The sequence below is a fragment of the Pinus tabuliformis genome, chromosome Q (assembly GCF_031772625.1).
Source record: "Pinus tabuliformis cultivar Carrire ecotype Pingquan chromosome Q, CPIR1, whole genome shotgun sequence".
NCBI lineage: Eukaryota > Viridiplantae > Streptophyta > Pinopsida > Pinales > Pinaceae > Pinus > Pinus tabuliformis.
In genome coordinates, this window is record NC_142296.1 from 18,389,882 (window position 1) to 18,461,970 (window position 72,089).

At 39.3% G+C, this 72,089-nt stretch overlaps 1 protein-coding gene across 19 annotated transcripts; it reads left to right on the forward strand.

Moving 5' to 3' along the window:
- Window positions 1-23,260: 23,260 nt before the first annotated feature.
- MEE50 (ARM repeat superfamily protein) lies at window positions 23,261-49,565 on the forward strand. Of its 19 annotated transcripts, XM_089383776.1 has the most exons (7): window positions 23,261-24,746; window positions 24,944-26,103; window positions 26,725-27,552; window positions 30,489-30,591; window positions 34,644-34,750; window positions 48,569-48,671; window positions 48,912-49,565. In XM_089383776.1, the coding sequence occupies exons 1-2, from the start codon at window positions 24,047-24,049 to the stop codon at window positions 26,017-26,019; spliced, it is 1,776 nt and encodes a 591-aa protein (XP_089239902.1). In that variant the 5' UTR covers window positions 23,261-24,046; the 3' UTR covers window positions 26,020-26,103; window positions 26,725-27,552; window positions 30,489-30,591; window positions 34,644-34,750; window positions 48,569-48,671; window positions 48,912-49,565. The 19 variants fall into 19 exon arrangements, with proteins under 19 accessions (XP_089239902.1, XP_089239908.1, XP_089239896.1 ...); XM_089383782.1 differs by lacking the exon at window positions 34,644-34,750 and having other exon boundaries at window positions 26,714-26,827; window positions 27,067-27,552; window positions 48,569-49,565; XM_089383770.1 differs by having other exon boundaries at window positions 48,569-49,565.
- The last annotated feature ends 22,524 nt before the right edge of the window (window positions 49,566-72,089 follow it).

Sequence of the window (72,089 nt, forward strand, 5' to 3'; positions counted from 1 at the left end):
AATATAGCCGTTACCTATTAATATTTTTAATAAATTAATGAAATAATATCATTATTTAAATATTTTTTTCAAAACTAGCCGTTTAATATAACCGTTACTTAATAATATTTGTTTTTAATATATTAATAAATTAATATTATAATTTAAACATTATTGTTCAAATATAGCCGTTACTTGAAATTATGTCTCTACATTGCTTTCTATTTAAGCCTTTGCCATGGTTTGCCTCTTCATCTGGTCCTGATGATGAACCACACTTGGTTCGAAACGCGTCGGCCAAAAAAATTCTCTCATGTGATTTCTACCGAAAGACTTTGTTTAAGTCTTTAATAATCTTCTTGATTTTGTGATTGATAGAGTTATTCAAATGAGTATTATATTTATTTGAGTTAATTCTATTAAATCTATTGAAACGAAAGGGTAGGGAGGGCGACGACATGACTAAGGAAGAAGCTGAGACGGTGTGACAAACTACGTCAACAGAAAGCTTGTATTTAGCGGAGGCGGAGCTCAGTTAAGGACCCTATTGACCCAAAGGACTCAAAAGGGATCTACCTCGTTCCCTACTCCTGTGGTATCCCCTACATAGGAGAAACTAGAAAATCTATTAAGCAAAGGATCAGTGAGCACGCGACTGACATCAGACACAACTGCTCCCGCACATCAGCCCTTGCAAAACATGCTGAGAAATGTCTGCATTGAAGAATCTAAGGTCATTGCTAAAATTGGTCATTTCCACCACAGGAAGCTCAGGGAAGCGATTGAGATTGAGAGACATGCCAAAATCCTTAATAGGGATTATGGTTGGAAATTAAGTAGAAGTTGGATTCTAGCTCTCGCCTCTTAGCTCTTCCGCCCTCTCCTCCCCCTTTTCTTTCTTAGCTTTGGGTGTTCTCTCTCCTCATGTTGTTGGTTTTTCCTTCTTTGCTTTCCTCCCTTCAATGAGGGAGCTTTCCTCTTACTTATAACCCTCTTTGTGGTTTTGATAAAATTTAGTTCTTAAAGTTTAGGTTATGAAATAGATCTAGATCTAAAATAGGTTTTAATCATTTTAAATAGTTAGTTTAGGTCATAATATTTTTAAAAATTGATTACTACCTAATATTACTATATGAATTAATAATACCAGTAACCAATTTATATCGTAACCACTAGTCTCCAACTATTAATATTATAAATTATTCTTGAATATTATTATCTCAAATGAATATTAATATTATAAATTATCCTTGTATATTATTATTTGAATTGATATATTAATTAATTGTAATATTATCACCACTAATTTATTACACAACATCTAATTCCTTACAGGCCCTCGATCGGGGTGATGAAGTGGAATGGTACAGGCATTATGACTGACAGAAGGAGAGGACGGCCAGGACCACCAACCAATGCCCACATGCTTGTACAACAGGGCATGGTGGCGTCCTGCGTGACCGCTGGACAACCTAAGAGAGAAGTGGCAAAAGGCAGGCGATTATGAGGGGAGAGGGTGTCGAGAACGGTGACGACAGAAGGATGGGACGGAAGGTAGGTGTGAAGGGGTATGTTAGGGTGGTAAGAGTAGGGAGAATGAATATAATGCAGAGAAAGGAAGACAGGAGCAGAGCAACATAGAAGTTTGGGAATCCTTTGGCTGAGCGTATTGAATCCGGGTATGTTTTTCCCTGTTTCTTTCCTGTAATTTCCACTGAGAATTATAGTATGTCGAGCGAGGGTGGCGAGCTCTGGTACTTTGGGAAGGGGTTGCGAAGGGGTAGACCTGAGGATAGGGATGAGGGGCAGAGGGATAGCTTAGAACTGCTACCTATTAGGACCCAGGGCATATGCGCGACCAGGGAGTGCAAAATTCTGATAAAGGGTTGGCCCTGGGTAACAAAGGATGAAAATTCTCGGGAGGAATGGAGGTTAGACTGCCTGGCCTCTTTCCTCAGACTGCGGTGGGGGAGAGCCAAGAAATCCCAGAGCAACAGAGAGGGGCTGAATTGGGTGGGTGGGAATTCTAAGAAAGAAAGAGATGCTGAAGGAATGGATGTGCGAAGATTTTCTAGATCTAATGTTTCTTGTTGATAACTGTAAACAAGGTTCTGATAATGACGTGATGGCTCGCCTGAGTAGAGGCAGGGGTCGCGGGGGTCGAGGGCGTTCGAGCCAAGCAACAAAAGAACCTAGCACCTCGGAGACCGCAGAGCCTAAAAAGGGTAGGAGACCCATCGATGTGGCAGTCAATGAGGTGCCCAGAGCCTACAAAGAAGGAACAGATGCCGGCATCTGTAAGTTGATCCAGGACATGGAAGGAAACATAATGGAGAAAGACTCAGAACCGAAAATGGAAGATTGGAGGGACCTCGTCCCCGACCCAAGGAACACTAGGGGCAGGTTGGCTCTATTTAAACAAACACTGCAAGTGTACTGGGTCATGAAGCGTCTACTAGCTAGAGCTTTGAACAGGTGGCGAGGGAGATGGCGGAAATTACCCGAGGCACGCCCGACCTCAAAAAAGATCTGAAGAATATGCAAATTCTGTTGTTCATGCAGGACAACAAGCTGGATAGGATCCAACACAGAATTATGGAGCTGTCTCCGATGTCGGGTGACTCTGCTGCAGCACCGATCGTCGTGGATTCCAAGCAGGATGATAACAAGGACTAATACTTTACACTCCAGGTTATGTTGGAATTTTTAGCGGATAGCTTTTATTTTTCTTGTCTTAATATGTTTGTCAAAACCTTAAACTTTGTATCTAGTTGTGAAGTGTATCTAGCTTGGGTGCAAAGACTTGTTAAATTTTGCTACTAGATGGCTTATAACAGGTTCAGGTGGCCAACAGACTTGGTTTCCCATTTGGGCAAGTTGAAGCCACCCATATTTTGTATATGGAACAACTTGCTATTATAAATAGAAAAGAGGATCTACTGTAGCTTACAAAAAAAACATCTAATTCCTTACATAACAACCAGTTTCTACCTAGTTTTATTTCTTTAGACATTAATTATTTATTATAACCAATAGTTTTTTACTATTAATACTGTAAATTAGTCTTGAATATACTTATTACTTAACATCTAATTCATCACACTAATTTTTACCTAATGTTATTATTATATAAATTAATTATTTGCTATAACAGCTAGTTTTCTACATAATATTACTATTCAACGGCTAGTTTTCTTCATAAGTCCCATTGACTAGGTCAACCCTTGCCTTTAATATTATTCTATTAGATTATATTATTATTTAATTAATAAATTGCGACTATTTCGATAATAAATAGTTATTTATTACATAGCAGCTGAATTTTTAACTAATTGACTTTATTTCACCAACGACTAATTCTAAACGGCTAACACTGGACAATGATGCATCCATGCTATTTATTCTCTCAAATCAACTGATTTCTCACCTTGTTCTGAGGATGAACCACATTAGTTGGTTCGAAACGTTGACCCAATCTTTGCGATGTGATTAATCCAAAAGACTTTTCTCTATAACAATAATAATATAAGGGCACAACAATAACAATAGTGAGCTTCTGTGGGGCACACTAATAACAATATGGGGACAATATGGGCACAATAATAACAATAAGGGCTACAATAACAATAGTAATGGAGGAATCACTAGTATTATAGGGACCTAACATGCCCCTCTCCTTCAAAAAAGTGTTGTCCTCAACGCTTGAGTAGTTCTGGATGCTTCTGTATAAAATTCTCATCATTCCATGTGGAATCTTCAGCGGGTAAGTTCTTCCACTTGATGAGATACTCTGAAATTGATCGATTTCGTAGTTGTCGAGTTCTTGTTTATGTCACTGCTTCAGGTTCCAATGTGATTTTTCCTTCCTCGTCAAGTTCTGGCAATATTGTTTGAATTGGGAGCTTGTCACCTATAACCTTCTTTAAACATGAAACATGGAAATCTGGGTGCACTCGGGAAGCTGCAGGAAGCTCCAATTTGTATTTCATAGTACCAATCTTTTTGCAACACCTTGTATGGACCATAGTACTTTGGTGATAATTTATTATCCTTCTTAGCTTGCTTGAGGGACATTTGTTTATAAGGTTGTAGCCATAGGAATACCTAGTCAGCTACATCAAAACTTCTTTCGCTGCGATGTTGATCTGCCTATTGTTTCATTCTATTCTGTGCCAAAGTGAGGTTATCCTTTGAGAGTTGGATAACTTGTTGTTGATGCTCGATGTGATCTTCAACTTCTTGAACCTTAGAATTTTCTCTTAAATATGATGTGATGGATGGTGGATGATATCCATAAAATGCCATAAATGGCGTCATTTTTGCTGCAGTATGGAAGGAAGTGTAATACCACCATTCAGCCAGAGGCAACCATTTGACCCATTGTGTCTGTTTATCAAAGACAAAGCAATGAAGATATCCTTCCAAACATTTGTTTACTATCTCAGTTTGCCCATCAGATTGAGGATGATAAGATGAGCTATGAACTAACTGAGTACCGAGACAAGAAAATAATTCTGTCAAAAAATTCCAGTGAAAATGGGATCTCTATCACTCACAATAATCTTTGGGTTTCCATGTAGCTTTTGAATTGTTTCCATAAATGCAGTAGAAACTGTACTGGATTTAAATGGATGAGATAATGCAAAAAAGTGTGCATACTTGGTAAGTCTGTCAACTACCACCACGATGACACTCTTTCCTTTTGACTTGGGTAAACCTGTGATAAAATCCATTGAAACCTCCTCCCAACGTTGGCTTGGAATGAATAAAGGTTGTAATAGACCTGGGGTCTTAATTGTTTCAACTTTATTTTTTTGGCAAACCAAACATTCCACCACAAACTTTTGAATATCCGATTTAAGGCCATCCCAAAAAAATTCCTTCTTAAACCTGTGGTAAGTTTTTAGAAATCCTCAGTGCCCTCCTAAGGGAGAAGTGTGCAATTCCATAAGAATCTTTTGTTTGAGTTGGGAATTCTTACATAGGTATAAGCGATCTTTGTACCATAACGAATCATTTTCCAGCTAAATGTGTCAAATGTACTGGGATCTTGTTGTAACTTTTGAATGAGTGCCCACACTTCTTCATTATTCTCCCATTCATCCCTTGCTTCATTTATCCAATCTGGTTGGATAATAGAAATGGTGCAAAGCAATGCTTCCACATCCTCATCCTTTCTCGAGAGTGCATCTACCACAACATTTTCTTCCCTTTTTTGTAGATGATTTCAAAGTCATAACCCAACGTCTTTGTGACCCATTTTTGCTACTCTTCTGAAGATAATCTTTGTTCTAAAAACTATTTAAGACTATCATGATCTGTTTTTACCTTGAAGTGTCTCCCCATTAGGTAGGTTGCAATTTCTTAAGTGCATGTAGTATTGCCAATTTCCTTCTCATAAATAGCTTTGTGTAAATAAATTCCTTTGATTGGACGACTTTCGAAAGTAATGAGTCTTTCTTCTTGCATTAAAACAACACCAATTCCATTTCTTGAGGTATCACATTCCACAATAAAGGTTTTTGTGAAGTTTGGCGTAGCTATGACCGGTGCTTGGCACATTGCCTCTTTAAGATGTTCAAGGGCCTTTGTTGCTTCTAGAGTCCATGAAAATGCATCTTTCTTCAATAATGTTGTTAGAAGTGCTTCTATTCTCCCATAATTCTTAACAAACTTGCGATAATACCCTGTCAACCCGAGAAATCCTCGTAGATGCGTTATGGATGTGGGGATTTTTCATTCCTTAATGACTTTAATTTTGCTAGGGTCTACCTTAACACCTTCATGAGATACAATATGACCTAGATATTCCACCTCTTGTACTCCAAATAAACATTTGGAGTTTTTTACATATAATTATTTCTCCTCCAATAGTTTGAGCACCCTGTCAACATGTTGAACATGATCATTCCAAGACTTACTGTAGATTAGTACATCATCAAAAAATACTAACACAAATTTTCGAAGGAAGGGTTTGAAAATGGAATTCATCAAACCTTAAAATGTAGAAGGTGCATTGGTAAGGCCAAAAGGCATGGCCAAAAATTCATAATGACCCTCATGAGTTCTAAATGTTGTTTTCAGAATGTCTTTAGTCTTCATTCTGATTTGATGATATCATGAATGTGTTGACATAGATTATCATTGATGTCAATATGGCAATGTTCGTGGAGCAATGGAGGAAGCAAACAGAGCCATCGGAGGAAGAAAAAAGAGCTATCGGAGCAATGGAGGAAGTAAACAGAGCTATCAGAGCCATCGGAGGAAGCAGACAGAGCTATCGGGAGCTATCAGAGCAAGAATGCCAAAGAATATACTATCGAGAGCAATATATGCATGCATTAACACTATCGGAGGCCAAAACTCATATATATATATGCATTTACACTATCGGAGTTGGTATATATATATATATATATATCGGCAACAATGTAATCGGCAGGTTCTACTATGCCATCACCCCCAAAACCCCCAATTGCGATACATATGTGCGGACCTGTTGCAACATTACGCAATGGCTTAAAGATATATCGCATCCGCCCATCGCAATGATACACAAAGGGTTGTCACTCCCCCAAGCGCCGATTGCGATGTATGTCGTGAACCCGATGGTCCAGTTGTAACATGGGTCAATGCTATATCGCATCCCCAGCAGGATCGGCCATTGGCCAAAGGCGATGTCATGGGCTCGATGTATAAAGGACCCCCGGAAGCCTCGATTGCCGATTGCGATTACACAGCCGGACCCGATGGGTTTTATAGACCCAACTGTATAAGATTTGAGTTCCGGGCATAAGGGATTTTTAGTGTATTGGCGGGTTTTGGTGTAAAGACCGAAATACAAAGGAGAATCGCCAAAGCGATAAAGACCGGACCCGAAGAAGTTATAGATGTGGGTAAAATGTTTTTGAAGTCCGCCCTTTAGCGCTTTAAGCCTGTTTTTCTCATATATTCCAGTGTATTTGAATATATGCATTACGCGGGATTTGAAGGAAAAAATGCATTAAGAAACGCCCCTGATAATTCAGGAGGCCTGAACTAACGCCAATTGCAATTGCAATTGGGACGTGGCATGTCCGTTAAACATACAGTCTTTGTGTATGCCTATTATCATTAAAAAAAGGGGGCCTCTGTCACAGTTTTTAACATACAGCGACCGAAAAGCCAGGAAGTCGAATTGAAAGCCAGCGCAAAGGAAACCGAAAAGCCAAATCAATGAAGAAGAGAGAAGCCAAAGGACAAGCCATCGTAGAGGAAGCTGAAGCAAACATTGAAGAAGCCGAAGAGCCAGTGGAAAGCGAAAACAAAAAGTTAGGGGTTTTAGGAATACATAAAACAGGAAAAACAAGGGGAGATGGGTCTATGTGAATAATCAGAGTGAGAGGAAGCCAAAGTTCAGGCAGAGGCAGCAGAGGCAAGAGAGTCAGGAGAAGCAGGAGAACGGGAGTGAAGCAGAAGCTTAGCAGGTTTGGGAGCAGAGAGCAACAACAAAACAATTTATACTAGGTTAGGGTTGGATCCTCAAAACTAAAAGGATTGGAATCCTTGGGAGTTGGTGCTCCTAAGTGCAGAACTATTGCCTTAGCAAAACACAGTTGGTACTCTAGAGGTTGGAGCCTCACAAAAGTCCAAGTTGGTGCTTGGCAACTGATTGCAACTATTTATATATTGTATCTATTTCATTGCACTGTTTGTGTTAATAAAAGCATTTATTCCAACTATCTATTTATGTGTTCCATATATACTTGTTTTGGTGATAAAAAGAAAAATTAAAAAGAAATATTGATTCACCCCCCTTTTAGTATTTCCAACAATTGGTATTAGAGCGGGTTTCTTCATATTAGCCTAACAACTTGAAGAAAGATTCATAGTCATGATGAGAAATCACGAAGCGTCAAGAAAACTTCCTCTATTCAATGGCACCAACTTTGGTTTCTGGAAAAAGAGAATGACCTACTACTTAATGTCCCTTGGACCTGAAGTTTGGCATTTCGTTCTAAATGAGTACCAAATTCATGCCACTCTTCCAACAGATCAAGATGAGAGGAAAGCCTACATTGCAAATGCAAAAGCCTTGAACTCTATCACTAGTGGAATCACTGATTCCAAGTTTACAAAAGTCATGAATTGTAACTCTGCCAAAGAAATGTGGGATAAACTAGTTGGCTTATACGATGGAGACTCAAAAGTCAAGAAGGCAAAGCTTCAAACTCACAGAAGGCAATTTGAAAGTTTGAAGATGGAAGATGAAGAAGATATTGCATCATACTTCCTCTGAGTAGCTAAAGCGGTCAATTCTCTTAAAGGATTGGATGAAAAGATTGAAGAAAGTATCGTTGTTCAAAAGGTCTTAAGATCTCTTCCAGACAGATTTGACTCCAAAATGAGCACCATAGAAGAAGCAAAGGATCTAGATGCTCTCAAGATGGATGAACTCCATGTAATCCTCACTGCCTATGAGATGAGAAAAGGTGGCCCAAGCTCCAAAGATGCAGCATTCAAGGCCTCAAAATCGAAGAAGGGGAAAGAAAGGAATGACTGTAGTGATGACTCCGATGTGGAATCCGAATTGGCTCAATTTGTATGAAAGCTGAAGAAAGGATCTACGCTAAAAGGTAAGTACCCTCTTATCTGTTTCAAATGTGGAAAAATAGGTCATTATGCTGCGAAATGTCCTCATAAACATGATAGTGATGATGAAGGAAATTCCAAAAGAAATGTATACAAAAAGAAAAGGATCAATAAGAAGAACTTCTTCTCTAAGCAAGATGAGTCTGATGAGGATGAATTTGTAGTCATAAAAAAGAAATCAGATGAGGAAAGTGCCCATGATGAAAGCCATGAAACATTATTCATGGCATTCACAAATGATGATGACTTAGGGCTAGAAGGAAATGTTGATGAACTCTTAATAAGTGCCATTGAAGAAAATGAGAAATTACGGAATAAAATCATTTCTCTCAAGGTAGAAAACGAGGAAACAAGAAGAAGAGAAGATCTCTTGGAAACAAAGCTAAAAGAAAAAGAAGAGACTTGCGAAGAACATGAAGCCAAAATAGTATCTCTGAGGAAGGAATTGGAGCAAGTTAAAAAGGGTTGGAAAAGCTCTCAAATACTTGAGACTATCCTGAAAAGTCAAAAACCTCAACATGACACGTCTGGAATAGGTTTTAAAGAAGAATCATCAAGCACTAAGAATAGTGCAAAAAGCTATGCCGATGCACTTTCCAGCAACCCAAAAGAAGAAAAAGTATGTCATCAAAGGCGCATCCCAGATCCAAAGAATGAAGAGAGAATAACTCAAAAGAAGAATGTGGATTCGAATCATGGATACTACAACAAATACAAACCAGTATTCCATCAAAGGCCCATCTCAAATCCGAAAAATGAAGCGGGAGTAATTCCAAGGAAGGAAATTGAATCAAACCGTGGCTACTACAACAGGTACAAAACTATCTTTCTTGGACATTGTTTTCATTGTAAAAACTTTGGTCATCAAGCCAGACATTGCATGGCTCGAAAGAGTGAAACACCAAAGCTAAAGGATCAAATAATCAAACCATATGGCCCCAAAAGGCAGGGACAGATCAAAACCTTCAATTCGTTTGATCCCTTGACCAAATTTGATTTGATTTGCTCATTATGCTACAATAATGGACACTATGAACAAAACTGCCCACTCAAAAGGAGAAAAGCAAGTAGTGAGAATCCCAACATGGATAAATGTGGCCTGGCTCTATATGCTCAAAATAATGAAAATCATTGGTTTGTGGATAGTGGGTGCTCCAGACACATGACAAGGGACAAAAGGAAGTTTGTCTCTTTGAGCAAAAGGGAAGGAAATGTGTCCTTTGGAAGTGGATCTGGCAGAATTGCGGGAAAAGGAACTGTTACCCTCATCAATGGAAAAGGAAAAGCTCAAGATGCTCTGCTAGTAGACGGGCTCAAACACAACCTCCTGAGTGTCAGCCAAATCTGTGATCAAGGACATAATGTTGTCTTTAGCACCAAAGACTATGAAATAAGGAACTCTTCCTCAGGGGAACTTGTGGCGAAAGGGGTTAGAACACCAGACAACATTTACATTCTGAACAAGATTCAAGAAAGTAAATGCTACCTGAGTCAGACAGATGAAAGTTGGTTCTGGCACAAGCGACTTGGACATACAAGCTTCGAACCAAATCAAGGAGTATGTGGTCCCTGTCAACATGGAAAGCAAACCAGAACCAGCCACAAGATCAAGGAGCTCTCTACATCAAACCCCTTGGAGATCATCCATGCTGATTTATATGGACCAACTAGAAATCAGGCACTCCAAGGAAAAAGGTACTTTGTTTTATTTGTTGATGACTATACTAGAATGATGTGGATATATTTTATAAAATATAAATATGAAACATTTGAGTGTTTTAAGAATCTAAAATCACTTGTAGAAAACGAAAAGGACTTAAAAATTAAGTGCCTCAGAACAGATAGAGGGGGAGAATTCACATCAAAAGAATTTAATGAGTTTTGTAATATACATGGAATTAAAAGAGAATTCTCTGTTGCCATAACAACCCAGCAAAATGGAGTAGTTGAAAGAAGAAACCGAACAATTCAAGAAATGGCAAGAACAATGTTATTAGCAGTAGACTTGCAGCCAAAATTATGGAGAGAAGCAGTCGAGACAGCTTTCTATACCTTGAATCAAACTCAATTAAGACCAAATTGTGAAAAAACTCCTTATGAATTATGGAAAGGAAGACTTGCTTCAGTAAAGTACTTCAAGATCTTTGGAAGCAAGTGCTTCATAAAAATTAATGATGGCTCACCAGGAAAGTTTGATTCTTGGGTTGATGAAGGGATATTCCTTGGATACTCTACAGGGAGCAAAGCCTACAAGCGCTACAATTTTCGACTAAAGAAAATAGTGGAAAGCATTGATGTAAAGATTGATGAAGACCTTCCAGAAAAAGAAATTGAAGAACATGTAGATGATTTTCTCATTGAAGAAGAAGAACCCGAAGAAGAAGAAATAGATCAGGAAGAAGAAGAAGAGGAAAAAGAACCACCTCATACCCCTTCAAAGATGAAGTTTCTCCAGAAATATCATCTAGAAGAGCAGATTATTGGCAATAAAGATGAAGGGATGCAAACCCAAAGAAGGATGATAATTACACCAAAGAGAAACGTTATTGCTCTTCTATCCATGATAGAACCAAAAACATTTGCACAAGCAAGGATCCTCATTGGGTAAAATCCATGGAAGAAGAAATGTCCCAAATTGAGAAGAATGAGACACGGGAGCTGGTGCCTCGTCCAAAGGACAAAAACATAATAGGAACCAAGTGGGTATTCAAAAATAAAATGAATGAAGATGGACAAGTTATTAGAAACAAGGCAAGGCTTGTTTGCAAAGGCTATGACAAATTGAAGGAATTGACTTTGGAGAAACATTTGCACCAGTAGCTCGTGTGGAAGCTATCAGGATGTTCTTGGCATTTGCTTGGTCATAAGGATTCAAAATCTATCAAATGGACATAAAATCAGCGTTTCTGAATGGAGAACTCAAGGAATAAGTCTACATGGAGCAACCAGAAGGGTTTGATCTAACGGAAGGCAAAGACTTAGTCTGTAAGTTGAAAAAGGCATTATATGGGTTGAAACAAGCTACTGGAGCTTGGTATGCAAGATTGGATCATTATCTACAACAACAAGGCTTCAAGAAGGGAGTGGCAGGAAGTAATCTCTACATAAAGACGGATGAAGGTAAGTTACTAGTCACACTTGTTTATGTTGATGATCTGATTTTTGCTAGCAATAATGATGAAATGAGCCATGAATTTTCTCAAAACATGTCGAGAGAATTCGAGATGTCAATGATATGAGAGCTATCTCACTTCCTTGGACTACAAGTATCTCAAACCAGAGCAGGATTGTTTATAACTCAAGCCAAATATCTTAAAGACATGCTTAAAAGATATGGAATGGAAGACTGTGCACCCATGAGCACACCTATGACCACAAATTGCAAATTGAGCAAAAATGATGACTCCCCTCCAGTAGATGCAACTCATTACAGGTCAATAATTGGATCCCTTCTGTACTTAACTGCTACAAGACCTAACATAATGCAGGCAGTAGGAATGGTGGGAAGATTTCAATCTGCTCCTAAACAATCCCATTTGTTAGCTGTAAAAAGAATTCTCAGATATTTGAAAGGAACTCTTGATTTTGGTCTTTTGTACCCTAAGAGCTCAACACTCGCTGTAACTTCATACACCGATGCTGATTGGGTAAGAAGTGTAGATGATCGAAAAAGTACAAGTGGAAATGCATTCTTTTTGGGAGACTGTTTAGTAGCTTGGCTCAGCAAAAAATAGACATCCATATCATTATCCACAGCCAAAGCCGAGTATATAGCTGCAACAGACTGTTGTACTTAAATACTATGGATGAAGGAAGCTTTAAAAGATGTCAACATAGGTATAGATCAATCGATTGCCTTCTATTGTGATAACACAAGTGCTATCAGTCTCAGCAAAAATCCAGTGATGCGCTCAAAAACCAAACATATACCAATCAAGTATCATTTCCTTCGTGAACAAGTGGCTAAGCAAAACATCATCTTAGAATATATCAATACTAAGGAGGCGATAGCTGATATTTTCACCAAACCTCTTCCTCGAGAAGCATTTGAACATCTTCGTCAAAAGATGGGGGTTATCTCTTTAGCATCACTCAAGTTCCTTCATAAAGACGTTGCAGAACAGGGATAGCAATTCTACAGGGGGAGAAGTTCGACAGGGGGAGTCTGTATGCATTTCTTTGCCATTGATGTCAAAGGGAGGGAGCAGAAGAATATTGCCATCAATAACAAAGGGGGAGATTTTTGACATAGATTGTCATTGATGTTAATATGGCAGGAAGCAAACAGAGCCATCGGAGGAAGCAAACAGACCCATCGGAGGGAGCAAACAGAGCCACCGGAGGAAGCAAACAGAGCTATCGGAGCCATCAAAGGAAGCAGACAGAACTATCAGGAGCTATTGGAGCAAGAATGCCAAAGAATACACTCGAGAGCAATATATGCATGCATTAACATATAGGCCAAAATATATATATATATATATATATATATAGATATATATATATATCGGCGACAGTGTAATCGGCAGGTTCTACTATGCCATCACCCCCAAAACCCCCAATTGCGATACATATGTGCGGACCCGCTGCAACATTATATAATGGCTTAATGATATATTGCATCCGCCCCTCGCAATGATACACAAAGGGTTGTCACTCCCCCAAGCGCCGATTGCGATGGATGTCGCGGACCCGATGGTCCAATTGTAACATGGGTCAATGCTATATCGCATCCCAAGGAGGATCGGCCGTCGGCCATCAACGATGTCATGGGCTCGATGTATAAAGGATCCCCGGAAGCCTTGATTTCCGATTGCGATTACACAGCCGGACCCGATGGGTTTTATAGACCCACAGTATAAGGTTTGAGTTCCGCGCATAAGGGATTTTTAGTGTATTGGCGGGTTTTGGTGTAAAGACCGAAATACAAAGGAAAAGCGTCGAAGTGATAAAGACTGGACCCGAAGCAGTTATAGATGCAGGTAAAATGTTTTTGAAGTTCACCCTTTAGCGCTTTAAGCTTGTTTTTCTCATATATTCCTGTGTATTTGAATATATGCATTATGCGGGGTTTGAAGGCAAAAATGCATTAAGAAATGCCCCCCGATAGTTCAGGATGCTTGAACTAATGCCGATTGCGATTGCGATTGGGATGTGGTATGTCCGTTAAACATACAATCTTTGTGTATGCCTATTATCATTAAAAAAAGGGGGCTCTGTCACAGTTTTTAACATACAGCGACCGAAAAGCCAGGAAGCTGAATTGAAAGCCAGCGCAGAGGAAACCAAAAAGCCAAATCAATGAAGAAGAGGGAAGCTAAAGGACAAGCCAGCGCAGAGGAAGTTGAAGCAAACATTGAAGAAGCCGAAGAGCCAGTGGAAAGCGAAAACAAACAGTTAGGGGCTTCGGGAATACATAAAACAGGAAAAACAAGGGGAGATGGGTCTGTGTAAATAATCAAAGTGAGAGGAAGCTGAAGTTCAAGCAGAGGCAGTAGAGGCAGGAGAGTCAGGAGAAGTAGGAGAACGGGAGTGAAGCAGAAGCTCAGCAGGTTTGGGAGCAGAGAACAACAACAAAGCAATTTATACCAGGTTAGGGTTGAAGCCTCAGAACTAAAAGGATTGGAATCCTTGGGAGTTGGTGCTCCTAAGTGCAGAACTATTGCCTTAGCAAAACAAAGTTGGTGCTCTGGAGGTTGGAGCCTCACAATAGTCCAAGTTGGTGCTTGGCAACTGATTGCAACTATTTATATATTGTATCTATTTCATTACACTGTTTGTGTTAATAAAAGCATTTATTCCAGCTATCTATTTCTATGTTCCATATATACTTGTTTGGGTGATAAAAAGAAAAATTAAAAAGAAATATTGATTCACCCCCCCCTCTCAGTATTTCCAACAGAATGAAGATCCAACTTGGTGAAATAAACTGATCCATGCAATTCATCTAATAATTCATCAATGACAAGAATGGGAAATTTATCTTTAACAGTGAGCTTGTTGACCTCCCTATAATCCGGACACATGCGCCATGATCCATCCTTCTTGTGCACCAATACTACTAGAGTAGAGAAAGAACTTTGACTAGGTTGAATTATACCAGCCTCTAGCATTTATGCAACCATACATTCAATTTCACTCTTTTGAGCATAGGGATATCTGTAAGGCTTGATGTTTGGAGGAACACTTTCTGGAATCAAATGAATAACATGTTCATGATCACGAATAGGTGGGAGGCCTTTGGGAGTCTCAAATACCTTGGAATGATTGTCCAAGACTTTTTGGAGATCTGGAGAAATAGATGATTTCGATGTGGAAACCTCTAGTGAACAGAATTGTGCAATTATGCCTCATTGTTCTTTCTTTAGAAGCTTTGTCATTATGTTAGAGTTGATTATCTTTCTTGGTTTTCCTGCGATACCCCTTAATTCAACTTCCTTTCCTTCCGAACAAAATTTTATGAAAATTTCTTGAAAATTAAAAGCTACTGTACCCAAGGATTGTAGCCATTGGACTCCTAGTACAACATCAACACCAACCATTGGAATGGAAATAATTGGGCTATTCAATACATATTCTCCCATGGATAGCTTGATATTATGGCACTTTCCAGAGCAATTTATGGTTCCTCCACATGCAACCATCACTTGACACTCTCGTGCTGGATATATGACGCAATTCAATTCCTTGGCTATCTTACAATGAATAAAATTATGGGTGTTGCCCGAATCAATCAACACTATTACCTTTTTCTTCTTGATATGTCCTTCTATCTTGATAGTTTGAGGAGTGGTAATTCCAGCCAATGCATTACAAGGTATGGTCGGATTCATTTATTCTTTCTCTAAGGTTTGTTCCTGGTGTATATCCTCTTCTTTTGACATTTCCTGTTCATTTTCTTCCTCTTCTTCACAGTATATGTAAAATAATTTATTCTCAGCACACTTATGACCTTTAGTGTATTTGCTATCACAACTGTAACAAAGCCCTTTTGCTCTTTTTTCTTCCAATTTTTGTGGTGTCAACCTTGTAGGTTGTGGAAGGCTAGGGGCAACAACACTTCCATCTTTATAGTTGTGAGTGGTAGGCTTCCTTGTTGCCATAATTTTGCTTTCCATTTTTCTTGCCAACCTGAATGCCTTCTCCAATGAATTAGGTTCCCAAAGGCGAACCTCGTGTTGGAAGTTATCCTTTAAAGTTCCTATGAACACATCAATCATATGCTCCTCTGGAATATCTTTTACCCTTATATTCAATTTTTGGAAGTCCTCAATGTGCTCCATCATTGAACCCTTTTGTTTGAGATTTATCAATTGGCTAAAAAAAGTGTTGCTTTTTGTATCTTCATAATGTGCTATCACTTCTTCTGTAAAAATTGCCCAAGTGATAATTTGTTTATGAGAGCAAAGCCATTGATACCATACAAACTGATTTGGTTCCAAATATAAAGTTGCAACGCATACCTTTTGTGTGTTTTGCACATTATGAAGATCAAAATATTGCTCCATCTGTAGTATCCATGTTACAGGATCCTTGCCATCAAACTTCCTCATATCGATCTTTGGAACATGGTGGGACTTCAATCCAATGTTTGAGTCTATGAAATCATGATTAACATTTCTTTTGTTCTCATCATGAGTGTCCTTTACTACCCTTTCACCATTAGTAAACATTTCTTGTAGCAACTTTGTTAAATCTGTCTTCAAATCTTCCATTTTTCCTTCCATTTTAGCTTCCATGTCATTCATCTTAGCTTCCACGCCTTTCTTTGAACCATCCATCTTAGCTTCTGTTACTTTTGTGAGAGTGAATTTTATTGCACTTGGACTCATAATTTTTAGATATCATGTTGCATTTCCTCTTCTTCATGAGTCATGCTAGAGCTTTCAGGTTGCTTACTAGGTGTTTCCATTTTCTTTATTTGGGGCATCAATTAATGATAATTATGCTTCACTACGCCCTTTGAATTCCTTCAAACTAATTTTTCAAACCAAAATTATGCAAAAAAAAAAACAAAAAACAAAAAAAAAACTACACACTTTTTTCACTTTGTAGGGGGTCGATATTGAAATTTCAGATCTCCAAGGTCTAAAATTGTGAATTGTGGTAGCCCTCTGAGTCCTCTTTCCAATGTCACTAGTCTGATCGAAATTGGATTCTCCAAGAAAGATTATGCCCAATCTCCCAAGATGACCTGATTATACACTTTTTCAGTAGAGTTAACCTGTACGAAGTGCCACGTGTCACTGTTTCAACCTTTGGACCTGAAACGATGCACAACAAACTATAGTTCGTCCTCTGTTTGTAACTTCTTACGAAATTTCAATCTGATACTCAGAGAGAAAGTTATGACGATTTTTCCGAGATCATCTGTTTGGGATGTAATTCGGGAGCCTGCAAAAACCCTAAATTCCTTAGATCACATCTTTGAAAATATAGCGAGACAAGATCTGAAATTCAGACCTGAGTATCATTGAGATTTCCGCTCAAATGGTTTTTTTGTTTTTTTAGCTTCTAAAACATCGCAGAAAAAAATAAGAAGTTATAGTGAAAATGCCACGATGACTTGTTTGGAGCAGCGAAACCCTATAATCCAAAGCTCTGATACCGAATGTTATGAACCAACTCATGAAAAGATAGAAAAGATAGATCAACGAATTCAAAATCAACCTCTTCGAGGGGGAAACCTCCTTTACATTACACAAATGAACAATTCTTGGATGATACAAATGACTAAACCTCATTTCTATATAGAGGAGTCTAAGGGTCACAATATAATCAAAGCTGACATAAGAATAATAATAGAAGGGCACAACAATAACAATAGTGGGCTTCTATGGGGCACACTAATAACAATATGGGGACAATAAGGGCACAACAATAACAATAAGGGCTACAATGACAATAATAATGGGGGAATCACTAGTATTATAGGGACCTAACAACCTTGTTTGCTACTATTGATTCTTTTATGGTTGAGCCGAGAGGCTCATTCTACAACCTAGTGTGAAGGTGATGTGTAAATATATCCCTCTTAATATTCTCTATATAGAAAAACAAGGTCAACTATAATAAACAAAAAAACGAATATGCTATGCATGTTTAATTACATGTCCATATGCCATAATATAATTTAATGTAAAGTAATTAGAAGTAAAATAAATATTATTGAAATAAATTATTTGAAGATCTATGCTAACTAACTTATGTGAATATCAATTTCATATATTCTATATATAGAAAAAATGTTAAAATAAAATATTTTAATGTTGTATATAATAAAATATTCAATGTTTGTTAGGATTAATATATTTTAATATGAATTAATATTGACATATACTTAAAATTATACTAGTTGTTTTTCAGTGTTACTTTTTGAAAAGTTTTCTTTTTCCCATCCAATTTGTTTAGAATTCTCAGTGGATTCATTGAAATCTCAATTTTGATGGGTGAACTCTGCACAAGCGTTTTTCATGGTGTTGAATTCATATATGCAGTCAAAAACCAGTTTAAACAACACAAATCAAGATTTCACCACAATTTTTTCTGCCATTCCAGCCATAAATCCATTTAAAATTCCAAAAAGCCTCATTTAAAAACAACTCCAGCAGGTGTTGGATCCTTGCCCTGATCTCTTATATATATATATATTAATATCTAAAATCTATATTAAATAATATAGATATTAATTTAAATTAATATCTATATTAAATAATATAGATATTAATTTAAATTAATATCTATATTATAATAGTAAATTAAATAATGTCCACATTATAATTTTATTAAATTAAATAATATCTATATTATGATTTTATCAGATAAATAATATCTATATTATGATTTTATCAGATAAATAATATCTATATTATAATAATAATAATTAATATTAATAAAGGGCTAAATTCATTATTTTGTTTTTATAGTTATTATTCGTTTTTATACATTTTATTTATTTAGTTTATTTTAAATAAATAATAACAATGTTAATAATAAAAATTAAAATCATTTTTAATTAAAATTAAAAATGGAAATAAAATAATAAAAGATAGAAAATAAATAACTTAGTCAAACTAGTTGTTTTTTTCTAACGGCTAGTTAGTTGCTCTCTTCATCTATTTATTTCAAATGCGATCTAATTCATCATCTTGTCCTGAAAATGAACCACACTAAAGCGTCGATGAAATTGCTCCTATGTGATTGTTTCCGAAAATAATTTGTTATGATTACTATGGATCACAGAAGTCTAAACTCAAAAACTCCAAAAATATATAGCATTCAAGAATACAATTTAAAAAATGAAAAATTACACATTGTTTTTGTGCATTCTAAAATAAGTTTGCACATGAAGAAATTTAATCCTTTTTAGATCATGTTAGATCGGTGCCTAAGATGGATCTGTTGCCATGTTGTCTTCATGTTTTGCCATTCTATTTTATCTCTAAAGCCTCTTGTAACGTTGTTACATGTTCCTTTAAAATTCTATTATCTTCTATTAAACATCTATTTGCTCCATTAAACATGGATTTTTTGGGTTTCAAATTTCCTTCCATTAAATATCGAATCAATTACAAATGTGATCTTTAAAATTTTGTGACCTTTTTCTTATTCATTGGCTTCCAAAATTTCTAACATTATCATGGAGTTTTTGGGAAAGGAAAAAAAATAAATTATTCTAACATCAAATAAAAATCAAAATAACCAAGTAATGTAATAGTGTAAATGGTCTTATTTTTACTTGCTCTTATTTATTAGGCCGATAAGCCTTCCTATTCATCAACAATTGTCAACACTTTTACCCTGCTCTGTTCGATCAAGTGAGACACTTTCAACCATTGATTTGAAGTGTCCTCTAGCATTGCACTTTGACTGCTTTTTCCAAATATCAATTGAGTTGCCTTCTTTTCACCTCAGAGTTCTGCTGTGCATTGAACTTGGGCCTGTTACGCAAAAACTCTGATCCCCGCCCATATAGTGCTGCGATAACATTCGGAGCTATTTATTTTGTTCTTGGCCTTCCTATGCATCAACAATTGTCAACACTTTTACCCTGCTCCGTTGAGACACTTTCAACCATTGATTTGAAATGTCCTCTAGCATTGCACTTTGACTGCTTTTTCCAAATATCAATTGAGTTGCCTTCTTTTCACCTCAGAATTCTGTTGTGCATTGAACCTGGGCCTGTTATGCCAAAACTCTGATCCCATATAGTGCTGCGATAACATTCAGAGCTATTTATTTTGTTCTTATAGGTGATCCAGGCTGCGAGATTCCAGTTCATGAGCTCCGCAAAACTTGCGGGCAAGCAGCTGAAAGTGACATACATTCATGCCCAAAAGGCCAATATGACTGTGTTGGATGGCAATTTGGCCTTTGATCCGTCGAACAAAGTCTCGGCTAAGTATAACTTTTTATCGGCGAGCGGTCAGCTCAAGTATTCGTATGTCCATGCCGGAGGAGGTAGAACATTTGAGCCTGGCTATGATTTTGCGAGCAACTCATGGAACTTCTCAATGCAGAAGGCCTACGGAGAAGATACTCTTAAGACTTTGTACGAGCCATCGAAAAATACCCTTGGCGTGGAATGGACCAGACACTCGAAAATTGCAGGGTCTCTTAAGGTATTTTTATTTTTTGAGCTGCTTTTTTGTTTTTACATTATGTGTAATCGAGGAAGTAATCGTACTCCACCCTCACACACTTAACCACAGAATGGGGATGCTGGTACCACGCTACACCTTATGGAGCTCTCTCGCCTTTTCCCGGAATTTCCAGATAGAAGGTGTACGAGCTGCCGCATCAGTGACTGATATCCCCATAGAACCCTACGAGATTTGATCCCGAGAACTCTGTGGACTTAGCACAAGAGCATCTACTACTAATCGGGCTAACCTTTTGAACACACGCTCTCTCGATTCCCTTCAGCCTTAGTCCACTCCCGTGTGCCCTTTGCTGGCTCGCATTGTAGCAGGGTAGCCATATTTCAATTTGGTGGCCTGGCTGCCCTGGATGTAACAGTGCGATTTGATCCCGAGAATTCTGTGGACTTAGCACAAGAGCATCTACCACTAATCGAGGTAACCTTTTGGACACACACTCTCTCGATTCCCTGCAGGCTTAGTCCACTCCTGTGTGCCCTTTGTTGGCTCACGTTGTAGCGGGGTAGCCATATTTTAATTTGGTGGCCTGGCTGCCCTCGATGTAACAGTGCGATTTGATCCTGAGAACTCCGTGGACTTAGCACAAGAGCATCTACTACTAATCGAGCTAACCTTTTGGACACACACTCTCTCGATTCCCTGCAGGCTTAGTCCACTCTCGTGTGCCCTTTGCTGGATCACGTTGTAGCGGGGTAGCCATATTTTAATTTGGTGGCCTGGCTGACCTTGATGTAACAGTGCTCATAAGGGCGACCTCTTCACTAAAACGAATAATAGAGAAGAGCCCGCATTGTTTCCTCATAATACACACCACACCCACCATGTAAAACCCACATGCAGAGCATGCAGTCTGAATTAGACTGGAGATGAAGAGAATATGCTAATGTTCATACTTATGACAAATAAATGCATCGAGTCTTGCTATGCCAACTGTGACAGGATCTGTCAGCTGATTACTGAGAATCTTATTATGAGAGAGAACTTTCTGACAGAATTTTAAACAACGCATCCGCATTTTTGAAAACAGACTAGAACATTGCATATACGAGAGGATGAGGGACACACAATACTGGGGCCCTACCCTGCTTAGAAAAGTGTATGGGGCCACTGTGACTTTAACTTCCAACCAATACACTGCGTCTTATACAGAGCTAAATGTATTAAGAAACGTGAGAACATAGGTGCGTGTGTGTCTATCTATCTATCTATGTATATGTATGTATATATTAGAAAAAAAACTTTTCTATATACCAAATGCGTCTAAGAGTTCCAGGTACACCTTTACTTACTGACGGTCCATATACCAAACAACACATGACGAGACGAACAAATCATTTTCTAAGCAAAACATTATCAAAATATTAGGTTTATGCCAGTGGTGATATAAAGCGCACATATTATTAACATCGTAAGGGGCTTATCAGGTACTTCACATGTATGGTTCCTGAGACTTCACTGGTTTGGAGGTTGAACCCGTTAACAACATTCATAACTTCTTCTTTCCCCGCATCCGGGGTTAGTGGCACCTGATATTCTCATAGTTGATTTGCATGCACTCTCTTGCTAAATTGGTTCCTGAGAGAAGAATTGGACCTCTCTTATGCAAAATCACTCCAAAATGCTATCCACCTTGGACATTTTGAAGGCGCATGGTAGGGCACAACTGACCGCTTGTCAAACTCAAATCATGCTTTACACAACAAGTGCTTACAGAGTGACCGCCTGTCAAACTCGAATCATGGTGCCGTGAGCATTATAAGCATATAATCCGTCTGAAATTTCCAACGAATGAACAGAACAATCATACAGGTATGGATAGATACAGGCTACCTACGATTGTTGTATGAGTACTGCCAAGAAATACAGCGACAAGAACTTACATTACAAGATATGCAAACAAGGATCCTGCCCCAACAATCATTGCCTCTTTATTGTTTGCGTCCAACCATTGAATTGTTAAAGAAGATAAAAAAAATACTCAAGATAACAATTCACATCCATAAAAGGGACGCACACAGGAAAATGCGGCGTCAATTGCAGGAACAACTCGCATAGTTTGGCACCACAATAAAAATTAATTGGTGTTGCCGATGCCATGCCCCATCATGCATATATGATTAGCTGCTCATTGTCAATTACATCTATATGTAATAGAATGCTCTTATTGTACATATGTTTAGAAGCCAAAGAATACTTTCATTGTATATATGTTTAGTTATTACCTACCAAACATGTCTCTATGTGTAGACCATATGTAAAATTTCAAGAAATACATTGCAAAGCATGTAACTGTCTTTTGTAGAATTGCTTATGAAAAACACAAAAAACCAAGTGAAATATTTAGAAGTATTCAAGCATAATAAGTCTAGTATGTTCCACCAGACATGATGCATATTTGTGGAGTGTCATAGATGTCCCTGTACCTACATTTAATAAAGACTCAATTTACATAGATTTGGCCTTTTGAGTGTGGTTTCTATTGTTCATGGAATGCCAATTATTATGCTACTCACGTTAAGCTATCTTTGTTTTTGTTTTCAAAAATGTTATATAGGAATATGTATACCTTACATGGGCTTCTGTAATGACATTTATAGAGGGGTTATTTGATTGTTTTTAAATTAAAATACATTTACATGAAATTCTCAAATTCTCTTCTTTTTTGTTTCAAGCATGTCAACATTTTTAAATACATGTGAATGAATTTGGACCCCAATAAACACATGTTGAATCAGAAATTCTTGTCGTTTTCTTTATGTTCTTCTGAGTTTACATGCTACTCTATTCTTTTTTTTGCTTCCAGTGTAAAAGACTTACATTCCCAGTCTGTTCTGTCTCCTATATCTTTTACTCTATTTCAGATTTAATACGCTGTACAATATCAATAGTAGCCCAGAAGGTGGCCCGACCTTTTATAAAAATTCAACAATTCCAACTTCATAAGTCTATCGGCCTCTCTTTGTACCTTTTGGGACAATTGCTAGTTTTATTTCAGTGTAGATGTATCGTTAATGCAAAGGAAAAAAATGCTGCATTTATGGCTGCCTCTCTTTGTACCTTTTGGGACAATTGCTAGTTTTATTTCAGTGTAGATCTATCCTTAATGCGAAGTAAAAAAATGCTGCATTTATCGCTGTGCCCCACAGTTATTGTTAATGGGAAGGAAAGATCTATGTGATGCAGGCATCTTTCAGCCTTAAGCACCAGAGGTGACCGCCAATCGAGATCTATCGAATATGCTCTTTTGATTTTCAGAAAACGAAGGGGTAGCTGCTTTGTTCCGGCTTCTGAAGTAGATTGAAATGGTCTAAATTCGAATTGTTGCCCTTCGGACCATGTGAACTTAGGTGTTTATGTGGCTGGTAATTTCAGAAGGAAGACAGTTTTCAGAAGGAATACAGCTTTCAGGATTAGGGCAGATTTTCTGATATACTTGTTTATTCAGCGTGGATAGCAGTGTGAGCAGCGTGGTGAGCAGTGAGAGAGCAGCGTGGTCAGCAGTGAACAGTGAAGAGAAGAGCGTGAGAGCAGGAGTTTTTATGCTTTTATGCAACAGGAGTATCGAGCAGCGAGCACAGGGAGCAGGAGCAGCCTGCTTAAGCAGGGGGCAGCGATAAATTGCCTGATATATTGCTTCTAAGCTGGCCGTGGCCGTGAGGGTTATTTCGAAGCTACTTCAAAATTCAATATTTGTATGGGGTTCATTCGATTCCTGACCAGACTAGGCTAAATTTAAAGCTGCTGCCCTTCTTGCCACAATTCTGAATACTGGTTACATGCCTGCAGTTGTTCACTTGCGTGTCATGCCCCACGAAATGGGGAGCGGAATGGATGCCCATGAAAGGATTGTGATGGAGCTTGCTTACTCTATTGGCGCTGCACAACCCACGGATTTTAACAGTGTGTTGGAATTTCTCGTTTCCTATTCCCGCTCAGACGACGGCAGGAAAAAATTAGGTGAGCTCGGGGCACTCTCGTCTCTGCTCAATTATTTCTCGTCCCCGTCCCTGGGTGACCACAATATTCTCGAAGAAGAAAACAAGTACAAGCTCATATGTACGGTTCTGAAGATCTTAAGGAACCTCTGCGCTGGAGAAATCAGTAATCAAAACTCGTTTATTCATGACAGAGGACTGGAAATCACAGTCAGTTTAGTCAATGCAATACTTCCCTTGAATCTGGGGTTTACCCAAATCGAGGCGAACTTTTCTGCCTACATTATAGATGTTTGCCGGATGATTTTACAGCTTTTGGGTAATGTTTCCCTGGCTGGAGACGAGCATCAATCGGCTATATGGCAAACATTCTTCCCTAGTATTTTTTCCGGGTTCGCCCACATTCAGAACCCCAAAATACATGAGCCCTTATGTATGATTATCTACACATGCTGCAAGGACAATCGGGGGCGTTTGAAGGAATTGTGTGGCAATTCTGGGTCACCAATATTCGCAGGCCTTTTGCGGACATCACAAACAGGTAACTTCCTAATTAAATTCAAGGTTTCTCTCCAGTTTACTGTTTTGTTGTTAGGACAGCGAGGGATTATTTATCTCTGAATTTTTGGGTATTTTCCTAATTAAATTCAAGGTTTCTCTCCAGTTTATTGTTTTGTTGTGAGGACAGCGAGGCATGATTTATCTTACTGAATTTTTTGGGTATGCGTCTTTTACTAGTTGGCATCGAAGGAGATTGGTTGGAACTCCTCGTCATAAAGATTTGCTTTGTTGAACCGTACTTTGCGCATCTGTTTTCGAGTTTAAGATCACGGGAACTTCTTTCAGTATACGAAGTCAGAGATGATGGAGACACTTTCACTCCAGAACAGGCCTATCTATTGCGTGTGGTTGCCACTTGTCTGATTCAGCAAATGGAAGACATTTCGTCATTCATGAACTTGAGGGAATGCAAACCTGTTTTGCGGGAGTTCGTAACATTTCTTGTTGAGCTTTTAAGGAAAGCTGAGAGAAGCATTGGTACCAGATCTGCAACACCTCCAACTCTTCCAACTGGATTCCCTGCTATCGATATCTTGGGATATTCATTAAATATTCTTAGGGATCTCTGTGCTTGGGAAGATTCTCCGTCCATTGACATGCTTGAGTCCTTTGATACTACAATCCAAACTCAAGAGACTAGAAGCTTATCTGTTGTGGATTCATTGATTTCATCTGACCTTGTTCAATTACTGATACATTTGCTCCGTGAGCTTGGTCCCCCAGAAGCTGTGAAGAAAGCCACAGTGCAGAATAACCTTGGAAGTCCAAATCCTAATCAAGAAGATACCGGTCAATCAGAAGTAAAAGCAGGTAACATCTCTAAGGATAATGTAGATGCTGTACCAGGTATTCACGGTGATCCATCTTTGTCCGATAATGGATTTGGAGGAGAAACATCATATGTTCATCAGACAGGGAAGATGTACCCTTACAAGGGCTATCGACGAGACATTGTATCAGTTCTTGCTAATGCCACCTTTAGAAGGAAGCATGTGCAAGATCAGGTTCGAGAAGGCGGGGGTTTATTTCTGCTTTTGCAACAATGTGTAGTGGACGAGAATAGTCCTTTCTTAAGAGAATGGGGCTTATGGGCAATGAGAAATTTGTTAGAAGGGAATAGAGAGAACCAGCGGGAAGTAGCTGAGTTGGAGCTCCAGAATTCTGTAAATACACCTGCAATTGCACAAATGGGGTTGCGAGTGGAAATTGATCAGAATACAAGAAGGCCAAAGCTAGTTAATATAGCTTCGTAGTTGGACCATTGTTTCTGTTTTACTACTAGCCAGATGCATGGAAGCTTGGAGGAGCTGACAACGTAGTTGGAGGAATTTCAACGGGTGCGTTTTTCATACATAATGCCAAATATAATAAATTGCTATTTTTTTCAGATATGCCCCTTGATAATTCTCATAATATTACAGAAAGTTTTTTGTGTAATTAGCTAGACTCCTATCTCTTCAATTTTATTTTCATCTTTTTTTCAATTTCCAGTTTATATCTACACTGGATGTACCAAAACCAGATTTTTCTTTCCATCTCAAAGAAATGTCATCAAGTTTACATCACATATTTATAAATGCATTACAGTTGGAAAACAATTTTGGTCATTTGGAAATGGTCAGATAGACATAGAAATTGAAACTGTAAACTGAATAGCAAGAAGAGGAACCTTCTCCAAGCCTAAGGAACTGAATGGGATTCTCGATGCTCTATGTCGATTAGAGGATCTGGTTCTCCCTGTTTCCCATGTGGGATTGATTGACCCAATCGACTTTTGAATCAGCTGTAAACCACTAACGGTGCATTTTCAAAATGTAATGAATATACTGAAAAAACAAACCCTACCTTTCAGGCTTCACCACTCTGAACTAGATATGTTTTATATCATGAAATGCATTCAACTGGAAATATTACTTGCCCAGAATTTTGAAATAACAAATGACACAGATTTTCCTCAGGTTTAGTGCGGCACTTGAGCACTTAATAAGGCAAAGGGCTTCGAGGAGCGAGCAGAACTCTGCAAATTTTGCATAGTCCTCCCTATGCAACAGGAAATGATATGTATGTCATTACTACAACCATGTAAAGTATTGGAGATTACAAATTATCAGATAGGTTTTAAATTAAAGATGATCAACATCTTTGTCCACTCATCATTTTCTGCTGGATGGGTTGGAATGCAGATGCAATTACATTTTTCTTCAGTTATGGAAAATTTATAGTATTTCATAGATTGGCAGCAATAGGCCCTTCCTTGGGATCACCCACTGTCAATCATTGCTTATTCGTCTTCCTTCCAGATCAATCAGTTCCCTCCTCTTCCTCCACATGCAACAAGCCCTGCCTGCATCCATGGCAGCCATTTCTAAGGCAGGTCAGACACGGGAGTAGGCACTGGAAATCAGACAGTTTTTGAAGTGTCCCAGGCATACGTTCAGCAAGCATCATTGTAATCTCTTCCTGCGTCTTGAATGCAATGCAATTGCATTCAGCAAGCATCATTGTAATCTCTTCCTGCGTCTTGAATGCAATGCAATTGCATTTGTGCTTGGCACAACTATATTGCATATGTCTGCAGCAATTTCTTCAGAGCTTAAAGGAAGTAATTGCAGTTGAATGGAGGGCACACCATAGACATGGGAAGTGTACTTCATGAATTGCTTCATAGAAAGCTTGGGCTTGGCCTTTGTCAGCATTACTACGTCAGCAGCTCGTAGATGATGTACAAATTTTCTAGCATTTGGATCCCATATGTAGCGACAAGTGATGAGTCCAAACCCTTGAAGGTAATGCAGTTTGGGAGCTGTTAGGCTGGCTAGAATGTCCTCTGTACCAATTGAAATTCAAAATTACTAATCCAATAAACGTTGGGTGAGGAATCAGTTTCTCCTCTCTCATTTTATTACCAGTACTCTTGTTCTTGTTTTTCATTATGGGCAACTTAAAAAGACTAGATAACTAAATTTCTAGCTCACCTATCAAATTCAATGAGAGTGTTGATTCCTGCAAGTTACTCCAATGAGCTGACAATTGCTACTGCTACTGCTCTCTTTCTATGTGATTATGTTGTCAAAATTCAACTACAACTAGAACAAAACCTTCTGCATAAATAGATTCTCTGTTAGACTATTAGATATCTCGTTTGCAGCAAATATGTCAAGATATTTAAAATTGTGGGTTTCTACCATCTCAGCCACATGCACAGCTCACTGTTTTAATTCTTATGGTGGTATCGGGCTTATCAGTCAACCATCGATTCCATGGGCAACAAATCACAATTATGCTAATTCAATGGTCACACACCATTTGACAATCTAAAGGTTTTTGGTCTACTATTTTCATCCCTCCCTGGAAGAACTTATTCATTTGATTTCTCTCTTTCTCATCGCTCGTTGGAAGGAATGACAGAAGCAGAAAGCTAACACTCCCCGTTATAGCTAGAGTTAGAGCAAGAGTAATTATGTTTAACACCCCCTTTTAATTACGGCCATTAACTAACAATTTGACAGTACCTCTATGAGCTTACAATAATGGCATGATCATTTGTTGGTCTAACTCTCAGCTAAGTTTACAACATCTAAATGTTGTCTATAAAACTCAAAGACATCTTTTGCCAATGGTTTTGTAAATATGTCTGCCAATTGGTTTTTTAATTTACAAGATTCAAAGTAGATTTGTCCATTGTTTACAAGCTCTCTAATGAAATGATACCTCGTATCAATATGCTTCTTTTCTGATGAAGGACATGGTTTTTTGACAGATCTACCATTAAGCTACTGTTATAATAAACTAGAGTTGCTCCCTCTGTTCTTCTTGTAGTTTACCCAATACTCTACGTAACCAAACTATTTGACAGACTATTGTTGTTGTTGCTACATTGTTTTAGCTGATGGGATTATCACGATAAGATGTTTTTTGGATGTCCCTGAAATCACACCTGAACCAAGATGGAAAACATATCTTGAAGTATTCTTCCTATCATCCATGCTACCTACAAAATCATTGTCAGTATATCCAACCAAATATCATTACTAGTGCTGGAGTATAATATACCATATCTTGTTGCTCTTGTAATATATCTCGGAATTATTTTGCCAACTTGTCAATGAGAGTCTTTTGGAGGCTCCACGAACTTGGAAATCAAACTAACAACATACATATTGTCTATTATAATGGTAGTGAGATACATGAGGCTACCAACCAATCCCTTGTATAGTGTTGGATCTATGTTCGATCCCATATCTACTTTATTGAGTTTTGTTCCTATTGCAAATGGAGTTGAGTTGATTTGCAATTCATCATCTTGAACTTCTTCAGCACATCCATGGTGTACCTTGCTGGAAATGCAAAAATTATCTGAAACTCCTACTATCTATATCTCGGGTTGTTGTAAGACAAGCTGAGTAAATTCTTCTCGGTTAAGAAGATTTTGAAACACTTTTAATCTATGTCCATTTTACAAAAAATAAGTTGTTGCCCCATTAATAGTTTTAATTATGACTAAACCATTATAAAACATGATCATTTTCCTAATGTCATAACCATCATTTAATGGATTTTTTTTAGACTACTTTAATCTTGAATAGAAAAGAAGAGCCTAGTTGGATTGAATTGATTTTTTTTAATGAACTTATCATGCCACTTACTCCTTTGGTGCTGGATGAGAGTGGGGTTTAGAATGGTTTCCTAGTGAATCTCACCCAACTCATTCAATCAAAATATTCTTTATTGGTGGGCTTCTAACAGTTTCACAACCAATCGATTTGCAGCCCTATAGGTATTGACCTGGAACTCTATCAAAAGAAGAACTTGTTTTTCATACACCATCTCATATGGTGTAAATCAAATTGTGTCCCTCCATGTGGTTTCGTAGGCCCAAAGTGTTTTCCATGTGGTTTTGTAGGCCAAATCGTTTTTCAATAAGCAGATATTCACAATCCTTATGATGCCACTATATTGTTTTGGTCATGATTTTTTAAAGACCTTGTTGATTGACTCCATTCTTCCACGGGCTTGTGGATGGTTCGAGGAAAAATTTTGGTAATTGATATTGCATATTCCAGTGAAGGTTTCCACCAATTTTGATGTGAACCACATTCCTTGATCTGTCACAATTTCTCTTGGCACAACAAAATGGGTAAACATATTATCAATTGGAAATTCAACAATTACATTTTCAATAGTGGAAAAGAGATTCAACATCTACCCATTTTGTTAAATACTCAGTAAAAAATAAAAAATAACTCCATTTATTTGATGTTGGAGCAATGGGTCCAACCCACTTTTGGAATGGCTCAATGACTACATATGGTTGTATGGTCATGTCAGCGTATTCATTGAAAATTTAAAGGGTGAATATTTTTATAGTGCATTATTATCAATCCCCCTAAATTTATTTTATGAAAAAAACAGGCATGCAGGTTAGCCTAACCTTATTTAAAGGGAGAGGGGGGAAATAATTTATCCCCAAAATTAGGAGCTGCAACCTTCCATTTTGCAAGAATTTGTATTTAATATAACTATTTCGCCCTCCCCATTTGCTGTAAAATAAAATTTCTTCTTTCATTTGCCCCTATTTCATGGTATTGGGGTTAATTTCGATAAAATGGCCCCCATGTTTTTTAACAGATGGTCATAACACAATGATTCCTGTCTATTTAAAGATTCAAGAGTTCTCTTTCCTTCTCTATTAATGATTCAATAGTCTTCTTACCATTTTCAGATTTTGCATCTACTTAGTCATAGTCATATCTAAGGCAAGAGGCTTGTTTGCAAAGGTGTGGATTTTGAATTTCAAAGTCAACGCTAAGCATGAAGTGGTACAGGTAACACTTGTCAATATGATTTGTATATGGTTGACATTCAAATTCTTAGTGCATGCTCTCCATTTTAATTTTTTTATTCACTTTCCAGAACTCTAATGTATTTTTTCTTTACATGTAGAATTTCGTTTTGAAGCTATGGAATTATAGCTTCACTATTATATATATTTCTACTTTCCATTATTATAATTCATGTCTCTAATTGTTAGAGTAAATATAGTTTCATTTTTAATTTGTGAGGTTGTAATTTAGCTAGGGTTGTCTCTATGTTCTGAAGCATCCTCCGAGGCTTTTCTTGAAGTCTAGACCCTTCTGCAGCGCCTTTGTCTTTTGTATTGTCCATTGGGATTCATCTATAGAATAAATTACTGGAACGAATCCATCTAAATACATTTTCATTTCAAATACTCCATGAGATGCATAAAGAAAAACATTGCTTGTAACCATCTTTTACTCTAGATTTTGTTTAAGAATATTCAAAAGTAGGGTGGAAGCATAGTTTTAAAGACCGTTTTTAAAAACCGGTTACTGGTCTAACCGGCCGGTTAGCAAGCCCGACGGTCTAAACCGGCCAAAAAACCCGGTTTGAATGCCTATTTCTCCATTTTTTTGCCCTAACCGGTGAAAACCGGTTGGTTTTAGGCACACCCACCATAAAGTTAAAAAAAGCATATTTTTGACTGTGTTTCAAGGGTTTTGTGGGGAAACTAAGGGTGTTTCAACCCTAACAATGTTGGCAATTAATGGTAATGTTAAATTCTTAAAGTAAAATGATACTTAAATTTTTAACATTACCATGAAATGACTCAGGATGTTTGAGAGTGGTTTCGACCTCATTGGATTTCATATGGAGAAACTAGAATTTTAGATTTCACTTAAAATTCAGCAGACTTAATGGTTTTTAGGATTTCATGGTTTGGGGGCAGTGTTCCACGGGGACTCGCCCCCTCCCCTAGGGGTTTAGTTTCCTTGCACCCTCGCGCTTCGGGGACTTGGGGACGAGTAGGGGACGTTTCCCCACGCTCCCAAAATGGAGGAAACTCGGGGGGACGTGCCAGGGAAACGTTTCCCTTCCCTGAGGGGGCGTTTCCAAAAGGGGGACGTGAGGGGGCGTGGGGGGACGTGGGGGGGTGTGGGGGGACGAGGGGGGACGTGGCACACCTTTAATGCATTAAAAACCATTTTAATTAACTAAATGTTGAACTTAATCTTTAATTAAGAGTTAATTAACATTTAGGGTTTTGGAAAATTGTTGTTTCATGTTATAAAAACGGCACCTTGAACCATGAACAACACACTCACAGCCTTTGCAAGTTCATTGAGCGCTCCACTCATAGCGTTGGATTTCACTATTCGGATTTTAATAAACAGTGCCTATATCATTATTGATTGTATTAGGAATTGTATACAAAAGGTAAATTACCTAAAAAAATTCAGTGAATTAATACAATTTGTTGAAAGTGCAAGCTAGGAAATCCAAGACCTTGAATCGGTTCAATATGGGCTCTCCCCGTTCATGGTGATAGTAGGTTTAGGAAAAGAGCCTATTGTCACATGTTCTGAAAAGTGGATCTGACTATTTTGTTTCCAGGAACCAATTAACCACAAGTATGGGTGAAAAATCCGACTTGTAAAAACTTAAAAGACTACCTCCTTGACTACCATGCATTTTGTTGATGAGATCTGACTGAAATATAATATTGTTGATATAATAAGACCTGATTAAAATACAGAATGTTAATATTCCACCAGCGACCCAACTACTGTCCTATATGATTTCTCAAAATTCTGCCTTGACATCTAATTTTGATCCCATGAGAACTTAAAGGGTTCAAAATAAACATTCGCTCAAAGAAAGAAACCAGCAAGATCTGTAAAATAGAAACTAACTAAGCAGTCTAACAACATGAAAAGAAGAAAGTAACTTCCACTTATGTGTCTATCATTTTTTGCATGAGATTGCCGATGGAAAAATCTATGGCACAAGGTTATGGTTGTCACAATGGTTACCTGGGAACTGAATAAACAATAGACAGTCAACCTATTACTATATTAGGCCTATGGTCCTTACCTGTGGAAAAAGCATCCAAGTTCCGTTTAGTCCAAGTTCCAAAAATGATTTCTTTTAGACTTTTTCTCTAGGTTAGCAGTATCTAAAACAGAATTGTGAAGGTATATCAGACCTATGGGCTAGTCCTATGGAAGCATTGCCAAATAGGCTATTCATATATTAATATTATCAGTTGAAAATCTACGACCTGCCTAACTAATATGTCAAGAACTTAGAAGTCCAGTTTCTCAAAATCATTATACATAATCCACTATAGTTCTGAGTTCTCTCTATGTTTAAGTTTTCTTCTAAGAAAGACAGTTCTCTCTTTGTTTAAGTTTTCTTCTAAGAAGGATTGTGTAAATTTTCAAATTCATTGCTTTCTTGCTCCAGGAATTCATATCAATGATCATGCTTTGCAGCTTTTCAATTCAACCCAAATTGTCATAGTGGACTCAATTAATAAATTATATTTTATATTTATAAATTTTTAAGACATTGACGCTCCCCCACGTTTCCTAAAAAATGGTAGGGAGCTTTTGCATAGGCCGCTCCCGCGCCCCCTCGCTCCCTCGCCCCCTCGTCCCTGAACCTTGGTGGAACATTGTTTGGGGGTAAACAATAAATGCAATCGGAGCTCCAAATGATGAACAAAACTCCTGATCTAGAGCCCATTGTGTTGGACGATATTGATCCAACATCAGAATGGGTGGAGGAGACTGAAGAACCTGTGTTTGAGGCTGATTTTGATATCGACATGGCTTTAGCGGGGGATGACGCAGATTATGTGGTGGCATCAGAACTAGGATCAGTAGCGGCATCAAGGAAAGGCAAAGAACCAATGGAAGGCACTAGTCATGCAGGTTGACAAACTCGTGCTTCCATTAGGTCCACTTTTATTGTCATTGGTGGCATTGATACTGAGGTTGCAGATCAGGCTGAGGCATCCTCAAACTCTGAACCAGATGATGTCTATGTAGCTCCTAATGATGATCCTGTGTCTAGTAGTGGTGATGAACTTGATGATTGATCATGTGTACACTGTAGACTTGTAGTAGGCCAATGGCCTCATAGCTTGCAGCATTGTTTTTGGACTTTATAGGCCATTTAGAGCCTCATTTCTTATGTATTTTGCTATTTTGTCGATGATATGTATTGCACTCGGTGCCATTTTGATATATTCACCTTTACATGGTATATAAATGAGCAAAATTTGCATATTTTGTCTCTGTTGGCTTGGAATCATGGTTTTACATCTTAAAAATAGTTTTGTTTCATTAAAAATTAATTATTTAATGTATTTTTTTAAAACCGGTTCGTTTAGACCAAACGAGTCCCGGTTAGACCGGTTCCGGTCGGTAAACCGGTTCATTAGGTGGACCGGTCTGGTCATCGGTTCCGGTTTTAAAAACTATGGGTAGAAGTAATGTAAAAACAATTAATTAATTAATTTAGTTACCTGTTGGCCAGGGAAAAAATCTCCTACACTTTATCTAAAATGAAGAGGCCCAAACATTATTTTTTTGAGAAGAATTACTTTTTTTACTTGATTGCTTGGTCTTAAGTCATTTTCTACATCGATTTGAGCGTATGATAACTTCACCTCTCCCATAGAGTTTTCATTACATAAGGCTTGGTTGACTTGGAATGGTCTCAACAATTTGACTAGATCAACTTCCTTTTACAATTTTCCAATGAATGTAATTTTCACGCACGTTGTTCATGATTTTGAATTTTTTTACCATTGTGGCATCTTGTTTTGATGAGTTTCTTCTTTGACTTATTTTGGTCTTGGTCTCACGTTAACTTCGTGTGCAATTTTCTTAACCTGAAATCATGTAAAACAACTTGTAAATGTTGTACATAAATAACATTATTCAGTACAAATAAAATAAAATTTCCTTATGTATTATATTTCACTTTAGCATTTATATTTATTTTACATTGTAGATATTAGAAAACAACATAAACTAACATTATTAACATGTTATATATGTATGGGTAGGCTGGAGCAGGAGGGGTTATCTTTCACCCAGATGGAGAAAGGGAGATTCAATATGCTTGGGGGATCAGGACGTCATCAAACAACTAAGATAAAACACTAGCTCTATGGTGAGGCCTTGACTTAGCCATCTCGAAGGCAATCTATCACCTCATAGTGTTAGGAGATTCCACGATCCTAATCCAACTTGTTTGTAATATTAAATCATTCCAGGATCATAATCAACACTCAATTTCATTGAGGATTAACCAAATCTCATGCAACTCTTTGAGAAATTTACCCACCAGCATTGCTTTGGAAAGAGTTTTCAGTGAGACGATAAAATGAAATTCATACCCCTTTTAGGCTATGGTTCTTTTCCGATCATCTCACATTTATGATTTAACTAATCAAGTAATTTGTTTTATTTTAAGATAGCAGCTTGAGAAGTTACTTTATTTCAAGCTGAACAGGAAAATTTATATAGGGATGTATATATTCAAACATGGTGTGATCTTTCTGAACTTCATAATAGGGGACTGGCTGCATAGGGTATGCCTAGAGGAACACAACCGCTCAACAGACTATTATGCACACTCGAAATTTCAGTTAATACTGGATGCAAGAACAGCCAGAATGATATGTGTTTTTCTATCCATCCTTTGAAAAGCATTGCACACATTAAATGCATAGGGTATGCCTAGAGGAACACAACCGCTCAACAGACTATTATGCACACTTGAAATTTCAGTTAATACTGGATGCAAGAACAGCCAGAATGATATGTGTTTTTCTATCCACCCTTTGAAAATCATTGCACACATTAAATTCGTAGAAAGTTATGCAATTTTTTACAACCAAATTCCTGAAATGGAGCGGAGGAATTCACAAGGGTTATCGACGAGACATTGTATCAGTTCTTGCTAATGCCACCTTTAGAAGGAAGCATGTGCAAGATCAGGTTTGAGAAGGCGGGGGTTTGTTTTTTGTTAATTTTAGGTATGTTCTATGCTTAGAGCAATTTACTTAATTTTTCATATTAGCCCAACGACAATATTCAGATTAGCAATCACATCAGCGTGATAGTAAAGTGCAGATAGAACATAAACATAAATAGCAGAAGACAAGCTAAGACAAGAGGACACAAGATGTGACACCAGCGAGGGACAAACCCCAATGCGGGGAAACCTTTGATCAATTCTTCTTATATTCTTCAATAGTCCAGCAGAGAGAGAGAGAGATAGCACAAATACACAAATCAGGTATTGTATGACAACAGCAGTAAGTCCATCATTCTGATAATGATGACTGTTCTAGGATGTAGCACCGACAGACTTCAAACACTCACGAAGAGTACAGTAGCATATCCCTTTTGGTTGATCAACAATGCTGCTGCAATATACTTCTGATTGCCTGCTCCTGCAATTCTAGATAGGGCACAAGAAGAAGTCCTGAAATCTTCCACGCTGTCAGACAACTCAGCCCTTCAAGGGTAGCAGTCCACCTAGGAGAGTCTCTCCTAATCCACGCTGCCTGCTGAAGTCAATATATACTGCAATGCTCCTTCAGAACAACCTTAGCTGCTTGCTATGGCTTGTAGCCTAGCAAAGCAGCTAGCTGTAGCTTATAGATTCTTCCAACAGGCCTAGTTAAATCTTGAATTCATGCCTATTCATGACCTTGATACAACGTTGTCACCTACAACGATTTTGGCTGTGTTTAGGGCTCCTTAACAGCGTCTTGAGGCCTCTCTGTTGACTGTGTTATTAGGGCCTTCTTCTAGCTATGGAACAGAACCTCGCTGTGGATAGGTCACTTCTGGACAGCGTTCAAACTTCCTTGACTGCGGCTAGGTGACCTTGCACTTGTTGCGGATAAGTGCTGCACTTTACAGCGGATAAGGGCCAGATATGACAGCGTTAAAGGCTCCTTGTTTGGACTGCGGATGAGGGCTCTACAATAGCTGCGGATCAGGCCTGTGGTTAGGGCACTTAGGGTTGCATATCTTCAGCTGAGAATAGGCCTCCTTCACTGCGGTTAGGGCTAGATAGAAGCCTCTTGAGACTGCGGTTTTAGTCCTTCCTTAAATGCGGATTATGAGCCTCTATTCAACTGCGGCCAGAACTCTTCTTCAGCCTCCTTATGACAGCGTATAGATCTCACCTGAACTGCGGCTAGGGCATGCTTCATTGACTGCGTTTTAGACTTCTCTTTGACAGCATCTAGGGCTTCCTTTGACAGCATATAGAAGCCCTCTCCTTGCTGCTAGAAGAGCCTCCTCTTGACTGCATATAAAACCCTCCTTGACTGCGTAGAGGTGTCTCCTCCTAGGACTGCGTAGAGCCTTCTTTGACTGCGTCTAGAGCTAGGGCTAGATCTTCTCTAGGGCAGCGTATTCTCCTATAGATCTCTCCTACCACCAAAACCCAAACAAGTGGAGAGAGATCACAAGAGATGTGTGTCAAAATGACTTGAAGACCTCTTCTATTTATAATAAAGCGTTGAGGACAAGTGGGGGTAATTTGGTTGTTCGCCGACCTTGACAAATTGTCAAGTAAAACAAATAAATTCATATCTCCATGAATACATGTCGAAATCGAATGATCTTTAGATCAATCGTAAAATGACCCACATGGAGTTTGGCCCTTAGTTGCCAATTTTAACATTCCCTCTCAACTAGGGAGAACTCCATTTGCTAATCCATCTGCTAGACCGTACTGTTTCTGCCATCAATGCAGTGCCCTGCACTGCTCTGCTCTGTTGAACTATGAAGAAGAAGAAGTGATCGAGAATGTATCATACCATTCTCTACTGACCCGAAGTCAGTCCCATATAAATAGAGTGCCTCATACCACTCTTACTGATCCAAAATCAGGTTCAAATAAAGAGTGTCTCATACCACTCTTACTGACCCGAAGTCAGTTCCAATTGATCCCAGATCAATATCATCCTAGCATAGGGAGTATGATAGTACACGATGCATCCATCGGTATCCTCATTTCCCTGCTCATTGGCCAGATGAGAGGTACTTCCCATGAGTCCCAGACTGCATGGGTAGGATGTCTCAGCAGGAGAAGGATGAACCACTCATTTTGCCTACATGTCACCAGGGGTATCCCAGGGGAAGGTTGAACCACTCACCCTATACACAACAAATCACTAGGGGAAGGCTGAACCACTCACCCTATGATTTTGTCTCGGTAGGAGAAGGATGAACCACTCATCTTGCCTACATAGCAAACCACTGGGGAAAGGCTGGACCACTCACCCTATGGTTGCTCATCGCTCCAAGAAGTACCTCCAAGCCGCCTGGAACTCACAAAGCTCAATGTCCATATCATACAGGACCCTCAGGAGAGGGTCTCTCCACGATTCCTAGTCCTTCTCGGAAAGTCAAGAATTTAACCTTTCCCAGGGGCTTCGTCTGAATATCGACGACCTGCACATCAGTCCCAATGTGTTGGAGCCTTCTTGCTCTTCATTGTACCATATCCCAGATAAAGTGGTACCTGATGTCTATATCCTTGGAGTGATCATAGAACACGAGATTCCTCAACAATCGAATCCCACTCTAGTTGTCACAGAAGATCACGGTGGTATCCAGCACGTGTCCAAAGAGCTCACTGAAGAGCTTCTTCAACTAGACAATGTCATACGAGGTCATACTCGCAGCTATGTATTCGGCCTCAGCGGTGCATAAAGCAACCGACTTCTGCTTCCTGCTCATCCAGGATATTGAAGTAGAATCCAAAGAAAATCGGCACCCAGAAGTGCTCTTACGATTCTCCACACTGCTTGCCCAATTAGCATCAGAGTAACTATGCAGCCTCACATTTCTGGCGGTGTATCTCACTCCATGAGAGATTGTGCCCTGAAGATATTTCAAAAGATTCTTGGCACGAATCCAGTGAGGCTCAACCATATATGAGCTCAACATGCTAACTGCAAAACATATATCTGGACGAGAGTTCACCAAGAACATCAATGCTATAATGAGTTGACGAAACTCAGAGGCATTTCCCAAATCAGGTCCGACAACACTACTGCATAACTTCTTAAAGTTAAGCTCCATCGGGGTAGTCACGGGATTGCAGTCCACCATTCCAAATTTATAATCCAACTCCCTCTTACTTTTGCAAATGAGAGTGTCTGTACTTGCCAGAAAGAGGTTGTCTTCACAGGTTACTAGTGTGAGAGGTCTATCATTCACAACCTTCAAGCAAAGGTTTGGATCGGCTTCACTCCTAGTGAATCTCAGCTTCATCAGATAGCTATCAATCCTCTCATACCAAGCCTGGGGTGCTTGCTTCAAGCCATAGAGAGCTTTCTTCAACCTGCATACATGAGATTCCCAAACATGAATCTCAAACCCCTCGGGTTGATCCACATATGTGGTCTTGCTATTACATGAGGGGAAAGGTCCCCTTGTAAGTTTTCCTTCAGTACATCTTGGACATGTACCTTCATGCTCTTCTTTGAATTCAGGCACCCCTGTCACCATCTGTTTCACATCGGGTAGGGCCTTACAATGAAGATGGGAAAACCTCCAGTGCCATTGAAGAGATGAGTCACCCGTCATGGTTCCCAATGGACTTCCTGCAACTTGATACAAATTTCCAATCCTGAACCCAAGAGTAAAAGCATCTTGAAAATTCCTTTTCCAAACACGTACCTTTCCATCGATGAATGCCACCTTGTAACCTTTGTCTTCCATTGCCGAAATGGACACCAGGTTCTTCTTGAGATCAACTACATAAAGAACTTATTGCAAGAGAAACGTGTTACTCTCATTCAATTGAAGGGTAACATTCCCTACACCCTTTACGGGATAGATGGCATCATCTCCTAGAATAATCTCCAAGTTTGTTTCCTTCTCTATCAGATTAGAGAGCGCTTCTTTGTATCCGGTGAAGTGCCTTGAGGCACCACTATCAATAACCCAAATTTTCCAAAGTGTCTAGAGTAGAGGTAGTGGAGAGGGCCGATATAAGATAATACTCCTTTTGCTTATCAGAAACAACATTTGATTCTTCATACCTGGAGTTTCTTACTTTCCTGGAGGGTCGACCATTTCCTTGATGTCCTGCATTCCTTTTTCCTTTGCCATTGAACCTATCATTCCTTCGATCATTGTTGTTGAAGTTGCCCTTGGAATGATTGTAATCATCATCACGTGATGTGTCCCTTCTATTTGGACACTCCCTCGCATAGTGGCCAAGCTTATTGCAAGCAAAGAATCTGCCTTTCCTTTCACCCTTAGATCCGGACTTTCCATTGAAATGACCTTTAGATCCTGCATTATTTCTCCTTTTGGCATGAGTGGAGAAAGCAGTAGGGTTGCCTCTATTAGAAGGCATTTCTTGTTCCACCATCCTGGTTTCTTCTTGAATGCATCTTGACATCAATTCTTCAAACCCTGGAATTTGATCATTATTGAGAATAATGGTTCTAAATATATACCACTCGGGAGGGAGTCCTCCAAGGTTAGTGATGGTAAGTTGCCTATCAGATATGATTTCTCCATCGATAGAAGATCATTCTTGATCTCAGTGATCCTTAAGAAGTAGGATTGAATATCCTCATCCTTGCACTTCTTAATATCCTTCAACTTATTTTTGGGGAACAAAATTTGATTTGCATCACTAGCCTTAAACATGCTTACCAATCTGTCATAGATCTCCTTGGAGGTGTTCAAATCGGAGATGTAAGCCACTGGGCGCTTGTCAATGGAATCTCTGATAATCTTCTTCGCTTTGAATTTGCTCTTAGTGTACTTGTTCTTTGTAGCAGCTGGTGCATTTGATGGAGGCTCAGGGATTTTACCCTTCACATAATCCAACACTTCTTGCTCTTCCAATGTCAGATCCAAAGACATCTTCCATCCATGATAGTCAGACTTTTCACGGAGCTTATCGTCAGCGGGGAAGTGGGATGAGGAACCCATTGAGCCTTTGACCTTGTCCAACTGTGTTCGGTGATTTCTCTTTCACTCTTGCTTGGGATTTGTCTTCACCTCAACGCTGATACCATGTTAATTTTAGGTATGTTCTATGCTTAGAGAAATTTACTTCAATTTTTCATATTAGCCCAACGACAATATTCAGATTAGCAATCACATCAGCATGATAGTAAAGTGCAGATAAAACATAAACATAAACAACAGAAGACAAGCCAAGACACGAGGACACAAGATGTGGCACCAGCCAGGGACAAACCCCAATGTGGGGAAACCTTTTATCAATTCTTCTTATATTCTTCAATAGTTCAGCAAAGAGAGAGATAGTACAAATACACAAATCAGATATTGTATGACAACAACAGTAAGTCCATCATTATGATAATGATGACTGTTCTAGGATGTAACACCGACAGACTTCAAACACTCACGAAGAGTACAATAACATATCCCTTTTGGTTGATCAACAATGTTGTTGCAATATACTTTTGATTGCCTACTCCTGCAATTCTAGATAGGGCACAAGAAGAAGTCCTGAAATCTTCCACGCTGTCAGACAACTCAGCCCTTCAAGGGTAGCAGTCCACCTAGGAGAGTCTCTCCTAATCCACGTGCCTTCTGAAGTCAATATACACTGCAATGCTCCTTCAGAAGAACCTTAGCTGCTTGTTATGGCTTGTAGCCTAGCACAACATCTAGTTTTAGCTTATAGATTCTTCCAACAGGCCTAGTTAAATCTTGAATTCATGCCTATTCATGACCTTGATACAACGTTGTCAACTACAACGATTTTGGCTGTGTTTAGGGCTCCTTAACAACGTCTTGAGGCCTCTCTGTTGACTGTGTTATTAGGGCCTTCTTCTAGCTATGGAACAGAACCTCACTTGATGTGAATAGGTCACTTTTGGACAACGTTCAAACTTCCTTGACGGCGGCTAGGTGACCTTGCACTTGTTGTGGATAAGTGCTGCACTTTACAGTGGATAAGGGCCAGCTATGACAGCATTAAAGACTCCTTGTTTGGATTGCAGATGAGGGCTCTACAATAGTTGTGGATCAGGCTTGCGGTTAGGGCACTTAGAGTTGCGTATCTTCAACTGAGAATAGGCCTCCTTCACTGTGGTTAGGGCTAGATAGAAGCCTCTTGAGACTACGGTTTTAGTCCCTCCTTAAATGCGGATTATGAGCCTCTGTTCAACTGTGGCCAGAACTCTCCTTTAGCCTTCTTATGACAATGTATATTTCTCACCTGAACTGCGGCTAGGGCATGCTTCATTGACTGCGTTTTAGACTTCTCTTTAACAACATCTAGGGCTTCCTTTGATAGCATATAGAAACCCTCTCCTTGCTGCTAGAAGAGCCTCCTCTTGACTGCATATAAAACCGCTAGGGCTAGATCTTCTCTAGGGCAGCGTATTCTCCTAGAGATCACAAGAGATGTGTGTTAAAATGACTTGAAGACCTCTTCTATTTATAATAAAACATTGAGGTCAAGTGAGGGTAATTTGGTTGCTCGCCGACCTTGACAAATTGTCAAGTAACACAAATAAATTCATATCTCCATGAATACATGTCGGAATTGGATGATCTTTAGATCAATCGTACACTTCTCGATGAGAGGAATCCATGAAAATATCAGTTGCCATAAATAAAATGACCCACATGGAGTTTGGCCCTAGTTGTCAATTTTAACATTTCTGCTTTTGCAACAATGCTTAGTGGATGAGAATAGTCATTTCTTAAGAGAATGGGGCTTATGGGCAATGAGAAATTTGTTAGAAGGGAATAGAGAGAACCAACAGGGAGTAGCTGAGTTGGAGCTCCAGAATTTTGTAAATACACCTGCAATTGCACAAATGGGGTTGCAAGTGGAAATTGATTAGAATACAAGAAGGCCAAAGCTAGTTAATATAGCTTCGTAGTTAGACCATTGTTTCTATTTTACTACTAGCCAGATGCATGGAAGCTTGGAGGAGTTGACAACGTAGTTGGAGGAAGTTCAATGGGTGCGTTTCTCGTACATAATGCCAAATATAATAAATTGTTATGTTTTTCAGATATGCCCCTTGATAATTCTTATAATATTACAGAAAGTTTTTTGTGTAATTAGCTAGACCCCTATCTCTTTAATTTTATTTTCATATTTTTTCAATTTCCAGTTTATATCTACACTAGATGTACCAAAACCAGATTTTTCTTTCCATCTAAAAGAAATGTCATCAAGTTTATGTCACATATTTATAAAAGCATTACAATTGGAAAACAATTTTGGTCATTTGGAAATGGTCAGATAGGCATAGAAATTTGTTAATTTTAGGTATGTTCTATGCTTAGAGCAATTTATTTCAATTTTCATAGTTAGCTCCATACCTTTTCCAGATTAGTAATCACATTAGCATTAAAGTAAACTACAGATAGAACAGAAACATAAATCACAGAAGACAAGCCAAGACAAGAGGACACAAGATGTGGCACTAGCTAGGGACAAACCCCAATGTGGGGAAACCCTTTATCAATTCTTCTTATATGTTCTTCAATAGTTCAGTAGAGAGAGAGAGAGAGATAGTACGTTTACAATAGAAGTCAACACTTTGACTTATCTAGATAAGAGCATATATCATCTCTAAGAAGATGATACATGAGATCAGTTGAAGACATGCTACTTCAACTAATTCTCCAAGGTGACTCCTTCACTTATCGTTGTGTTGCATTTTGTCATCATGCTGCACCTCACCGCGCTGCACCATGCTGCACCCATCATCACTATGCTGCATCTCATCATGCTTCATTAATCACGATTGTACCCATCACTGTACTACATTATGTGCCATTGCTGCACCATGTTGCCATCCTGACCTATGTGTTGGCTGCACCTTGCTTGCTTGTTGTCCCTAGCATGCTTGTTGTCCTTCCCTTGCATACTAGCTATAACATTGCATGCTTGGTGTATTTGCTGCTAAGTACCATACAACTGTCCCAATGTTAGTTAGCTGTCCCTTGCATGTTGCTCTCCTTTGGAGACAGATGCTTCGGCTGTTTTGGCAGTTCTGACAGTTCCGGCTGTTCCCGGCAGTTTCGGTTGTTCCCGGCAGTTCTGACAGTCCCGACAATTCCGAATTTTTCGGCAGTTCCGGCTTTTCCGGCTGTTCCAACTTTTTCTGCATTTCCAGCTTTTTCGGCAGTTCCGGCTTTCTGCCCTCTGGATCAGGGCAACGTTATTCCTTAGGATCTCTCCTCCTATTAAAACCCAAAGACAAGTAGAGAGAGGAAGCGATCCCAAGTGTGTTGAAATGACTTGAAGGCCACCTCTATTTATACTAAAATGTTGAGCACATGTGGGGTTTATTTGGTTGTTGGCCGACCTTGACGAATTGTCTTATAACGCAAATAAATTCATAACTCCATGAATACTTATCGGAACCGGTTGATCTTTAGATCAATCCTACACTTCTTGATGAGAGGGATCCAAGAAAAATATCAGCTGCTATAAATAAGATGACCCACATGGAGTTTGGCCCTAGTTGCCAATTCTAACACTCCCTCTCAACTAGGGAGAACTCCATCCGTTGATCCATATGTCCGACTGTACTATCTCTGCCATCAGTGCCCTACACTGCTCTGCTCTGCTATCATCTGCTGAGCTCTGCTTTGCTAAACCATGAAGAAGAAGAATTGATCGAGAATGTCTCATACCATTATCTACTGACTCGAAGTCAGTTTCATCTGAAGTGAGTGTGTCACACCACTCTTACTGACCCGAAATCAGTTTTATTGATCCCCGATCAATATCACAAGAGAGTGTCTCAAACCATTCATACTGATCCCAGATTAGTTTCATTGATCCCAGATCAATGTCACAAGAGAGTGTCTCAAACCACTCATACTGATCCCATATCAATGTCACAAGAGAGTGTTTCAAACCACTCATACTAAATCCAGATCAATGGAGGTCATCCTAGCATAGGGAGTACAGTAGATACAACGATGCGTCCATCGATAGTACTACTATGGTCCCTATCCTCATTTCCCTGCTCATTGATCAGATGAGAGGTACTTCCCATGAGTCCCAGACTGCATGGGTAGGATGCCTCGACAGGAGAACTAATCATCCTGTCCACAGGCGAACTAATCATCCTGGCCCACATGAGAACTAATCACCCTGTTCCACAATCGCCACGGAGAACAAATCATCCTGGCCCACAAGAGAACTAATCATCTTGTTCCACTATTGCCACGGGAGAACTAATCATCCCGGCCCATAGGAGAACTAATCATCCTGTTCATAGTGCACCACCAGGGGAGGGTGAGTCGCCCTGTGGTCATATGTTGCTCCAGTGAGTACCCCAAGCCCCCAGAGCTCCCAGAGCTCAATGCATGCAACATGCAGGACCCTTATAAAAAGGTCTCTCAACGACTCCAAGTCGTTCGGGAAAGTCACAGATTTGACCTTTCCTCGGGGCTTTGACAAAATGTCTGCGACCTGTACATCAGTCTCAATGCGATGGAGCCTCCTTGCTCATCGACTTACCATATCGTAGATAAGGCAGTATCTGATGTCTATCTGCTGGAGCAATCATCGAATACAGGATTCCTCAATAATTGAATCCCCCCTCTGGTTGTCACAGAGAATCACAGTGGTATTCATCATGTGTACAAACAACTCACTTAAGAGCTTCTGCAACCATGCAGCCTCACACGAGATCATACTCGTAGCTATGTATTCGGTCTCGGCGGTGCTTATAGCAACCGACTTCTGCTTCCTGCTCATCCATGATATCAAAGCAAAATCCAAAGAGAACCAGCGTTGAGAAGTTCTCTAGTGATCCTCCACACTGCTTGCCCAGTTAGCATTCGAATAATCATGCAATTTCATATTTTCGGCAGTGTATCTCAATCCATGAGAGATTGTGCCCCGAAGATATCTCAGAAGATTCTTGGCACCAATCCAGTGAGGCTCAACCAAATATGAGCTCACCATGCTAATTGCAAAACATATGTCCAGACGAAAGTTCACCAAGAACATCAATGCGAATGAGTTTATGAAACTCAGAGGCATTTCCCAAATTTGGTTCGACATCACTACCATATAACTTCTGAAAGTTAAGATCCTCGAGGTAGTCACAGGCTTGCAGTTTATCATTCCACATCCGGAATCCAACTCCCTCTTACTTCTGCAAATGAGAGGGTCTGCACTTGTCAGAAATAGGTCGTCCTCATAAGGTGCCGGTATGAGAGGTCTATCATCCACAACCTTCGGGTAATGGTTTGGATCGATTTCACTCCTAGTGAATCTCAGCTTCATCAGACAGCTATCAATCATCTCATACTACGCCCAGGGTGTTTTGCTTCAAGCCATAGAGGGCTTTCTTCCACCTGTATACATGAGATTTCCGATCATGAATCTCAAACTCCTCGGGTTGTTCCAAACCTGTGGACCTGCTGCATGAGGGGAATGGTCCCCTTATAGGATTTTCCTTCGGTACATCTCAGACATGTACCTTCATGCTCTACTTGAATACAGACATCCCTATCACCATTTGACTCACATCAGGTAGGGCCCCATAGGTAGACCTCCGGTGTTATAGATGCGATATGTCAATTGACATGATCCCCAATGGACCATCCTGCAACTTGATACAAATTGCCAACCCTGAACCCATGAGAAAAAGCATCTTTGAAAAATTTATTTTTTAGCACGTACCTTTCCATCAATGAATGCCACCCTGAAACCTTTGACTTCCATTTCCGAGATGGACACTAGGTTCTTCTTGCGATCAGGTACATAAAAGAAATTCTGTAAATGAATCGAGTTACCCTTATTCAACTGAGACTTAACATTCCCTACACCCTTTCCGAGATAGGTGGCATTGGCTCCAAGTATAATCCCACGATTGTTTCCATATCTACCAAATTAGAGAGTGCACCCATCCATTCGATGAAGTGCCTTGAAGCACTACGATCTATAAGCCAGATTCCCAAAGAATCTGAAGGAGAGGGCCAATACAAGATAATGCTTCTTTATCTTATCAGAAACAACATTTGATTCTTCATACCTAGGGTTCCTTGCTTTCTATGAAGAGCCGGCCATTTCCTGGATGACCTGCATTACCTGTCATTCCTTTGATCATTGAAGATGTCCCTGGAATGATTGTTATCATCATCAAGTGATGTGTCTTGCCATTCGGACACTCCTTTGCATAATGGCCGAACTAGTTATTTGCCTTTCCTTCCACCCTGAGATCCAGTCTTCCAATGAAGTGATCTTTAGGTAGGCCATATTCCGCTGCGCCATTTTGATAATATTCTCTGCTTCGACTTCACCCTTGGTGAATTTAAAGAGGGATGAGGAATCCATTGATCCTTTTGTCCTTTCCCAACTGTCTTCGGTGATTGCTCTCTCACTCTTGCTTGGGCATTGTCTTCACCTCAGCTCTGATACCATGTTAATTTTAGGTATGTTCTATGCTTAGAGAAATTTATTTCAATTTTCACAGTTAGCTCCATATCTTTTCCAGATTAGCAATCACATCAGCGTTAAAGTAAACTGCAGATAGAACATAAACATAAATCGGAGAAGACAAGCCAAGACAAGAGGACACAAGATGTGGTGCTAGCCAGGGACAAACCCCAATGTGGGGAAACCCTTGATCAATTCTTCTTATATGTTCTTCAATAGTTCAGTAGAGAGAGAGAGAGAGAGATAGTACGTTTACAACATAAGTCAACATTTTGACTTATTTAGATAAGAGCATAGATCATCTCTAAGAAGATGATACATGAGATCAGTTGAAGACATGCTGCTTCAACTAATTTTCCAAGGTGACTCGTGTTGCATTTTGTATTCATGCTGCACCTCACTGCGCTGCACCCATCATCACTATGCTGCATCTCATCACGCTTCATTAATCATAACTGTACCCATCACTGTACTGCATTATGTGCCATCACTGCACCATGTTGCCATCCTGACCTATGTGTTGGTTGCACCTTGCTCGCTTGTTGTCCCTAGCATGCTTGTTGTCCTTCCCTTGCATGCTAGCTGTAACATTGCATGCTTGGTGTATTTGCTGCTAAGTACCATACAACTGTGCCAATGTTAGTTAGCTGTCCCTTGCATGTTGCTCTCCTTCGGAGACAGATGCTCTGGCTGTTCCCGGCAGTTCCGGCAGTTCCGGCTGTTCCCGGCAGTTCCGGTTGTTCCCGACAGTTCCGACAGTCTTGATAGTTCCGGCTTTTCCGGCAGTTCTAGCTTTTCCGGCTTTTCCGGCATTTCCGGCAGTTCTAGCTTTTCCGGCATTTCCGGCTTTTCCGGCAGTTTTGGCTTTCTGCCCTTTGGATCAGGGCAACGTTATTCCTTAGGATCTCTCCTCCTACTAAAACCCAAAGACAAGTAGAGAGGAAGAGATCCCAAGTGTGTTGAAATGACTTGAAGGCCCCCTCTATTTATACTAAAACGTTGAGCACATGTGGGGTTTATTTGGTTGTTGGCCGACCTTGACGAATTGTCTTATAACGCAAATAAATTCATAATTCCATGAATACTTATCGGAATCAGATGATCTTTAGATCAATCCTACACTTCTCGATGAGAGGGATCCAAGAAAAATATCAGCTGCCATAAATAAAATGTCCCACATGGAGTTTGGCCCTAGTTGCCAATTTTAACAAAATTGAAACTGTAAACTGAATAGCAAGAAGAGGAGCCTTCTCCAAGCCTAAGGAACTGAACGGGATTCTTGTTGCTCTATGTTGATTAGAGGATCCGGTTCTCCCCATTTCCCATGTGGGATTGATTGACCCAATCGACTTTTGAATCAGCTATAAACCACTAATGGTGCATTTTCAACTTGTAATGAATATACTGAAAAAACACACCCTACCCTTCAGGCTTCACCACTCTGAACTAGATATGTTTTATATCATGAAATGCATTCAACTGGAAATATTACTTGCCTAGAATTTTGAAATAACAAATGACACAGATTTTCCTCAGGTTTAGTGCGGCTCTTGAGCACTTAATATGGCAAAGGGCTTCGAGGAGTGAGCAGAACTCTGCAAATTTTGCATAGTCCTCCCTATGCAACAGGAAATGATATGTATGTCATTACTACAACCATGTAAAGTATTGGAGATTACAAATTATCAGATAGGTTTTAAATTAAAGATGATCAACATCTTTGTCCACTCATCATTTTCTGCTGGATGGGTTAGAATGCAGATGCAATTACATTTTTCTTCAGTTATGGAAAATTTATCAAGTATTTCATAGATTGCAACAATAGGCCCTTCCTTGGGATCACCTTCTGTCAATCACTGCTTATTCGTCTTCCTTCCAGATATAGCAGTTCCCTCCTCTTCCTCCACATGCAACAAGCCCTGCCTGCATCCATGGCAGCCATTTCTAAGGCAGGTCAGACACGGGAGTAGGCACTGGAAATCAGACAGTTTTTGAAGTGTCCCAGGCATATGTTCAGCAAGCATTATTGTAATCTCTTCCTGCATCTTGAATGCAATGCAATTGCATTTGTGCTTGGCACGACTATATTACATATGCCTGCAACAATTTCTTCAGAGCTTAAAGGAAGTAATTGAGTTGAATGGAGGGCACACCACAGACATGGGAAGTGTACTTCATGAATTGCTTCATAGAAAGCTTGGGCTTGGGCTTTGTCAGCATTACTACGTGAGCAGCTCGTAGATGACGTACAAATTTTCTAGCATTTGGATCCCATATGTAGCGACAAGTGATGAGTCCAAACCCTTGAAGGTCGTGCAGTTTGGGAGCTGTTAGGCTGGCTAGAATGTCCTCTGTACCAATTGAAATTCAAAACTATTAATCCAATAAACGTTAGGTGGGGAATCAGGTTCTCCTCTCTCATTTTATTACCAGTACTATTGTTCTTGTTTTTCATTATTTGCAACTTAAAAAGACTGGATAATTGAATTTCTAGCTCACCTATCAAATTAAATGAGAGTGTTGATTCCTGCAAGTTACTCCAATGAGCTGACAACTTCTACTGCTAATGCTCTCTTTCTATGTGACTATGTTGTCAAAATTCAACTGCAACTAGAACAAATCCTTTTGCATAAATAGAGTCTTTGTTAAACTATTAGATATATCGTTTGCAGCAAATATGTCAAGATATTTAAAATTGTGGGTTTCTACCATCTCAGCCACATGCACAGCTCACTGTTTTAATTCTTACGGTGGTAGCGGGCTTATCAGTCATTGTTCTGAGTCTGGACAAGTAGATGCAAAAATCGTGGGTTTCTACCATCTCAGCCACATTGTTCACATGGAAAAATTTCTATCATTACCCATGCATTCACACATGTATTCAGAATTCTACCTCTGAGAATGAGCCTTTTCCTTCTCTTACCGAATGTTAAAACGGGCTTCCAGAATTATATTTTGCCAAACTAGCAATTTACAACAGAATTCAATTTTGCCAAACTTGCAATATACAATTTTTAAAATTGTGGGTTTCTACCTTCTCAACCACATGCACAACTCCTATAATAGTAATGGACAATTGGACAACTGGAATATCATGGGTAAATACCATCAGTTTTCTTCTTCTTTTATTACAGTAACTTATAATAATAAAAAAGATTCTTTAGTCACTTTTTAATTAATTAATTATCTCATAGGCCATATTTAATTTTATTTTGTAACCCAAGCTACTTAGAGACTCTCCTTTCCCAATGTTCGGAAAAAGGGACATTACAAAGATGTTGAAAGATGAAATCTTCAAGCATTTGTTAACAATCGTAGCAAGTTCAAAAATATGCATTACAATCAGAGTTATCTGTAAAATCTTCTCCAAGGATTTCTAAAGCTTGATTTAACAAACTACTATAGTAAGTTATGTGAGACACAATTCATTTATTACATGTTAGGGATATTAATGTGTTAGAACAAAGTGTCATAATCACTATATTGTTTACACATGACATAATCATATTTGAGGGTATGAGATACAACATTCCATGTAGAAGCTTTAGAGTGGAACACAAGGGGGAGAAACATGGCCACTGAACCACATGTTTTGTGAAAGCAAAACATTGAGTATCACAATGCCAATATGATTAGTTGCATGGGCTACTATTAAAATAAAGAGATACCCAATGGGCATGGATGCTTGCTTAGCAGATGCATGAAACAAGTTCTTTGCCAATCAATTGGACAACCGTCTCATTATTCCCTCTCTAGGTGCAACTATTGACTTGCAAAAATTGTACTAAAACAAAATTCTAATTAATGTACTGAAATAGTTGTACGCAAAAATCTATGCACGCAAACCTTAGGATGAATGGATCAAAGAAACTTGAATGGGTTACATCTCCAAAATGATTTGATTCTCATGCTAACCTAAGAATTACCCTTTTCACAATGTCACTAAGATACACTCTTGAAACTATTTTCTCGAAACCTTAAAGCAAACTATAGAGAACCATTAAAACTTCTCAAATTATACATATGTATTTGAAGAAAGTGTGTTGAGAATATGACCCACAATTTCCTTTGTAACTCGACGTTTTGAGTCCAGAACAAGATCCATCATTAGAACAAAATGTTAGAGAGAAGGTGAGGAAAAGAGATATAAATGCAAAGGGAGGGAGGGGAGAGTAGAACCAAATTAAGATGAGAGTTAAAAACTTTAAAAATTAACAAACTAAAAACCTAAAAGTATTAATACATAAGTAACCCTAGTTATATGTACTCAATAACCCTACAAAGTTCAGCAATGGAAAGTTTTGTGCCAGAAATTAGGAATTTGCCTTGTCCCTGGATTCAAGTTATCCACATCTAAATCCTCATTATAATGAGTTCATTGGAGATGAGATGACCAAGAATTTTCCCATTCCATTATGGTTACTTAATCAATAAAGCTAGTGTTAGACAATTATTATAATCCAAACTCCATCAGATTAACTAAGGTGAAAAATGAATATTCAATGGTGCATTTAGCAAGAGAAGTGTTCTTAGCAAGATTATAGAATAGAAAAATGAATAGTAAAAGGTGAAAAGTTACCATTCAACCAGATTTTGAAAGTTGGCATTTAGTTATTACATCTGCATGCTCTACAAATCGAGATAAATTAGAATTGAAATACAATCCAAACATGGTGTGCGATTTACAATTGCATTGTTGGCAATTAATATGAAAATTATCTAACAATAATGCAATATTATAACAAAACCAACACTAAAGTCAGACTTCTCAGCATCAAACACTAAAACATTTAACAAAATTTAAATTGCACCTACATGGATAGTTATTGTTTGAAATTCATGTTTTTCTCGGTGATCACTATAAACATTTAAATATTGTTTTGGATAGTTGATATATTGTTATGACGCAAGACCACTTATTTTGGATGATTGAGACATTATTATGATGTGTTGTGACCGCTACAACACCCACCCAAAATTTTGGCCTATTACCAAATTTTTGGGTCCTCCCTCTGCTTGTCCAAGGTCCTAAGGGTTATGCTTATGACTTTGAACGGGTAAAATCTTACATTGACATGGTTTTTCTTAGACCCTATTGATGCTTGTGCTTTGGTGACACATATGACATTTACTCCTAGTGTTCTATCTTGATATTGATCTTATTAATGCATTAAGGTTTGGCAGTTTTGTTGTTCTAATGATGCATTCTAAATCTCATGTGACTGTAGTGGGGCAAAGGGACCTTTCCTTGACGGCCACAACTTCATTCTGTTTGCATTATAATTTGCAAAATTCCACTTTGCACATGCACCTTTGAAACCCTAGTTTGTCATAATGAAATTCCCATTCATGTTTTAACTTAATCCATATGCCTCTACATGTGCATTCTCAGTAGCATTACATCACACTTGCATCATGATAAGAATCTCTCTACATGATAAATCCACCTTAATCATTAAGTTAATTCATATGTTTGAGGGCTAAACGGGCTTGTGGAAATTTTTGTTTATGAGCGCAAGATTGAGCCTTTAGAACTTCACTATTGAATGGCATATCACTCTTATGAGAAGGCATTCGAACATCCGAGACATTTTTATTTTCAAAGTCATTTGAGAATCTTTCTTGAGTTGTTGCAAAATTTATTTGAGGTTAACTTGCTTTGGTTCTTATACATCACACATTGAAACATGGCCATCCAAGTTGTTATATTCACCTTTACATTGCTCATGTAGGCCCTAGAAGAACTGCATCCTGGGTTACACACTTGTTTTCAAATAAGAGAGGCAATAGACCCTAATGCCTTAAGTTGTCAAAGGTTTATTAATTGAAGAAACATTGGGATTGCATCGTAGATTCTTATTCTCTTCTTTCATGGTGTTGTAGGTATTTTCTCTTGATCACCAAATGTTGGGCCTTTTAAAAGGGAAAACTAAAAGAAGAAATAAGCATTTTCTTCAAAAATAATTGTGAAGGAATCTTTAGAAATTTATGTCAAGGATTATAATGCATAAGGTGTGTGAGGATAACTCATCGAGCATGCATGGAACAATATATGTTGCAAATCCACTTTAAAGGAATACAACCAATGGTGTTGCACTACAAAGTTTGACAATTGTCACAATTAAAATCTACTCACCAATAGTGCATATGTGGAAATCACAAGGTAACACATGCATTGTAGATTTATTGATATGTTGGGGAACGCGCAAGCACACAACATTAGGAGAATATGATGAGTACCACTTGGAAAGGGAATGGATTGGTCATTTGGAGTGGAGGATGAGTGTAAAACAATGAGGGACATGTTAAAGGAGAAACATCGAATTAGAATGGTTTTCAACGTGACAAACATACATATAATGCAAGCCTATGTAATATAGCAAATGCATGGACAACGTAAAATATTGTTCTTGAAAGAATGTTGAAGGATACACACATCATAAACAAAGTGATGGAGAAATTAATACAATAACTATCATTACATAGGGCATCAACTTGTGTAAAATTGCAGCTAACCAAGTAGCCATTACATGCAACGCATAAGTATATGTGGGAAAGACCATTGTATGTAATGTTGGAATAGTGTACACATACAATTCAAGCAATGGGGACAAGTACAATCTCAGATATGCATTAGCGTTGGACCAAAGTAGATTCAATGCAAGCTACTCATTTAATACATCATACAGTTAACCAAAGGTCAGTACAAGTGAAAACATTTTGGGACTGCAGTAATATCATAAAGCGAGCTATTTGAATGCTTGGTAATGGTCAACTTCAAGTTGACGCCTTACATAAGTTTAAGGAACTCTATGACTCACACTCTGAACTTGAAGTTGTCCAATTGATGATTAAATTGTTCAGTCTTGAATTGAAAAATGATGATCCTCTTGCTTTAGCATCAGAAGTAAGATCTATTATGCATGATATCAAAACCATTGGTGTTCAAATAGACATTCCTCTTATAGGTTATGTCAAGGCACTATATCCCACTTATTTAAATTATCTTGAGTCATTGCAAGCAAGTAGAAACATCAAGGAGATTACCTTTGACTCGCTTGAGAAGATGTTTCCTGAGAGAGAAAGATTTTGGGAAGAAGACAACTCCTCAATGTTCTGAAAAAGTTGTGTCTTGCACATAAAGAGAAGAATCATGCTCAGGATTCTTCTAGAGGAAGAGGTGGTCGAAGAGGAAGAGGAAGAAGAAATTTTAGAGGTAGGGGGGGGCCGACAGTTTTAAGGAGAAAAGTCAGATCTTCATTGCATACGTTGCAATAGAGATGGACATTATCCATCCACATGTAAGTTGCCTTGGGACAGAATTGAGCAGGAAATAAATGAAGCCAAAGGTAAAACCCATGACAAAGAGAAATGTAAAGCACCCAAATCCACTCACTATGTTGTGACACATTGTAATATTGGAGTAACTGAAGACCTGTTTAATGCATCACTTGCTTCTTGGAAAAATGATTAGTTGCTTGATTTAGGAGCAACTTGCCACATGAATTTTAGAAGATATTTTTATAAAGAATTTACTGACAATGTTGATGGAGCAATATACTTTGCATACAAATCAAAACTCAAGCCATACATCAGGCTCAAACTTGTTGTCTTTGGTTCACATCCACCAGCAAGGACACTCCATTCATATGTTTGATGGAAAGGTTGAGGTCAGAAAAGCATCAGATCGCTCACTTGTCATGACATGGATAGAAGAAGAAAAACTTTTGAAGCTGCAAGGTACTTCTGCTCGTGCACAAAACTTCTCATATAGTTATCATTATGATAAAGGTAAATTTCCATGAAGTCTTTTATGGCATGCTAGATTTGGACACTTGAATTATGACAACCTTCATGTGTTGAAGAAAAGTCATGTTACTGGTTTGCTTACAATTCCTAAGAAACTGAAGCAATGTGATGCTTGTATTCTAGGAAAGCATAGCAAACAATCTTTTCATGATTCTCATTCCAGAGCACATAGAAAACTTGAACTTATTCATTCAAACTTATGTGGTCTAATGCCTGTTCCTTCTGAAAATGGAAATAAATATATGATGATATTTATTGATGACTACACTAGAATGTGTTGGGTTTATTTATTGAAGAACAATTTGATGCTTTTCAAACATTCAAGAACTTTCATGCATGGATTGAAAACGATGTACAATCTCATATTGGCTCTATTCGCACTGATAATGGAAAATAATACATTTCAAATAAATTTGAAAACTATCTTCACCAACACGGGATCAAACATCAAACAATTGTACCTTATAATCCCCAATATAATGGAGTAGATGAAAGAATGAATAGGACAATCTTAAATATGGTACGTTCCATGATGTTTTTCAAGAATGTAAAATTGATGTTTTGGGATGATGCAGTTTTATGTGATGTATATGTAATGAATATTTGTCCATCTAATGTTGTTATAAACAAGACTCCTTATGGACTACGATATGACCACATTCCTTTAGTAAATCATCTTAGGGTCTTTGGTTCCACCTATTATGCCTTGATACCAAAGGAACAAAGAAACAAACTTGGTGCAAGGAGTCGTAAGTGTATCTTCTTGGGGTATTCAAATACCTCCAAGGGATATCATCTCTATGATGAAGTTATAAGAAGTCTGTTTTATCTAGAGATGTGATATTTCTCAAATCTTCCAACGTTGACAATGTTCTTGAGTGGCAGCGTGATCGTTTGGATAGATTCGAACATGCGAAATCATTTCAAGAATTTGATAATTAGATTCCACATCTTGAAGGGCAGATTCCTATACTGGATCAATCTGTGGATTCTTCTTCTGAAGCACTCTCTCCCCCACATGAAGCTCCAGCCACTGATGACAATTTGAGTGATGTGATTGACAAAATTGGGAGACTTAACTTGATTCAATCCCAACTTAGTCAACTAAGCAGCCTGGGCCATCTTAGAAAGGTCCTCCAAAATGGCTGACAAAGACACTTGAAATTGTTCATGCTGATGAGGTTGGAAAGACATGAACAAGACTAGGAAAAATGGAGGTGATGCAGATGATTCTAATTCCCTTGTTGATATGGATGTTTCTTTATGATTTTGAATTGAATTTTTCTACAGATTTTGAACCAACTTCCTTCAAAGAATAAACTTCTCATGATGAATGGAAAGAAGCGATGCAAAATGAATATGATGCCTTGATAAATATTGGCATTTGGAAGTTGGCTGATCCTCCGTTGGGAACCAAACCAAATCGCTGCTAGTGGGTCTACAAGAACAAGTATAAATTTGATGGCTCATCGGACAATCTCAAAGACAAGCTTGTGGCAAAGGGTTTTGCACAGAAAGAAGGGGTCAACTATGAGGAGAATTGCCCCCCCCAAACCAAAATGGGCTACCATCTGGACACTCTTTGCCTTGGTAGCTCAGAAAGGTCGGAGAGTCCATAAAATGGATGTAAAAACTGCTTTCTTGAATGGAGATTTGAAAGAGAATGTTTTTATGTCCCAACTAGAAGGATTTGTTGTAAAGGGCCAAGAACACAAAGTATGCAAGCTTGTGAAATCCTTGTATGGCCTCAAGCAAGCACCGCGAGCCTGGTATGAGGAGTCAACAAAGCATCTTATGAAAATCAACTTCAAACATTATGATCTTGGTGACGACAATTTTGTTTGTCAAGAAAGTTGGAAAAATAGTTGTATATCTTGTGGTATATGTAGATGATATTTTGATGACAGAGAATAATGAGAGCTACATTTCATCCATAAAGAAGGAATTAAGGAAAGGTTTTGAAATGAATGACTTGGGTTGTGTTCACTACTATCTTGGTATTGAAATAACCAAACATCTGAAGTTTATATTCCTCTCTTATAATAAGTACATTGGAGATCTATTGAACAGGTCTGGCATGACTGAGTGTAATCCTTTGACTACTCCAAAAGCTCACATCCATTGAAGGAAAAGAATTTGAGGATGCAACAAAGAATAGACAACTTGTAGGAAGTCTCAACTACCTAACTACTACCAGACCAAACATTTCATTTGTTGTTGGAATCCTCTCTAGGTTTATGCAAAAGCTTTTTGAGGGACATTGGTCTGCTGCAAAAAGAGTTCTGAAGTACTTGAAGGGAACTCAAGACTTTGGACTCAAGTATACACAGGTGGGCAACGTCAGTTTGATTGGATACTTTGATTCAAACTTCGATGGAGACAAAGAAACTAGGGTATCTACTTTAACTTATGTTATGAGTCTTGGATTGGGTGCTGCCTCCTGGAGATCAAGCAAACAATCAGTTCTAATAGATTCCAAAACTGAGGCAAAATATGTGGCAACAACTGAAGCGACAAAGGAAATTGTGTGGCTTAGGAATATTTTGGAAGATTTGCAGGAAAAACAAATGCATTCAACTCCTCTCGTGATTCACAACACTTCTGCAATAAAGTTGGCCAAGAACCCAAATATCTGTTATCGAACGAAACACATCAATACAAAATACCATCTGATTCGACATCATGTTGAGGCCAAGACAATCCATCCATGCCATTATTCCACAAATGAGCAGTTTGTAGACATCTTCACCAAAGCGCTTGGAAGAGAGTTTGAAAGTTCAGAATGATGCTTGGACTCACCAACATCCCTTCAGATTAAGGGGGGAATGTTGACACCTAATATTTGGGATTAGGAAATTCATGTAAAATAATGTAAATAGAAAATAAGGATATTAAGAATATGAAGAGACACTGGGAGGCGAAGCCTAAGAGTCTCTCTCTATATCCATGAGAAATCTTAATGTAAAATCACAATTCGCATTATGGAGTTAGCCCCTGGCCTAACATGAACTTTGAATCTAGGTGTTAGCCTCCTGCTGCAGCAGGTTAATCATCTTTCATGATCGACATTTTTACATGCCAAATATGTCGTACTATGCATGCTGCAATGCTCCATATTTGCTACAGATGGCCAAAGAAGTGTCCATAAGAGTGTGCTAGTCTAAGTGCCACTGCTGTGTTCCAATTTTGATAAGCAATCCATTTTTCGGTTTAAGGCAGTTTTTCAGTTGGAGGTACTCAGGCTGGAATTCACTAACCGCTCCCTTCTTCTCATCACCCCAAAGTCACTTACTAACATTCCCCAAGAGGTCAAGATTTGCTTGAGCCTCTCAGTTTCATCATTTCCATGACATGTGCCTTGGTGAACATCTGCGTCACTCAAAGATTGCTCACTCAGTGTTTGTGAGCCTTCTTTTCCCCAACAAAGCCTAAGGTCTCATACCTTAGCGCCCTCTTTTCATCTCCATATTAACTATTAACTTTATTATATAACTCCCTAACAATTTTTCCCTTTCCCCTATTTAAATCATGTATATAAATCCCCTATGTAAATACCCCTCCCGGGCAATATAGCCATATTATTCACTAAGTCAGGGAAATCACAGTCCATCTGGGACTGTTTTTAGCCCATCTGTGTCCAGGGATTACTCTGACATTCGGTCAAAATAATAACCTCTTCCCAAACCAAAAACCCCTAAAAAACCTTCAAAAACCCATATTTCACTCATATCCCTAAGTCCGACTGTAAATACATTAATGCACCCTTTATTAAACCCCATAACCCACTAAACCTAAGTCTAAAAACCATCCGCCGCGCGTATGAAATTTGGAATATTCCCACCCGCTAACCCGCCGTTACCTCGCGATCGCCGCCAACCGTTGGATCGCCCGCCCCACAGATCAACGGCTGGCGGGCATCCCCATCCCCGACACGCCCGGGCTTTAACGTCCGGGAGTTCGGCGGTTTTGCCGCCGTACTCCCGCCACGCGTCAGGCTCTGGGGTGTGGCGGAGCCCCCTCCCCCGAAACCACCTTTGCCCATAAGCGGTGCGCCACAAAACCGCTTACCGCCCTGTGACGTCATACCCCACGTCACCCCCTGCACAGTCCCTGCTTACGTCACCCCTTGTCCAGTCACCCGATGAGTCACCTGCCTGCGTGGCCTCCTGCCACGTCACTGCCATGTGTCCCTGCCACGTCATCGTCCGTACGTGATGACGTCATCCCGCCACGTCGCCCTGCTGACGTTACCCGCCGTACATGCTGACGTCATCAACACTTCTTGGAAGCAGAGGCGCAAAAGTCGCACTTCGGAGCCCCAGAATCCAATTCTGAGGCAGTTTTTGATGAGCGATTTGCGCCTATCGCAAATCGCTCATCGCAGGATTTTTTAGGCCGAAATGGAGAATCTTCAGGGAATCTTTAAAGAATCTTCTCACCATGCGGCCCCAGGAAGCTTGAAAAGGCGCAAAAATGATCCGTTTTCTTCACAGAACATACCAAAAGGAGCAGAAGACAATTCCAGATGATACAGAGGCCGAGCAACGGCCATTTACTGGTGATTAGACCCGCAGCACATCAGATCAGCAGTCCAGATTTTGTCAGAGGGTATCAGTGGAAGAAAAGACGCCAGAGAGTATCAGTCAAGATTTTTTAGGGGCTCGAGGCACCTGAACATTGATGAAGCCCTCAGAAAGTCAAATCAATAAGCATCAACCCATCCTTGCCTTCAAATCACCATCAAGGCATTCAAAGCACCAGGACAGCAAGAAAGCAGAAACCCATACTCTTTTATTGCAGAAACACTGCAGCAAGCCACCAAGGACAGCATCATTTATTCAGTTTTGATACAGCGGCCCTGAGCACGGCCCGATATATTTTTTGCATTTATTTCTGGATAGGATTAGGTTAAGTAGTCATTTTTTATGACCTAATTAGGTCAAGATGTAATAAAGGAACTCTGCAGAGAGTTTTTGCCCTATATATACCACCCTCTGTATAGTTTTAAGGGTTGGTTAATTGAGAGTTTTCACTAGAGACTCGCTGTGTATACCTGAATTTTTCTGTAATCAAAGATTGCTTAAAGCTTGGAGAGTGAACTGTCTGTTGTTGATGAATGTTTTGAAGAGTTGAAGATGGAATTCCTGCGCTGCGGCCTGAAGCAATAAGTGCCTCTTATCTCTGTTTATGTGTTTGCCATTATCTAAATAGCAGAAAAAAGGAATAGCCTAGAATTAGTTTAAATACTCTCTATGCTCAATTTCTGCTGTTTCTTGATGTTTTCCTCTAAAAGAATTGGTTATGAACATTGAATTCCTTCCGGCTCATGTTTACCCCAATTCGCCTGTGTTGGCCAATTATCTAGGGATTCTTAACTGCCCCTAGGTAGCGCCCTGTTATTTTCTCTGCTAATCTGTTGGAGAGATTCTTAACTGCCTCTCTTTCTTTAGCATTCAGTTCATCCCTTAAACCTGAAGATTGCTTCAACCTCAGCTATCTCGCTCCATGTTCCCTCACTGTTATTAAGGAAACGCACCAACAGTTCCCCTCCTCGACTCCACTCCCAATGGCTTGAAAGATTCAGACTATACTCTGCCTCTCTACCTGAAAGTGTCAGTTTTCCCACCAAAACTCAATCAAAACCCCTGTGCATCATATCTAGCCTAAAATCATCCCTTTCAACAAAGCTAAATCATAAAGAGAGAGCCCTCTCTGACTGCAGGTAGGCTAGGACCTGCAGTCCAAAGTTGGTTTGTGGTTACCTCGGCCGTATCCCTTTAGGAGTCAAAAGGGACAACCTGAGTGATAACATAATGGCGACTCCGCTGGGGACTGAATCATGTGTTTATTAGTGTAAATCCTCAAATTTTGACCAGTTCGCCTCGTTTTCTGGAGAAAGTGTTCCTTTTCTTCAGGGCTTTTCATGTTCGGCTCTGATCTGTGACGGTGGACAGAGATCAGGCACTTCAAGGTTGATTCATCCACCTGGCGACTCCACATCATCCTCATAATAAAGACTCCGCTGGAGAAATGAACCCGAAGGAATTATATAAGCAGATCAGGCTCTTGACTTGGACTATCATCCAAGAGATCATGTTCTTTCTCTTGCACCAGATTTTGCTGTGCATATTGTACTTTAAAAACGATTTTATGTCAGATTTTTGTGTTTTTCCTTTGGAAAAGGTTGTTGAAAAGCCTCCTTGCACATCAGAGCAGCAGCTTTCAAATGCTGTTGAAGATCATCATACAGCCAAGGAGGAACCAAAAATAGAGCCCAGTCTTCTAGTTCCTGTACATACTCCCGTGCCTCGTAAAGTTCCTGAAAGATATAAGCCGCTCATTTTGCCTCCTGTGCTTGGTCCTCTGCCGGCAAATCATCCTGAATATCTCCCTAGATTTGATGGAGAGAATGGTATTACTGCCCAGAAACATATCCAGGCTTTTGAAGATTATCTTAATACATTTGAAGTGGAAGATGAAGATGTCAGTCTTAGACTATTTGCCCTTTCTTTGCAAAGCGAAGCTAGGACTTGGTTTAAAGCGTTGCCTGAGGCGAGCATCTCTAAGTTTCAGCAGTATGCCAAGCTTTTCCTTGATAGATGGATGATCAGAGGTAATCTCTTCGTGCTCATCGAAGAATACAATCATTTAGAAAGGCATCCAGATGAATCTGTTCAACAGTTTTCAGACAGATTCAATCAAGTTTATCAGTCCATGCCTTTAAATATAAGACCTCCCCTTGATCTAGCTCTATTGCAATATCCTAGAGCATTTGACACAGAGATGGAATTCTGTTTGAGAGAAAGATGCCCGTCCACTTTGAAACAGATGCAGGACATAGCTGTGGACGTGGAGGCAAATCTAAGAAGGAGGGAAGAACAACGCAAAGCAGAGCAAGAAGAAAGATTTCATAGTGTGTTACAAAAGACAGAGGAAATGATGCAGCTGATCACAATGAAAGTGGAATGTTCAGAGCACCAGAACAGATCTGTTTCGCAACAGGAAAGTAGTGACATTCACGAACAAACCTGCCACAAAACAGATGACATATTCATCCAGTCATACATGATGGAGCAGTCCCCTGATATACTGTGTGAATATAATAGCTTCTCTTCTTTCAATTGTCTGCCCAAATATGATCTGTATGATGATGATTATGAGCCTAACGACCAAATCAGCCTTGTAGAGGAATCAGATCCTATTTTGGCAGGAAGCAGTGTTCAGGTTCAGCAACCTGAACCCAATGATCAGCATGCCCATCTCAGCTATGAAGAAAAGGAAGAAAACGCAGAGTGTGTTGATTTCAGTGAAGGAACTTTACCCTTTTGTTTTGAATCTTTTCAATTTATCAAGGATAACTATCATGCTGTATATGATCAAGTGTCACCGCGTGTTGCTATTGACCGTCTGGAGGATAATCAAGATATTGTTCCAAAGGTATTGCCTCTAGTTTTGCAGCCCCAAAGAGCCATTGAATATCAGATTGAGGAGGACCCAGAAGCAGCAGCATATGACCAAATGATCCAAGTGGATCCCCTGCCTCTTTGTTTTCAGCCATCTGAGTTGTTCAAAGGAGAAGAAGACCAGCAGCCTGCACAGATCAGTCAAGTCCTATTCGAGCTAGATTGTAATAAATTACAAGCACCCCCGCAAGTTCTGAATGACCTATCCGCTGGCAGGCAGAATCATGAAAGAGATCAGAGCTCTTCGCCATTAACAGGCTGCAAGGCTCAGTATCGAGTTGTCGATGATCTCCCGACTCCAAGGCATGGTAGCGATCCTCAACCTTTGTACAGTTCTTTAATTCAACCTAGAAATTGTATATATACGTTGCAGGACAGTTTTGTACAATATTTAAACACCGCAAAGGAGGTCAGTAGCTTCCTGATCTTCTCAAGATTGACAAAGCCATAACAAATTGCAAAATCTCAGTTGGTCTCACTAGCAAGCACAAGCAGTAAAGCCCACTCATGTTACTATTGCTTAAGTGGCTGCATTGGCTATTTCACTTCACCTAACAGCAAAGTAAGTACTGGTTAGGGTAGGTAGGTAGGTAGGATCAATAAGGCAGCCAACCAAGGGAAATTTGCAGAACACAGCAACAATTGAATACAAGGCAGTCTGACCTGCTGTTCTTGGCTTTTCACAAGGAAAAGCCATCCCCAAGTGGAGCCACTGTTAGCCTCCTGCTGCAGCAGGTTAATCATCTTTCATGATCGACATTTTTACATGCCAAATATGTCGTACTATGCATGCTGCAATGCTCCATATTTGCTACAGATGGCCAAAGAAGTGCTCATAAGAGTGTGCTAGTCTAAGTGCCACTGCTGTGTTCCAATTTTGATAAGCAATCCATTTTTCAGTTTAAGGCAGTTTTTCAGTTGGAGGTACTTAGGCTGGAATTCACTAACCTCTCCCTTCTTCTCATCACCCCAAAGTCACTTACTAACATCCCCCAAGAGGTCAAGATCTGCTTGAGCCTCTCAGTTTCATCATTTCCATGACATGTGCCTTGGTGAACATCTGCTTCACTCAAGGATTGCTCACTCAGTGTTTGTGAGCCTTCTTTTCCCCAACAAAGCCTAAGGTCTCATACCTTAGCGCCCTCTTTTCATCTCCATATTAACTATTAACTTTATTATATAACTCCCTAACAATTTTCCCCTTTCCCCTATTTAAATCATGTATATAAATCCCCTATGTAAATACCCCTCCCGGGCAATATAGCCATATTATTCACTAAGTCAGGGAAATCACAGTCCATCTGGGACTGTTTTTAGCCCATCCGTGTCCAGGGATTACTCTGACATCCGGTCAGAATAATAACCTCTTCCCTAAACAGAAAACCCCTAAAAAACCTTCAAAAACCCATATTTCACTCATATCCCTAAGTCCGACTGTAAATACATTAATGCGCCCTTTATTAAACCCCATAACCCACTAAACCTAAGTCTAAAACCCATCCGCCGCGCGTATCAAATTTGGAATATTCCTTCGAATATTCCCACCCGCTAACCCGCCGTTACCTCACGATCGCTGCCAACCGTTGGATCGCCCGCCCCACAGATCAACGGCTGGCGAGCATCTCCATCCTCGACACGCCCGGGCTTTAACGTCTGGGAGTTCGGCGGTTTTGCCGCCGTACTCCCGCCACGCGTCAGGCTCTAGGGTGTGGCGGAGCCCCCTCCCCCGAAACCACCTTTTCCCATAAGCGGTGCGCCACAAAACCGCTTACTGCCCTGTGACGTCATACCCCACGTCACCCCTTGCACAGTCCTTGCTTACGTCAACCCTTGTCCAGTCACCTGATGAGTCACCTGCCTGCGTGGCCTCCTGCTACGTGTCCCCGCCACCGTACCTGCCACGTCATCGTCCGTACGTGATGATGTCATCCCGCCACGTCGTCCTGCTGACGTCACCCGCCGTACATGCTGACGTCATCAGCACTTCTTGGAAGCAGAGGCGCAAAAGTCGCACTTCGGAGCCCCAGAATCCAATTCTGAGGCAGTTTTTGATGAGCGATTTGCCATCGCAGGATTTTTTAGGCCGAAATGGAGAATCTTCAGGGAATCTTTAAAGAATCTTCTCACCATGCGGCCCGAGGAAGCCCGAAAAGGCGCAAAAATGATTCGTTTTCTTCACAGAACATACCAAAAGGAGCAGAAGACAATTCCAGATGATATAGAAGCCGAGCAGCGACCATTTACTGGTGATTAGACCCGCAGCACATCAAATCAGCAGTCCAGATTTTGTCAGAGAGTATCAGTGGAAGAAAAGACGCCAGAGAGTATCAGTCAAGATTTTTTAGGGGCTCGAGGCACCTGAACATTGATGAAGCCCCCAGAAAGTCAAATCAATAAGCATCAGCCCATCCTTGCCTTCAAATCACCATCAAGGCATTCAAAGCACCAGGACAGCAAGAAAGCAGAAACCCATACTCATTTATTGCAGAAACACTGCAGCAAGCCACCAAGGACAGCATCATTTATTCAGTTTTGATACAGCGGCCCTGAGCACGACCCGAGATATTTTTTGCATTTATTTCTGGATAGGATTAGGTTAAGTAGTCATTTTTTATGACCTAATTAGGTCAAGATGTAATAAAGGAACTCTGCAGAGAGTTTTTGCCTTATATATACCACCCTCTGTATAGTTTTAAGGGTTGGTTAATTGAGAGTTTTCACTAGAGACTCGCTGTGTATACTTGAATTTTTCTGTAATCAAAGATTGCTTAAAGCTTGGAGAGTGAACTGTCTGTTGTTGATGAATGTTTTGAAGAGTTGAAGATGGAATTCCTGCGCTGCGGCCTGAAGCAATAAGTGCCTCTTATCTCTGTTTATGTGTTTGCCATTATCTAAATGGCAGAAAAAATGAATAGCCTAGAATTAGTTTAAATACTCTCTATGCTCAATTTCTGCTGTTTCTTGATGTTTTCCTCTAAAAGAATTGGTTATGAACATTGAATTCCTTCCGGCTCATGTTTACCCCAATTCGCCTGTGTTGGCCAATTATCTAGGGATTCTTAACTGCCCCTAGGTAGCGCCCTGTTATTTTCTCTGCTAATCTGTTGGAGAGATTCTTAACTGCCTCTCTTTCTTTAACATTCAGTTCATCCCTTAAACCTGAAGATTGCTTCAACCTCAGCGATCTCGCTCCATGTTCCCTCACTGTTATTAAGGAAACGCACCAGCAGTTCCCCTCCTCGACTCCACGCCCAATGGCTTGAAAGATTCAGACTATACTCTGCCTCTCTACCTGAAAGTGTCAGTTTTCCCACCAAAACTCAATCAAAACCCCTGTGCATCATATCTAGCCTAAAATCATCCCTTTCAACAAAGCTAAATCATAAAGAGAGAGCCCTCTCCGACTGCAAGTAGGCTAGGACCTGCAGTCCAAAGTTGGTTTGTGGTTACCTCGGCCGTATCCCTTTAGGAGTCAAAAGGGACAACCTGAGTGATAACACTAGGTTTGGTTGTTTAGTCAACAAGTTCAGCTTGTAGCTCAGGCTCACTTGATTAATATTTGAAACTTGCAAATGACAATCAATTCCTCCCTGTTAGATACAAGGTGAGAAGATGAAGAGAACTCAACTGCAATACTTTTTAATACCCGTGAAAAAATTCTATGGTATGAGTGAAATATCTTCTTCGTTTTGAAGCCCATTTCCAAGAAGCGATCCATCCAAGTTGAATCTTTGTTCTTGCAGGAGGATTTTTTTGAAGCGTTTGTTTGAATGATGAGTGCGTTGACCACCATGCTCACAGGATGAAGATTAAAACAATGACCTTACACATGGTCAACATTGTCACAGTGTTGGAATTTAACAATTTGTCACTGTGAATGTGAAGGAGCAGGATCTGGACCAGTTAAATATGAACTGTCTTGAAGAAATACAACACTTTGAAATTGGATGGGATTTGAGTAATTTGGAATATGAAAGGATACATCCTTGTCATATCTAATACTGATTATGTTCACGTTATTAACAACTTCTTCCCAAGGTATGATGATGGGCTTGGGAAGTGCAGTCTGAACCTTTGTATCTTCAAGAAAATATGCTTCTGCGATGGGCACTTGATGTGAATGAACCTCAATTTTACTAATTTCATTAGTTTCTGGAAGTTGATGGGTGTCTATCTCAAACTCAAACAGAGCATTGTTTTGAACAAAATCAATTTTGGAATGATGACTATGTTGTTGTAACTCATCTCATTGTAGTTGTGATTCAAGTTACAAAAAATCGATCTTTTTGTGTGCATCTTGCAAACATATCTGAATATCAACAAGCTTGGATTTGCTGGTTTTTACTATATCATGAAGAGTAGAGTGTATCAATTTTTTTTTAAGTTCTAATACTGCACCAATTCAAGGCATTTTATTAGCAAAAGTAAAGGCTCAACAAATAAAGGGAGTCAATTATAAATGCACCTTACAATTAATATCTTAGGCTGGAATATGTAAGACCAAACTCGACAATTGATCGTCTGGACATACTCGAAGCCTTCAAATTATTCTAAATTCAATGACTTTAACAGACCATTCATCAATAAACTATGAACACTCCATAATAATATAACATGCCAAAATAATATGGCACCCAATTTTTTTTTTTTTTTTGGTTAAGAAGCCTTTAAGCCACCAAATTCATGCAATACACGAGCAAAGCCCAACAATGTAACCCATATTCCAAGGAAACAATTTTCAAGTTCAATGGAGTCTTCCTATGCCACTTTATGCCAATTGATGGAGGATCTGCACAATAAGTATAGTAGAGGTGAAGATAATAATAATAATGTTGCCTATTTAGGAAACCACATTAATGCTTTAGACCATATATGCTTGGATGGTGATGTTCTCAATGGAGCAAGCTTCTCGCATGAACAGAAATATAAGAATCTTTCAAATACCAACCTAATTGATAATATTCTTTCTTACAATCCTAGTTACAATAGCCCTCTAAGACTGCATAAACATGCCTTGACAAGAGTTTGGATGGGTGACAACACTTCAAAAAATATGGTTTGGAGTAATCACGAATGGGCACATGTTGCATCTAGAATTCATATTAATATGATTTGGAACTGAGATTGCATCCAAACAACCAAGCATAACTAACCCTCCAAAATAGAAGTGCAGGTTCAGACTTTACTATCGATGCCTCTACCACATATGAAAATGAGGAATTGTTGTACACGACTTAACATATGCAATAACATACATTGCCAATAGGGGTCTTGTTGTCGAACAAGATCACAATCCTCTTTCAAGCCCACAAACGAGCACACAAATACATTGCAAAAGTAAAAATTTCTTCTCCATACTGCCCAAAAGAATACTCTAGCAAACAGGGGACCACAAAAATCTAATCACAAGTAAAGTCTTATAAGAACGTTCGAAACTAACTGAACCAAAGCTTGAAATCATGAACTGATGTTTGTGAATTTGGGTGGATTCCCTTGGCTTCCTTAACTCTTTTAGTGTCGAAATAGTAAATTCGGGTGGCAAAGCGCTATGCCTTCTCCTACCTTCCAATATTGTCAGCGAAGCACAACATATTATCCCTCATGTGCGAAGAGTCAAGCCACAAATCGACCCAGTGTGAGTCTGACACCGACTATAGCCACAACGACCCAGTGTGGGTCTGACACCGACTATAGCCACAACTTTGGGTGGCAAAGACCTATGACTTCTCCTACCTTTCAATATTGTCAGCGAAGCACAACATATTATCCCTCATGTGCAAAGTGTCAAGCCACAAATCGACCCAATGTGGGTCTGACACCGACTATAGTCACAACTCCTTGAGCCATTATAGTCGTGTGACCTTTCTTGATTTTCCCTTCATGAAACCAATTTCTACAAGAATCTCAGGCGACGTAGTGTACGAGGAGCAAGGGTGCCCAACATTACTGCTACATCTTCAACAAAGGTGCTTAGAGCTAACATATCTCACGATGGACGAGTGATACATGCAATCCAATCATGCTTCAATATCTTCAAAGTAATCACAATAGTAGCCAAGACTTAGCATAATTATTAATTGAGCATAACCTGCGTAGTAGGAAAATTGGTCAGAGGTGCACAACAAGAAAATAAATAGGCACTCTAGATTGGTGTATGATCCAAGTGGCTCTAGAAATAGAAGTGGCTTTGAAAAATCTCAAAAATCGAAGTCATCGGATTGAAGTGAAACTAGGACTAGATTGTACTTCTTGTCATCCTGGTTCCAACGACATGAATGACACTCAAATTCGAGTTCGTATGCTCAAGATATAGCTGGTCAAAGTTCTCATCAAACTAGGTCAAGTCGCAGTCACTAGCGAGGCAACAATTTGGCGAAGAGACGACGCACAGAAAACAACAGTCGGAAAGGGTGAATTTGTCGCCTCTTTAATTTTCCTAATAACCCTAAAAATCCACCAACGAGATTTTAATCATTATAAAAATAAAATAAAAATAAAAATTTGGGGTGATAGGTCACATTCATATATATATGGTGTGTATAAACATAATACGATGGGCAGGGCACCCACAATAGTGGACCCGTCCCAACCATCAATACAATGGTACCACATGTATGGAGGAGCCAGCAGGGGTTGAACCCTCCCGACCCAGGTGGGTCAGCCCGCCTACTGGGTGCTCCAAATTCAAACTATTTCAAAACTGCCAACAAACAAAGTTGCATGGCGTTATTCAAATACGTTGTGTCGTTTAACAAAAACGAAACCGAACGTTTAATTGGGGCGCGATGAGTTTTGAACTTGGTTTGCCCCCGCTATAAGTGTCATCGTTTGCCAACGAGCCAACAACTTTGTTGTGTAAACTCTGCCCATGCATTATATAAAAATCGCAATTTACCATTCAACTGAGGGGCATGGCGAGACCGAGGACCATTAGACGTGTTTGCAGGTGGAATGAGGAGCACCTAGGCGGGCACGAAAACCAAGAAAGATTATGAAGGAATCTTGGGAGAATATTCTTGCAGGGAATCTTGAGGGAATCTAAAGATTCCTTGGAGCTCTATAGGTCACTTGCTCATAATACAGTTAAGTTTATAGTTGTTTGACACAATTTTGTGCCACGAATCCGTTGGTGATGCTCGTTTCTACATTTGATCTTTGCACTTTTCCTCCATGATAAATATTGGAGGTATAAGGGTTATTTATGTAAAGTTGATTGTAATTCATTTTTGTTTCCATTTAATGAAAGAGGCATCCCCACTTTGTGCAGGGCCTGAAGACGGAACCCACACTGGGTGAACTTCGTAATCAAATCGTTTGTGTGTCTTTGATCTCATGGTTGCTTTATGATTTATGCTTCTTTTTCATGTGTTTAAGTTACTTTGTTACATGCTCTTTTATATGCAATTTTTTATGCATTCTTGAAGTTAAAAGATCTGGATCAAATTTGGTATTAGATCAGGTCTTCTTGATGCAAGTTGCATGAGTGAATGCTAACCAAGAACAAGCTCTGAAGAGGAGAAGGAAAACTCAAATCCTTTGATCCCGACGCTGGGCGTGCACTATGAAGACGAAACATGTTAGATGAGGAAGCTCGAATGGGGGAAGAGTGAAATTATTGCAAGATCTTCTTCACCATGGCAGAGAAAGTTGACAAGTTGTTTGTAGAATATGAGAAGACAATTAAGCCTGAGAAGAAAGAGCCAAATGACCATGCATTGGTAAATCATGAAGGTGGAAAATGAGAGCCTCTTCAACCGCCCTCTCCACCCTCTAGTGATAATTTTTCTTCTTCTTCTTCTCATCACTCTAACAAGCATCATAGGTATACATCTAAGAAGCCATTCTTTAAGCTAGATGTAAAGTTTGATTTTTCCACGTATAATGGAGAATGTAATGTAGAAAAACTAAACAATTGGATTAGACATATCGAGGTTTATTTTCAGATTCAGTAGATCGAGGAAGATGAGGCCATAGAATCTTTTCGGTTGAGTGGCACCGCTCTCATCTGGTGGGAGAGAAAGTTGCAGAAAGGCAACAAAAACTTGGGTAATCTCCTTTCTTCTTGGTCCAATTTTGTTTCTGCATTAAAATATCAGTTTTATCCTTTGGGTTATCGACAAAAGGATTTAATGGAATGGCAATATTTAAGGCAAGGAAAGGGTCAAAATGTACAAATCTTCACAAAAGAGTTTAGAAAACAAGCTTTAAATTTGGGCATTTCACTTGATTCACCCAAAATTATAACAAAGTATATTGGTGCTTTACATAGTTACATAAGACATTCTTTGTTATTATTTGAGCCTACTACTATTGATGCGTCCAGTGTGAATGCCATTCACCTTGAAAGTAGGGGAAAGAATGATAAAGAAGAGCAACCAAAGAAATCATCTTTCAAACCTCATAATGGCAAGTTCAAAGGGAAAGGCAAGGGAAAGGACAATAAGGCGGCTACAACCAAGGAGGAGGAAGGAGCAAAGCCATCTGGCACACATTGCAAGAAGGAATGCCATGATGATGAACATTGTTGGAAGTTGTATCCGGTGTTGAAACCAAAAATATTTGGTGGGAAGAACAAGAAAAAGATGGTGAAAATCGTGAAGTAGGACCTTGGATCTAATTCCGGTGACGAGACATTGATCACAACAGTGTGCACACAAGGTACTCTTTCTCTTCATGCTAATGAAAATTATGAATTGCATGCAAGTACAAGCTCTTCAAATGAGTCTCTTGTTAGTGAACGAAAGAGGATTGAATTGTTCCACATTAGAGTCATAACGAAACATACTAAATTGGAAACCTTGTTTGATCCAAGCTCACAAGCAAATTTGATTTCAGAATCCTATTTTTGCATCTATAGTTTTGCAAAATGCTTCTTTGTATTTTGAAAGTTATGTTGAACAATATGTTGATGACGATGATTTTAAGGAGATTTATGCAAAGATGATTCATGGATCACAGGTGGACAATTACCATTTGCAGGGAAAGTTGTTGTAGAACCTTGGCAAACTTTGTATCCCCACCAATGAGAGAATACATGTAATCAGAGAGGCACATACCTCTCTTGTGTCAGGTCATTTTGGTGTAGGGTAAACTTTGTGTCATTTGCAAAGGTTGTGTTATTGGCCTCGCATTAAAAATGTTGTGACTCGATATGTAAATGGATGTGTGTTGTGTTCAGTTAGTAAGCCCACTAATATAAAATTGGGGCTCTACACACTACTCCCTATTCTAAGTCGTCCATGGGAAAGTGTGTAATGGATTTTGTAGGTGGTTTTCTTTTGATTAGGGGAGGTCATGACTCTTTGTATGTTATTGTGGATCGATTTAGAAAAATGTGTGTATTAATGCCTTGTAAAAAATAGGTCACTGCAGAGCAGATTGCTCATCTCTTCTTCCAATTTGTATGGGTCAACTTTGGGCTGCTCACATCCATTGTGTCTGATCGAGACTCTCGCTTTCTTGGAGAGTTTTGGACGAGTTTGTGGAGAATCATGGACACTGAGTTGAAGAGGAGCACGACATTTCAATAGCAGTCTGATGGACAAACAAAGGTTTTCAACCTCACTGTGATACATTTACTCCGAGGCTATTGTGGTAAGCATCCCAAGTTGTGGGACGAGCAACTTCCCTATGTACAACATGCATACAACCGGGAAATGCATTCATCCACTCAGAGCTCACCGTTCGAGACATGCTTTGGATATTTTCCAAAGGATCCCTTAGACATGGTCTTTGGGAGAGATGAAGCTTCCATTGGGCAAAATGACAGGGACAAAGCACGACAG

Bases quoted from the DNA above. Each gene is read 5' to 3' on its own strand.
- MEE50 (XM_089383780.1), top strand. From the start codon at position 24,047: ATGCCTGCAGTTGTTCACTTGCGTGTCATGCCCCACGAAATGGGGAGC. The intron at 24,747-24,943 runs GTAACTTCCTAA...GTCTTTTACTAG, and splicing joins TTTGCGGACATCACAAACAG to TTGGCATCGAAGGAGATTGG.